At 45.8% G+C, this 70,345-nt stretch overlaps 4 protein-coding genes and 1 pseudogene across 5 annotated transcripts; 2 read left to right on the top strand and 3 right to left on the bottom strand.

Moving 5' to 3' along the window:
- Positions 1–19,822: 19,822 nt before the first annotated feature.
- Positions 19,823–24,068, bottom strand: LOC127296663 (cysteine--tRNA ligase CPS1, chloroplastic/mitochondrial). Its single transcript, XM_051326840.2, has 9 exons — positions 23,685–24,068; positions 23,361–23,424; positions 22,115–22,276; positions 21,636–21,806; positions 21,277–21,558; positions 21,065–21,190; positions 20,707–20,910; positions 20,418–20,603; positions 19,823–20,326 (listed from the first exon to the last, which is right to left on the bottom strand). The coding sequence occupies exons 1-9, from the start codon at positions 24,065–24,067 to the stop codon at positions 20,120–20,122; spliced, it is 1,785 nt and encodes a 594-aa protein (XP_051182800.2). The 5' UTR covers position 24,068; the 3' UTR covers positions 19,823–20,119.
- A 5,941-nt stretch (positions 24,069–30,009) lies between these two features.
- LOC127296664 (chaperonin CPN60-1, mitochondrial) lies at positions 30,010–35,104 on the bottom strand. The gene is made up of 18 exons (XM_051326841.2): positions 34,967–35,104; positions 34,841–34,865; positions 34,507–34,638; positions 33,960–34,119; positions 33,366–33,541; positions 33,169–33,264; positions 32,895–32,999; positions 32,720–32,806; positions 32,541–32,630; positions 32,385–32,465; positions 32,212–32,280; positions 31,633–31,710; positions 31,451–31,546; positions 31,137–31,236; positions 30,942–31,045; positions 30,762–30,867; positions 30,592–30,670; positions 30,010–30,332 (listed from the first exon to the last, which is right to left on the bottom strand). The coding sequence occupies exons 1-18, from the start codon at positions 35,002–35,004 to the stop codon at positions 30,224–30,226; spliced, it is 1,731 nt and encodes a 576-aa protein (XP_051182801.1). The 5' UTR covers positions 35,005–35,104; the 3' UTR covers positions 30,010–30,223.
- A 171-nt stretch (positions 35,105–35,275) lies between these two features.
- Positions 35,276–38,722, top strand: LOC127296665 (PHD finger protein ING1). The gene is made up of 7 exons (XM_051326842.1): positions 35,276–35,427; positions 36,127–36,198; positions 37,086–37,273; positions 37,748–37,808; positions 37,894–38,050; positions 38,135–38,258; positions 38,349–38,722. Exons 1-7 carry the CDS (start codon positions 35,400–35,402, stop codon positions 38,457–38,459), a joined length of 741 nt encoding a protein of 246 aa, XP_051182802.1. The 5' UTR covers positions 35,276–35,399; the 3' UTR covers positions 38,460–38,722.
- Positions 38,723–39,563: 841 nt separating this feature from the next.
- On the bottom strand, positions 39,564–41,058 carry LOC139830308 (uncharacterized; annotated as a pseudogene).
- A 15,406-nt stretch (positions 41,059–56,464) lies between these two features.
- Positions 56,465–60,935, top strand: LOC127296666 (uncharacterized). 2 transcript variants are annotated; one of them, XM_051326843.2, is made up of 6 exons: positions 56,465–56,660; positions 57,121–57,262; positions 57,434–57,489; positions 57,604–59,325; positions 59,425–59,560; positions 60,027–60,935. In XM_051326843.2, exons 2-6 carry the CDS (start codon positions 57,205–57,207, stop codon positions 60,674–60,676), a joined length of 2,622 nt encoding a protein of 873 aa, XP_051182803.1. In that variant the 5' UTR covers positions 56,465–56,660; positions 57,121–57,204; the 3' UTR covers positions 60,677–60,935. The 2 variants fall into 2 exon arrangements, with proteins under 2 accessions (XP_051182803.1, XP_051182805.1); XM_051326845.2 differs by lacking the exon at positions 56,465–56,660 and having other exon boundaries at positions 57,092–57,262.
- The last annotated feature ends 9,410 nt before the right edge of the window (positions 60,936–70,345 follow it).

Genomic DNA, 70,345 nt, shown 5'->3' with positions numbered 1-70,345 from the left:
CATGTTTCAAATCTCATGGTTCGTATAGCTCAACTAAATGGTACTCTTGAGAAAAAGTGCCAAATAGAGAGAGAAGACTCTCTAGAAATACATGCTCTTAAAAATGCTCTTGAGGAATGTCAAGAAACCATAGCGTCTCTTGAAGAGAGGCTAGAAAATCTTGAAGAACCTCAAGATAAACTTAACAAGCTCACTAAAGCTAGAGATCTTGCTAGAGCTAAGACTAAAGTGCTTATAAAGGAAAAGGCCAAATTTGGTGTTGATCATGAGAAACTTGTGAAGGATCTAGATGAACTAGACAAGGCTCACAAAGCCTTGAAGAGTGAATACTCTCTCCTCTCCAAGTCTTATGAGCAACTTCAAATTAGGCTTGATTCATATGACATACCTAGTACCTCTACTCCTTCATGTGATCATGCAAATATTATTGAGGAAAATTCTAGGTTGAAGGATGAACTTGCTAAGGCCTCCTCTCCCCAAAGTAAACTTTCCTTGGATGATCTTTTGAGTAAGCAAAGGTCAAACAATGGGAAGGAGGGACTTGGCTATAATGCCAAGGCTAAAAAGGCAAACAAGAAAAAGGCCAAGCCCGCACATGAGAAAGCCACCACTAATGGTGAAACCCCAAAGGGAAAAACCATTAATGATGATGGTGCGGGAATTGATAACCCTCACTATGTTCTTTTTAAAGATTATTATGGTGATGTTTATGCTAAATATGTTGGTCCATATGATGGTTATGTTGCTTGGTCTATTTGGGTTCCAAAGACCCTTGTTGCTAACAAAAGAGGACCCATTGAGAAATGGGTACTTAAATCCAAGAATTGATCTCATGTAGGACTATGCCGCCGGAGGTTCAAAATGGGTACTTGATAGTGGATGTACAAGTCATATGACCAGCGGCAAGAACCTCGTCAAGGAGTTGAGGCCCAACATAAATAATATCACCGTCTCATTTGGCGATAATTCTACATCCGACGTATTGGGTTTTGGCAAGGTTGTGGTTGCACACAACATTACTCTTGTGGATGTCATGCTTGTCAAAACCCTTGGTTAAAATTTGCTTTCCGTTTCCGCCCTTGGCAAGATGGGTTTCGCTGTCTTTATAGATAAAGATATTGTGGTCCTCTTGTGGAGCAAGACTCTAAAAGTCGCTTTCGTTGGGTATCGCGAACACAACTTGTATGTGGTGGACTTTTCGAGGACCACCATGACAAGTGCGATGTGCCTATTCGGAAAGGCAGATGTGGGTTGGTTGTGGCATCGCCGCCTAGCCCATGTCAACATGAGAACTTTTCAAAGTTTCACAAGGGGAACCATATTGTGGGACTAATGGAAAATGTGTCTTTTGCCAAAGATCGTGTTTGTTGGGCTTGTGTTGAAGGCAAAATGCTTGACTCTCCGCATCCAAGCAAGACTATCATCTCTTCCAAGAGGATCTTGGAGCTCCTTCATGTGGATCTCTTTGGTCCCGTTGCTCATGTAAGTCTTGGTGTGAAGAAACATTGCTTGGTGATTGTTGATGATTACTCAAGATACACTTGGGTCTACTTTCTCAAGACGAAAGATGAGACTCAACAAATATTCATTTACTTTGCTACCGAGGTGCAACGCCAACACAACCTCCTCATTATGGCAATAAGAAGTGACAACGGCTCCGAGTTCAAGAACTATACACTCAATGATTTCCTTAGTGATGAGGGGATTCGACATCAATATTTCGCTGCTTACACCCCTCAACAAAATGGTGTTGCGGAGAGGAAGAACCGGACTCTTATGGATATGGCAAGATCTATGATGGCGGAGTATAAATCCCGCTATAACTTTTGGGCCGAAGCCATCTCCACCGCTTGTCACTCCTCTAACCGGCTCTATCTCCGCAAGGGCTTGAACAAGACTCCATATGAAATACTCACCGGGAACAAGCCTAATATCTCATACTTCAAGGTGTTCGGGTGTAAGTGTTTCTACAAAATCAAATGAGTTCGTTTATCTAAATTTGCTCCTAAAGCTTTGGAGGGTATATTTGTTGGTTACGGTGCCGAATCTCACACTTATAGAATCTTTGATGTATCCTCCGGGATTATCATCGAATCTTGTAGTGTGAAGTTCGAAGAAAATGATGGCTCCCAAGTGGGGCAGATGTATGTGCAGGTGATGAAATACCTCAAGATGCCATAGTAAGAATGGGTGTGGGATTTTTCCGCCCCATTGAGGGACACGGTGTGGCGTCTCGGGAAGTACTATGCTCTACCACGGTGGAGCCCTCATCTTCTCAACATAAACAAACCCCATCAAGTGAAGCAAATGATGCACCATCCCAAGAACAAGAACAAGACCCTCCCTCTTGTGTGCAAGATCAAGGACAAGATCAACCAAGCATTCATGATGGCTCCAATGAGGATCCACTCAATTCATGTCATTCACCTCCTATTGTCCAAGATCAAGTACATGATGTTGAGCACTCTCAAGAAATTGAGGAAGCTCAAGTTGAAGGTCAAGACGGGGACCCAAATGATCAAGTTGATCAAGTGATACCTCCAAGGCCAAGAAGAACCAAGGAGGAGATCGAGGCACGTCGTCTAGCAAGAAGAGATGGGAACCTTGAACTTCGTGGACACACACATGACAAGGTTCTTGGTGATGTAAGGGCAACGGTTTCCACAAGAAGGCAATTGGCTAACTTTAGCAATCATCATGCCTATATCTCCTTAGTGGAACCCAAGAAAGTCTTTGAAGCCCTTGAAGATTCGAATTGGTTGGAAGCTATGCACGAAGAACTCAACAACTTCAAGCGCAACAAAGTATGGACCTTAGTAGAGAAGCCAAAGGGGTGCCGCAATGTTATAGGCACTAAATGGATTTTCAAGAACAAGCAAGATGAGTTTGGAAATGTTGTGAGGAACAAGGAAAGATTGGTGGCTCAAGGGTTCTCTCAAGTTGAGGGAATTGACTTTGGAGAATCCTATGCTCCCGTGGCTCGCCTTGAGTCCATCCGTATCCTTCTTGCTTATGCATCGCATCATAACTTTAAGTTACAACAAATGGTTGTGAAAATTGCATTTCTTAATGGTCCTTTGCATGAAGATGTTTATGTTAAGCAACCCCCGGGGTTGGAGGATCTCAACTTACCTAACCATGTCTATAAACTTGATAAAGCACTTTATGGTCTCAAACAAGCTCCTAGAGCTTGGTACGAGCACCTTAAAGAATTATTGGTAGACCGTGGGTTTGATGTTGGGCTAATCGATCCCACTCTTTTTACTAAGAGGGTCAATGGGGAGCTTTTCGTTTGCCAATTATATGTTGATGATATTATCTTTGGCTCTACTAACAAAGCTTTCAATGATGAATTCTCAAAGCTTATGACAGATAGGTTTGAGATGTCTATGATGAGAGAGATGAAGTTCTTCCTTGGTTTTGAGATCAAGCAATTGAGGGAAGGAACATTCATCAATCAAGCAAAATATCTCCAAGACATGCTCAAGAGGTTCAAGATGACCGAGTTGAAGGGTGTAGCCACTCCTATGGTTACTAAATGTCATCTTGCACTTGATCCCAATGGTAAAGAGGTGGATCAAAAGGTATATCGCTCCATGATTGGATCCTTGCTTTACCTTTGTGCATCTAGACCGGACATAGTGTTGAGTGTTGGTGTGTGTGCAAGGTATCAAGCTTCTCCTAAGGAGAGCCACATGATGGCTCTCAAAAGAATCTTTCGGTATTTGGTTGATACCCCAAGATATGGTATTTGGTACCCCAAAGGCTCAAGTTTTATTCTCAATGGATACACCGATGCGGATTGGGCGAGAGACAAGGATGATAGGAAATCAACTTCCGGGGCTTGCCAATTCCTTGGTAGGTCCTTGGTGTGTTGGTCTTCTAATAAGCAAAATTGTATATCTCTCTCCACCGCCGAAGCCGAATATGTTGCCGCCGCAAGTGGATGCACTCAATTGTTATGGATGGGGCAAACTTTAAAGGAATACGGTGTCATTTGTGACAAAGTGCCTCTATTATGTGACAATGAAAGTGCCATCAAGATTGCCTATAATCCGGTGCAACATTCAAGAACGAAGCATATTGAGATCCGGAATCATTTCATTAGGGATCATGTTGCCCCTGGTGATATTGAGCTTATCTATGTTCCTACCAAAGATCAACTTGCCGATATATTCACGAAGCCTCTTGATGAAGCAAGTTTCTCCTTTTTGAGGAATGAGCTAAATATCATTGATTCAAGGAGTATAGCTTGACCATCTTGCAAACACACCTTTGTCTCAAAACTCTATATGGTTTAGATGTGGGCATGGAAATAGGTGGAGTGCAGTTTAAATTATTGAGCTATCCCTCCCCCCATAATGCCAACATTAAGAAATCATTCTCTTTATATCATATGTTGATATGTGAGCTTCAATGATGAGTAGTGGCTTGGACCCAAGATATATCTTCGCGGTGCCATGCCACAACACTCATATATGGTGGCCTAGGCCACCACACTCTTCTTTGTGAAGAGTTGGAGTTATTTGGATCTTATCGCCTTTTATTTGACAGCTCCATGTTCTTATGGGAAATCACTCTAGTTTGGCCTTATTTGCTCATATCTTGCAAACTTGAGTGATCATTTACCATTAACAGTTTGTACCCTCTAAACCTAAGCCCACACTCTTCTATAAGCCATTTCCATCTTGCTCATTTGTCATGTTTTGGTAAAAAACTTGGAGTTTGAGGATTCTCGGTCGGATGATCTAGGTTGCCCCATCTTATTGGTAAATATGCATCTTATATGTGACGTGATACATTATTGCATCACATATGGGTTCATGCAAATAACTAACTAAAGATAGGCAGGATTTCCGGTGTTCTGGAATTTTCCAGAAAACCGGATAATCCGGCCTAGTGGCAACCCGGAATATCCGGCCGGGCCGGATTACCCGCCCTTACTTTGGGCTAGATTATCCGGCCTGGGCTGGTTGCGAGAGGACTTAGAGAGGCCGTGGGGTGGACAGTTGCCACAGCAACCAGTCCCCCCCCCCCCACGCGCCCTCTTCCTCCTCCTCAGCCGCCGGAGCTCCTCCTCCTCGCCGGAGTCGCCCCGTCCGCTCCCTCTCGGAGTTTTTGGGTGGATCGGGTGCCTCTCCTCCCTAGCTACCATCTTCTCCAAGCGGCTTCCCCAAAGGATGCGGGTATGACTCACAATCCCTAACCCTAGGTGTTGTGATTTGTATGTGCTATTTTCTTGGTGGAGATGGTGTCTAGTTGTTCCAAATCGTGTGTAGTATAGTTCTCTTACATGCTATGAGGCCGATCTGGTCATAGACAAGCTTTTGATTGCTAGTTCTGCAAGATTCACAGGGCCGGATTATCCGGCCCCCGCGAAGACCGGATTATCCGGTCAGGCCGGATTATCCGCCCCTCGGGGACACCGGATTATCCGGCCTGGAGCTTCATCGCTGCTGCAGTGTTGACTCAATCTATCTTGTCTAGACTTGTACCAACTTATAGTATGTTTCTAGAGTACATTACTGTATCATACATGACTTATGAGCATTATCTTCTCTTTGCTATCCACCTTTGCTGTTCACAGGTGGTGTTTCTCGGGGTGCTCGGAGACGCCCAAGGCGTGATCGTTCAAGTGATGAGTTCGCACCAAATGCTCCTCGCAAGTCCTCAGCTTCTAGGCAGAAGAACAAGGCTACAAGGGAAAACTACAAGACAATGGACATTGTCACTTATGCAGCTATCCGCATGAAGAACTGGTATGAAGACCTCCCAAGGGATGAAGAGACAGAGGGCGGGAAATACTGGTGCATGGAACAGGAGTTCATCTACAAGGATATTTATGAGCCCATGAAGAAACTGCGACCCATGCAAGCTATCAATGTGGATGATCTGGCAGTCAAAAATCATTTTGAGGATGCCATCTGGGTGACTGGCAGGTTGGGCTTGCAGGATCTGATGAAGATTCAATGTGACTATAGTACAGAGTTGGTTAAGCAATTCTTTGCTACTTTGGCCATCAAGAAAGATGATGAGCGCACTTTGGAATGGATGACTGGCTCCACTCACTGTAGGGCAACCTTGCGCCGGTTTGCCTCTATTCTTGGACTTCCTGAAGAAGGAGGCCGTCGCCTCCATGGTCCTCAAAAGACGGATAAGAATGTGCTATTTGATCTTTATACCTCTTCTGGAGCAGTTGGTACTTCCAAGGGGCTGCTTCCCATCTACGGTCAGTTGCTCTGTTTCTTCCGAGCCACCATTGCTCCAAGTGGTGGCAACAATGATGCACTCTGGGGAGCTCTTGTGGATCTTATGCACCTCAGTCTTAAGTGTGCCCGTGATCCTAATGAGGAGCGTGACTTCTCTCTTGATGTTATGGACTTCATCTTCAATGAGATTCACGATACCATGGTCTCCAGGACCACCATACCATATGCACCATATATCCAGCTCCTCATCAACAACTCTGTGACCATGGATGGTGAAGATTTGAGCCGGTTCCCATTGGAGAAGCACACTGTCAAGAAGGCTTACAAGCTTAAGCCGGTTCCTTCTGCTGCACCTGCTCCTGACTCCTTTATGGGAGATGCTCGCGCTAGTGGTTTTGCTCCTGCTCGCCATGCTGACCTTCCTGCCATGAAGAAGCAAGTGAGGAGGCTTAGTTGGTTTCAGCGTCACATCCTTTGCATGAATATTGAGATCCATAAGGAGAACTATGCGGCCAGCCGAGAGCATTCTGATATTCAGCATACTCAGGTGGTCATTCTTCATAAGCTCAGTGGTGAGCAAGGACCTCCGCCTTAGCCTCCAGTTCACCTAGGTTACAGTGGGTGGCATTCTTCACAGGTTCCGTGGAATGATCTTGAGGATTGCATTCAAAGGGCCAACTACACTCGCCGCTCTTCGGATGCCCCTGACACTGAAGATGAAGAGGAAGAGGTGTACCAGTCCGATGACGAAGATGGCTCCGAGTGATCTCCATGGGGCGAGTAGCATCGCGCTTGTCCCCTTTTTGGCGTCTCGATGCCAAAGGGGGAGAAGTGTTCTATTAGGACTTCTCTCGAGGATTTGCATGGTTTGGGCACAATCATATGCGTTTATCACTCTTTTATTGCTTGTGTTCCCTCTTATTTGAACTATTTGGTTTGGTTGTGTTTCGTTTCAAACTATGTGTTATGTGGTGTGAGACATTGTTAAGGTTTTCGGATTTTCCATTAGTTGAGATCAAGGTTATTATATTGTGTGTGATGCTATACCTCCGTATTATATATCTACACATGGGTATGATTTCTATCACCTTATCTCAACTTCATATATGTCTATGTCTCTCTTATTAGAGCTCATGTTGGATACCTCTAGTGTTGAGGCACCTCGCACCTATGTGTTGTGTATTTGTATTCAAATGCAAATTACTTATATGCACACATGTAGGGGGAGTGCCTCTATGTTTTGCCATCATGCTTGACTCTATAGTGATTCTCTTGCAAATCCGTATATTGTCATCAAACACCAAAAAGGGGGAGATTGAAAGAACATCTCTCATATTATGTTTTGTGTGTTTGATGTCAATGTATGTGATACACTAATGTTTGTTTAAGTGGTACAGGGATTATATAGATACATTTATATGTGTGATGGATGTGGTTAGTCGTGTCATAAAGAAGCTGTAACAGGATCACCAGGCCGGATAATCCGGGTCGGATATTACCAAAATATCCTGCCCCCATTTTTTGGCTAAGGACTTGAGGGGTTGTGGCTCAGTATACCCCTGGACAGGGGCCGGACATTTGCCCGGATATTTGCCCGGATTTGTCCCAGGGCCGGATTATCCGGGCTGGATATTTCCAAAATATCCGGGCCCCTCGAAATCGGCTAAGGACCAGAAGAAAAGCAGCTCAGGACAGGGGCCGGACATTTGGCCGTATTTTTACTAGGTTTTGTCCCTGAGGCCGGATTTTCCGGGGGGGGGGGGGATTATCCGGCCCTTACTTAGTCCGGATTATCCGGCCCCCCGGAAGCCCCAACGGCTGGATTTTGGAGAGGGGTATTTATACCCCCCTTCTTCTACCTTGCTGCTTGCTCAATCATTGCACAAAATTCTACCAAGTCTCACCTCCATTAGAGCCACCTCAAGAACACAAGATTTGCAAGATCTCCTTCCTCCCCCAACCAAAGCTCTTGATCTTTGGAGATTCGAAGGAGAAGACACCGATCTACATCCTCACCGAAGCGATTTACATTTCCCCCTCATTTGTTTGAGGGCCCTCTTGCTAGTGTTCCTCTTTGGATCCCTAGTTGATTGTTGTTGATGTGTTGTTGTTGTTTGTTGTATTGCTACAGATTTGGGAGCCTCCAATTCAGTTGTGGATGTGTGCCCCAAGAACCTTGTAAAGGCCCGGTTTCCGCCTCGAGGAAATCCCTTAGTGGAAGTGGGCTAGGCCTTCGTGGCATTGCTCACAGGAGATCTGAGTGAAGCCTTTGTGGCTGTTGGTTTGGCTTTCGTAGCAACCACACTCCTCCAAACGTAGACGTACCTTCTTGCAAAGGAAGGAAACTACGGGAATCATCTCCGTGTCATCGCGTGCTCCACTCCCGGTTACCTCTATCCAATTCTATCTCTTATATTGTGTAGCTATATCTTGCATAGTTGATTACCTTGTCATATAGGTAAATTCACTTAGTTGCATATCTAGAGAATTTACCTTTGTGTCAAGCCTAAATTGAAAAGGAACTAAAAATTGGGTAGCACCTATTCACCCCCCCCCCCCTCTAGGTGCGGCATACGATCCTTTCAAAAGCATCAGAACTTTGACTCGCTAATGTCCCCTAGGACCCGAGTTCTTGTTATCTGTTCCAAGATTTAGCAATCTAGCCATACGTGGGGAAGTGGGACCCCCATCACCCACTACCTTTCCTCGAGTTTGTTTATTGGGAGCCACAACCTTGGTTTTATTTTCCCATGTGCACGATTTACTTCCTGTTGCCTTCAGGTGTTTATTTTATGTACTGTACTCACATCGCGGGTAGACTTATCTTGTGTCTGGTCGTTAGTGCCCGCCTGGACTATGTCGCAAACCTCTGGGTCCGTATCAGAGTACGACCGAACTTCATCACGGGTAGCTTAGTTGGGTGGCTCCCATTAAACTTTCTCTTGCATTGGGAATGGTCTTGTTGTGAGACTCCACCTGTATTAAGTGGGTTCGAGCATGCGTATGGTTACATTTGGGCAACCCCTGCAGGATGTACATCTTATCGATAAGCCGTGTCTGCGGTTATGGACGACTTGAAATTGTATAGATCGATCATAGAACAACTTACACCTTCATGTTGATGTTAATAGTTTGCTAATAACTTGCGTAGGAATATAGCATTACTACAACGGTTACCTAATAAAACCTACCAACCGTGTGAGTGCCCTTGTTAGTACTTCTTTCTTTGTGAAGGGGGAATGCATCAGTCGGGTTATGTTTGCAGAGTATAGAACTGTTAGTTTTATGCGCTCCCTCACCTTCTCTGATAGGCGAATATTGTAGAGTGTCTATAGGTTTTTAGTTCTTGCGCGCTACCGCTTAACCCCACCATATTTCATATACGTTCCTCTTGCGTTGTGAGCAGAGGCATCTGTGAGCCCCTTTGCGAAAACATCGGAATTGACTCACTAATGTACCCTAGGATCCGAGTTCTTGTTATATGTTCCAAGATTGAGCGCTCTACCCGTACGTGGGGGAGTGGGACCCCCATTACCTACTACCTTTCCTCGAGTCTGTTTATTGGGAGCCACAACCTTGGTTTTATTTGCCCATATGCACGATATGCACGATTTACTTCTTGTTGCCTTCGAGTGTTTACATTATGTATTGTACTCATATCGCGGATAGACTTATCTTGTGCCTGGTCGTTAGTGCCCGCCTGAACTATGTCGCAAACCTCTGGGTCCGTATCGGAGTACGGCTGAACTTCGTCACGGGTAGCTTAGTTGGGTGGCTCCCATTAAACTTTCTCTTGCATTGGGAACGGTCTTTTTGTGAGACTCCACCTGTAGTAAGTGGGTTCGAGCATGTGTATGATTATATTTGGGCAACCCCTGCAGGGTGTACATCTTATCGATAAGTCGTGTCCGCGGTTATGGACGACTTGGAATTGTATAGCTCGATCATAGAACAACTTACATTTTTATGTTGATGTTAATAATTTGCTAATAATTTGCGTAGTAATATAGCATTACTACAACAACTTGTCAACCGTGTGAGTGCCCCTGTTAGTACTTCTTCCTTTGTGAAGGGGAAATGCATCGGTCGGGTTATGTTTTCAGAGTATAGAACTGTTAGTTTTATGCGCTCCCTCACCTTCTTTAATAGACGAATGTTGTAGAGTGCCTCTATAGGTTTTGAGTTCTTGCGCGCTGCCGCTTAACCCCACCATATTGCCTATACGTTCCTCTTGCGTTGTGATCAGAGGCATCTGTGAGCCCCTTTGCGAAAGCGTCGGAACTTTGACGCGCTAATGTCCCCTAGGTCCCGAGTTCTTGTTATTTGTTCCAAGATTGAGCGCTCTACCCGTACGTGGGGGAGTGGGACTCCCATCACCCACTACCTTTCCTCGAGTCTATTTATTGGGAGCCACAACCTTGATTTTATTTGCCCATATGCACGATATGCACGATTTACTTCCTGTTGTCTTCGAGTGTTTATATTATGTACTGTACTCATATCGCGGATAGACTTATCTTGTGCCTGGTCTTTAGTGCCCGTCTGGACTATGTCGCAAACCTCTGGGTCTGTATCGGAGTACGGCCGAACTTCGTCACGGGTAGCTTAGTTGGGTGGCTCCCATTAAGCTTTCTCTTGCATTGGGAACGGTCTTGTTGTGAGACTCCATCTGTAGTAAGTGGGTTCGAGCATGCATATGATTATATTTGGGCAACCCCTGCAGGGTGTAATCTTATCAATAGGCCGTGTCCACGGTTATGGACGACTTGGAATTGTATAGCTCGATCATAGAACAACTTACACTTTTATGTTGATGTTAATAATTTGCTAATAACTTGCGTAGTAATATAGCATTACTACAACAACTTGTCAACCGTGTGAGTGCCCTTGTTAGCACTTCTTACTTTGTGAAGCGGCAATGCATCGGTCGGGTTATGTTTGCAGAATATAGAACTGTTAGTTTTTTGCGCTCTCTCACCTTCTCTGATAGACGAATGTTGTAGAGTGTCTCTATATGTTTTTAGTGCTTGCGCGCTGCCGCTTAACCCCACCATATTGCCTATGACGTTCCTCTTGCGTCCTCTAAGTCCCCTGCATGCCTCAATTATAAAGGACGACTGATTGACAAATGCTTATACGTCTTGAAGTCTTGTTAAGTACGAACCCGTACTTATTGCTGCTTTGGGACATAATTGGGCAGGTATGAAGATATATTCGATAAAGACGACGTTAGCAAGGTTACCCTTCCGGCTTGGCCTGGGCAGGGTTATGGACGTCACTGTTAGCAAGGTATCTTGTCCGTACTCGAACGTAATTGATCTTCTATATGATTTGGATCTTTGTATTGTATATTTGTATCTTGACTCGTTGGAGTTGTTGTTGTAATATATGTTTCTTGTGGGCTCTATTGTAAACCTGTTGTAATGTTACTGCTCGTGATAATTTCTCTGGCATCACGTGTGTGCTTCGTCGCGCACGTCGTGTCGGAGGACGTCTCTGAATCGATATCGTGCGGATTTCGGCGAGATCGTTGGAATCCTCATGGTACCGGTTTCGGGACGTCACACATGTGAATCACGGGGTGGGAGATTCTACATTTACTTGCAATCACACTGCATTTTATATGAGGCTAATATGTATTTAATTGCTTGCTATTCGGTGACTTATATGAGGCACACAATCTACTTTTTTCATTACCATTATGTCTGTTGGATGATGATTATACTACATGATGTGTTTAATTTGGGGCTAGATACACATTAGTGTGAACAATAGATCGGTTCGATTTGGAAGGAGGTTGATTGATAATGTTTGAGGCCACCAGGCACCGGGTGAAATATCATTGGTCGATCTGATTCAGATATGTGTTACATCATATTTGTCTGTGATTACGAACGATGTTGCATGGCCACAATGGGGCTCAAGGGAATAACAACTTTCCACTTTAGCTCATAATATTTTTCAAAAACATGGTCAACATATTTTCCACATAAAGAATACCACATAACATCGTCAATGTAAATCATTCTAATTTTAATATAAGATTTGGTACTTGCCATAAATGAAATGCACTACTAGATCTTTGTTGGATTTAGTACAATTTTGACTACATGTATATGGAAAAATGGGTGTAAGTGCTTACAAAAATAGATCTCACAACATTCCGAGAAAATACATACGGTACGGACCGTACTAGAGTCGACTTCGAAACCGACTCTAATGTAGCTACACCCGAAACCCAGAAGGCCGCAAAAATCCAAATGCCTTCTGAACCTCAATGATGCCAAGGTGGTCATGGATGTTGGTTGCCACTCTTTATCCTTGTGCATGAGCTTAAGGTCGGTTATTTTCTGGTATTCTAGTTGGTGGAGCCTAGGGTCCTGAAGTTGGTGATCTTTGATTACACCATTGTTTTTTTTTTTGAAACAGGGGCAAAAGCTTTGCCCGGATCTATTAATTAAGGAGAAGTTTAGCAAGTTTGAGAAGATTACATAGCCAAAACACGGTTAAACAAAACGAATTACTCTCCCGGAATTAAGTCTCCCAAACGCTTCGCACCCGCTAAAACCCATAGTCTAGCCTCACTCTTAATTCTATCGAAGACGACATGTGTGGGCGCTTGCTTGTTACGGAAGATTCTTGCATTCCGCTCACACCATATTTCCCAAGTTATGAGAAGAACAAGAGAGGACATAGCCTTGCGGTTGGGAAGGTCCCCGGCCGCCATCTTGATCCACCACTCTTTTATTGTAAGACCGGCCCAAAGGTTGGTGTCGATGCCAACCATCCCAAGCCAACTCACGGTGAGGTTCCATATCCGATTGGAGAATCGACAGTGCACAAAAAGGTGGTCAACCGATTCAACGCATTGCTTGCAAAGGGGGCAAAGCCCACAATTAGGCCAACCTCGCTTGGCCAACCGGTCGGCCGTCCAAACTCTATTTTGTGAGACGAGCCAAGCAAAGAACTTGGTTTTAGGTGGAGCCCAAGCTTCCCAAACCGTGGTATAGATAGAGGACTTGATCAAACCCAAGAATTGCACCTCATATGCGGATTTGGTGGAGTATTGGCCATTGGGGGTAAGTCTCCAAGTGATATCGTCATCAACATGCTCATTGAGCTGAACGGTGGACAAGAGCGTCCACAACTCGAGGAATTGGTTGAAGTGGTGGATGGTGAAGCTCTTTTCAAGATCAATCTTTGCGACCCAAGAGTTGTCATGCAAGGCTTTGGAGACCACCCAATTTTTGCGCTTGGAGATCTCAAAGATAAGCGGGGCCACATCAATAGGTCTCCTCCCATGTAGCCAAGGAGCTTGCCAAAATGGTGTTTTGTTGCCATTTCCTAATGTGATTTCGGTGGCGGTGTAGAAAATATCCATATCCTCTTTCATGCAAGGGTTGCCGGAACCCGCCCAAATTTTATTGGGGTCTTTCCATTGTAGCCAAGGCCAACGTAGCCGAAGGGCCGTGGCAAATTTGCTCATGTGAAGAATTCCGAGTCCACCCAACTTCTTGGGGCGGCAAACGGTATCCCAATTTACTTTGCACTTAGCGTCGGTGGTGGAGTCTTTGGCGGACCAAAGGAAGGCCCTTTGAATCTTGTTGATGAACTTTATGGTGCCAAGAGGGATGTTGAGGGGAGTGAGGTGGTAGATTGCTTGGGAGGCAATGACCGACTTGACCTAGGCGGCCCGACCGGCCGTGGTAATGAGCTTTCCATTCCAAGTTGGTAATTTCCCGACGCACTTATCCTCAAGGTGAAGGAAGTCGACTCTTTTTAGGGCCCGGACCGAGAGTGGTAGTCCAAGGTATCTGAGGGGGAAGGAAGCCCGGGTAGCTGGCATACCCTGTAGAATGTCATCAAGGTCTACGTCGCCACATCGTATAGGAACAACGCTGCTTTTTTGGAAGTTGGTGCAAAGCCCGGTAACTTCGCCAAAGCTATGGAGGATTGCCTCAAGGTTCTGGATATCATGTTTGAGGGGAGCCACAAAGACCGCTGCGTCGTCCGCATAAAGAGAAGTTCGGAGCACATTGCCCCTTCCCCGAATCTTGTGAAGGAGGCCATGTGCGGATGCAATTTCCAAAATCTGCGAGAGAGGATCAATAGCAAGGACGAAGAGTAGCGGGGAGAGAGGATCCCCTTGGCGCAAGCCCCGTCCATGGCGCATGGGTGCACCGGCCACGCCATTCAAGAGCACCCTCGAGGTCGCGGTGAAGAGAAGTGCAACAATCCAATTGCGAAATCTGCTAGGGAACCCTCTTCTTTGCAAAAGGTCGATAATGTAGTCCCACCGAACGGAATCAAAAGCCTTGCGGATGTCAAGCTTGAAGAGTAGGGCCGGGGTCTTGTTGCGGTGTAATCTAGTGGCCAAGTTCTTGACATAGAGGAAATTGTCGTGAATACTCCTTTTTTTGATGAAGGCACTTTGAGCATTGGAAACAAGCTCGTTCATGAGAGGGGCGAGCCTATTTGCAATCATCTTCGCCACAATCTTGGCAATGGCATGGATCAAACTAATTGGCCGGAAATCGGTGACTTCCTCCGCGCCATCTTTTTTTGGCACCAAGACGATGTTTGCGGAATTAAGCCAATGGAAGTTCTCGGAGTGGAGAGCCTCAAAGAGGTGCACCACCTTCATGATATCGTCCTTGATAATGCCCCAACATCTCTTGAAAAAAGCCCCCGTAAAACCATCCGGTCCCGGCGCCTTGTCACCCGGCATTTGGTTGATAGCGTTGCGAACTTCCTCCTCGGTGAATGGGTCTCCAAGATGCTCCAAGCTTGGATCAGTGAAGTGTAGACCCGCCCAATTAAAGTCACTTGTACGGGGCGGCCCATGTCCGATGGTCGAGCTAAAGTGGTTGAAGACAATCTCTTCCTTGGCCTCATGATCGGTGACCCATCCATTGTTGTGCTTGAGTCGATATACATGATTTTTGCGCCGCCGCGCGTTGACCCTCATGTGGAAAAATTTGGTGTTTGCATCTCCTTCCTTGATGTTGGCAATCCTAGCACATTGTTTCTTTCTTGATCTCTCAATGACCGCAAGGGTGACCACCCGCTTCTTAAGGCGCGCAAAAAGGTCTAATTCCCCAATGGAGAGCTGCCGATTCTCCTGGGCCTTGTCGAAATGCAAAATGACGAGGAGGGCCGCATGGGTCAAGACCTTGGTGTTGGAGAAGAGGCCACGTCCCCATTTGGAAAGCGCCCGTCCTGTGCTCTTTAACTTGTGGAACAGAATTTGGCAAGGTTCTGTGTGCCTTGAGGGTGCCTCCCAAGCTTGATGTACTATGTTGTTGAACCTAGGCAGCCTTAGCCAGAAGTTCTCAAATCTAAAGGTGCGCGGTCTACGGGGGCCACTGTCATCGGCGAGGAGGAGAGGGCAATGATCCGAGAGGGAAGAGGATAGCGCGTGGAGGACATGGGTGTCGAAAGTGACGTCCCACTCGGAGTTGCAGTAGAAGGCATCCAACTTGCAGAGGGTAGGGCTGTCACGCCTATTGGACCAAGTGAAACGCCGATTTTGTAGATGGATTTCGCTTAGCTCACAATGTTGAAGAGCCGCCCTGAAGCGCAAAATGCGAGAACGGTTGACAGTGCGCTTATTTTTGTCCCTAGCTCGGCGGATTTGGTTGAAGTCTCCAAGAGCCAGCCAACGGACGCCGGGAGGCGGTTTATGGCTCACAAGCTCCGCGAAGAAATGATCTTTCCGGGAGGAGGCCGTCGGCCCATATACCCCAGTGATCTTGAAATCCCTATTATTGTTGGCTGAATTGAGGACATGGACATCAGCAGAGAGGCAAAACTCTGTGATGAACACATTTGTAATTCGGACCACATCCTCGTCCCAAAGAAGAAGGATCCCTCCTCTTGTCCCAGTGGCGGGTCTTTCGGCGAAGCTCTTAAGGCGGAATCCGCCAATATAACATGCTTCAGCCTGGGAGACAGACGCAAGCTTAGTTTCTTGCAAACAGACAATGTGGCAGGTCGACGAAGCAATCGTCTCATGAACAGCATCTTGCCGATCCTGGTCGTTGAGGCCTCTAACATTCCACCCTAAGATGTTGATAATCGACTCAATCATCAGAAACCATAGCAGACCCAAGTAAACAACTAGCCAATCTAAGCCAATAGTTCAGGTTCATAACAAACAGGGACACCCCAAGCTGGTACATGCACCAGGCAAGCAGGGGCTGACTCACAGCGAAAGAGTAGTTTAGGTAGTAATCCCACAGGCAACAGATGGAGATACAAGACACTAACATAGGGAACATGCAGAAGGTGCTGAAATTTGGTTGTGACACATTGGCCACGACTGAGATGCTGCATTTGTGACACGTCAGCGGTCAGCCCTTGACATCTCTTGCAGTTCCTGCTACATAATTTTGTAGAGCAACCAAAAGCTGCCGCAAGATCTCCTTGTGGAACACATGCCATCACTGCACAGGCGGTGTGGCAACGGGGGCCTCCTTGGCTTTCTGTTTTTTTATCTGATGTGAGGTTTACGGGCTAGATAACATTTCCCTTTTGATGATGTGAAAGGTAAAGTTTTCCGGCCACAAGATTCAGATCGACACCTTCTGCTGCACAGTGCCAGTAGTACTGCTAATGATGAGCCTAGTTAAATTAGCACCTAACAAGGACATGACGAGACGTGCATTAGGTTATCTCATTCACTACGGAGCGCAAGATTTTAGGTGGGCACGGCCTCTTCGTATAAACATTTCATTTCAGGTACTCTTTCTTTTCCTTTGAGTGGATGGCACTGATGATCTATACAAAAACTCAACGCTGCTTGTGAACATTATTTGGTAAGGCAATCATGCGCGCTTGATGTACACTGTCCAATAATCTTGATTTGTTATTGCTCTCAGATAAAGTGCCTCGACAACTAGGCTCCAGAATGGTACCAGTAGCAGTATTTTTTCTGAGACTACCAGCGGCAGTATTGGGTAACATGGATGATGTTTATTTTAGAAAGGAAAACATAACACAGTGGATGAGGATCTGTGTGCGAGTGCGACCTTTAAATTCCAGCGGCGAGCGAGTGTGACCCTCACTCGCCCCTCTCCTCTCCCTCCCTCTCTCCCTTCTGTAGCAATGATCAGTAGCTGCCGCCATCACTTGTGAAAGACAGACATGCATCCATCAAGAACCACCACCTCTCTACTCTTCTCCGGCCAGCGCCGCAAATCCTTCTCCGTCCGCCGTTCAATGGGGTTGTCGCCGTCGTCGGCGAGGCGTAAAGATCGCCTGCGGCGGCTTCGCCGGAGGCTCCTGCTGACGGAGTCTGCGGAGGAGGCGCGCGAGGTACAAGAGGAAGCGCTAGAGCTGATCGACCGATCGGTGGGTTAACTTATCAGTTGGAGCTAGCTCTGTGCAAGTACTGTGCACGCATGTAGGCAAGTCTAACGCTTGGCTGTTCTGTTCTGTTGGTTCGTTCGATTTGTAACCAGATTTATTTATTTCTCGATTGCGCCGTGTTCTTGGAAGAGGCCTTTTAGTCTAGCTTGTTCCCTATCTACATATTTCTGCTCCATTGTGTGTTCTTCTCTCGGTCAGGTTATATCTGTTAATCCCCCGCAAAAAAAAGGTTACATCTGTTAATTTCCCGCAAAAAAAAAAGGTTATGTTTCTGCTCTGTGCCGACTGGTTGATTATTCTAGTTTATGGCGATGGCTCTCTACATGCCCACCATGTGTGTATCCTAGTTACTATGCAGATACCAGGTGTGTTGTATCATTGTATGGTTTGATGTCATGGCATCGATGTGGAGGTGAACTCAACTGAAGAGTGATCTGTAATAGAGCTAGTCATGAGTTAGCTAGTTTTAAGATGAAGAACCAAAGAACACAGATTTAGTTAGAGTCGGTTCCTAATGAACTTAGGGATCTTGTCCTACGGGATTGTAACAACACTATTATATAATTAATACAATCCCTTATGACCCGCAAAAAAAACTGAAGAGTGATCTGCGAGAGAATCGCAAGCAGAATGGATGGAGGGGAGTGTTTGTGCACACTAGTGGAAAGAACTGTTTCCCTCAACAACAAAAAAAAAATCTTTTAGTAGCACCGAAATAGTACCATGTGCTGCTATGAACGCCAGATCGAGTGGCCATTTTTATGTTGAATCGGCGCATATATTTTGAAGCAACCCACAACTCAAATAGGAATAGCTAGTTTTGGATAAGAGAATGCATCCATATCTGCTAGTCTGGGTACGCCGGTTGGTTGCTATCTGTTGGCACGTTTGCATTCCGGCAAGTAGGGTTGAAAATGAAAGGGAAACTTTCCTTATGTTTCCGAAGGAAAAGGAAATGGAGGGCAAAATATGAAAAAGGAAGCGACATTTGGAGGAAAAGAAACGGAAACGGCAAAATCATAAAGGAAAACGGAAAAGAAAACGAGGGAGCCCTTTCCGACGGAAAGGGAAACGGCAGAGGAAATTCCGGAAAAATAAATACGGAAAGTTTCCGGAAATATAGCCTAGAGAGGCCCATGCATTTAGTAGGCCTACATTTACACATAAAACTGGGCTTGTCCTTGTATCAAGTACACTAATTACTCTAACCCTAATCACTTTGTATAATTATGTGTGCATGCAGCCGTTAAACTATGTGTGTTACTTTATGTTGAATTGCCGTTTGTCGAAGTTAAGTAATATATCTTCTCTTATTATTATTTTATTTATGTGTGTCTTTCAATTTACAAATCAAGGTATTATGCCGCATTGTGTTGTGGAAAATATCCGTTTTCGTAACATATCCGTTACGTATCTATTCTGTATTCATATCCGATGATTTCCGTTTTCATATTCGTTTCCGGGGTTTTCGGTTCCATTTTCGATTCCGACAAGATAGAGGGAAACAAAAACGATAAAGCATGTTTCCGTCCGTTTCCGCTTCATTTTCAACCCTACCGGCAAGCAGTGGCGTTCGCCCTCGAGGAGGAGCGCTTTCTCAAAATAGCTAAGAAAGTACCACAAGAACAGCGTTCTCTCAGCCGGGACGACTATTCCATGGTCGAACGGATACGGCTTGTCAATATCAGTTGACACCCCAGTCAGTGTAGGCAGTGTTGGGTCAGTCCAGACATTGGTAATCGGAAGATACCCTTGCAATTTGCGTGGCGGAATTGAGGTGATCCGACAGCAAAAGTTGTGAGTACTGCTGCGTCACAGTGGCATGCGGCGGAGTACATAGGACGGCAATAAATGGAGGTACCAGGTAGCAACGAGGTAGGCAGCTCCACTCCCTGGGTGGGTGGTCGTCGTCTCTCTCGGGTACACGGCTTTCCTGAACGAACGGCATCAAACGGCAACCATGGTCGTGTCGCAGCCAGCCTGCACCTGCGGATTCGATGATCTTGCCCAACGGACGCGGTGTACATAGCCTGATAGCCGTACTAGTGCCCGCTGCCGGGGCACCGGCCAGCTCCAACGGCAGAGAGCATCACCGCGTCAGGCCTTCAGTGTGGATTTCTGACTAACTGAAGAGCACACAAGATCATCAGAGTCTAAGCAGGTTTTATAAGTTCAGAGCACCAATATTATCATCCAATCAACATTGATCTCGACAAAAACATAACTGCAACATCCAAAGGAGGTTATGTATAACAGCGACTCATCATTTCGTTCATTCAAATGCAACTACAAACTTTAAGGTCAAATCCAGAACAGAGATTCAGCACCGAGTACTTAATTATACCAATATATATGGGTACCTTCAGCCTTAGCCAACCACCAACCCAGCTCTCATCATGTTCACTGAAATTGGAAACACCTACAGAATTACCTTACCACTTCCAAAAACGGCGATCCAAGTAAATCTGCACCGGACGCAATAGCCAGGCATATAGTTCATTGTACAGTCATTTGTTAAACCGGGCACGCAATAGCCACGGCTACTCTCGTTCGCATGGCCTCCACACTGTGCCACTAGGCTCATCCATCAGGGCGATGCCTTTGCTGGCAAGGTCCTTCCTGATCTGGTCCGACACAGCGAACAGCTTGTTGTTCCTTGCGGCGAGTCTCAGCTCAATCTGCTCGCGCAGCCATTCCTCGGTCAGCCCTGCCCGCTTCAGCGCTTTCACCTTCAGTTGCTCCAGTACCTGTTAGATTGAAATTTGCTCATGTTGAGTGCAGTCTCATCATAAGATGAAAAAAAGACATGCTGTCTAGATAGCGTGGCTTTATTAGTACCTCTGCCAAAGGTGACGATTGTGGCATCAGACCTAGGATGGACAGTTTGTTTTTAATCTCAGCACTCAGTGCAGCCAGAGCTTGAATGTGGTCTTCTGGCTGTTTCTGTGGTTTCTGTTGCTTCTGCTGCTGCTTCTTCTGCTGTTGTTGCTTCTTCTTTTGCTGTTCCAGTTTTTGCTGCAACTTCTGAAAGTGGAAAATGTGTTTGAATCAGCTAATATGAATTGGGAACAGATATACTCCAGGATTAGTCGCATCAAAACCTTGAAAAAAAGCAGCATTGACATACCTTCAGATCATTCAAATTGCTGTTTATTGCCTTCAGCAGCTCCATGAAGCCATCTAGAACATCTGTGGTTCGAAGATCATCTGACATGCATTCCAAAAAGGCTTTATGGTGGTTGTCGACCAGTTTTTGCTCCTCAGCTGGGACCGGGACTGATGTATTCTCTTCACGATACAGAGACACAGTTTCATCGCAGTCATATAAGGTCTGCACAAAACATATACCAAGTGAGATATTATTACTACGAAAGATAGCCAAAGATCGCAAGGTCAGGTTCAGAATCCTATTGCTGAAGCAAAAGTATGTTAAATTTCGATTTGAAACAAAAAAAATCATAAATATTGAAGTCTAAGCAAATCACCTGATAGATGTAGTATACACGATTAGATGCAATCTCAAGTGCTTTATCGGAATGATTCACATCAGATTTATAATGTGTGCGCATGAGGAAAAATCTCAAAGCCAAAGGATGGTACAGAGTAATAACCTGAAAAGAAGAAATATGTTTAGACAAGTCAGGACATACCATAAAAGTATAAATGTTTTTTTTAAAGTCAGACATCATCCCCTTACGTCTCTGATCGTGAAGAAGTTATTAATTGATTTCGACATTTTCTGATCATCGATGTTAATAAAGCCATTATGCATCCAGCATTTGACCTCACTTTCTGGATAAGCTGCTCGGCTTTGTGCAAGCTCATTCTCATGATGAGGGAATATCAGATCTTGCCCTCCACCATGGATATCAAATACATGTCCTAAATAGTGAGCACTCATTGCGCTGCATTCAATGTGCCATCCTGGTCTTCCATGGCCCCAAGGGCTCTCCCAGGAAGGCTCACCCTCCTTAGCAGCCTGGACATGATAATAAGAATAAGAAGAAAATGGTGGTGTGCAAGAGTAAACTGTTCACTGCGATGCATCAAACTTACCTTCCATAGTGCAAAGTCTGGATCATCCCGCTTTCTTGGATCAACAGCAACGCGCGAACCAGCACGATTTTGATCCAGCTTCCTACCGGATAAACTGAGATATTCAGGAAAACTAGCGACTGAAAAGTAAACATCGCCATCTACAACATAGCCATGGCCATTCTTGATTATCTGTTCACATACAGAAAGTCAGTAGAGTTTTAACAAGTGAATAGTGCGAGAGATAAAATACAATTATCATGTGCAGCATGTTACACATGATTGACACTACTGGCAGGTGAAATTATGACTGTGTTTAGTTATACTTAAATCTGAATGGTGACAAACAAATACATCAGTGTTACTTTGTTTTATAGAGCAACGAGCAGCTGGAAAAGTATATCATGACAATAATAAGTAACAGAAACATGGAACAGTAACACAGCTTAGCTGGTAGCATTGGAGGTGATTCTGAACAGTAACAGAGAAATCAAAAATACCTCGGTGATTAACTCTATAATATGTTCAATGTGATCCGTTACACGAGGCTCTTCATTAGGAGGCAGGCACTGCAGCTCAGCCACATCAGCAAGAAACTCATTAATAAACCGACTGCTCAAGCTGGTTACGGTTTCACCATTCTGATTCGCCCGTTTGATAATCTGCAAAACCATAGCAAGTACTGGAATCATTACAACACTACAAGCTAAGGAAATGAGTTCATATGAGAAAAATATTCAGAAGAGAGGTTCATTTTGAGAAATTAATAATATGTATGGCACAAAATTGCATGATGAAGAGAGTGAAGTGTTGATCAAAAGTGGAAACATAAAATGGCAGCAACACAGCAGCCCAACTATAGGATCTGCCCCATGAAATCATGCGCTCATGACCACGAGATTGCTGATAGCCAGGGCTGATGGCAGGTATGGTCTCTGGCAAAAATGGCTCATTGCTTACTGAGCTTTGTTCGAAAATAATAACCAATTAACTATGGATTGTTCTGTAGTTCAGAATGGCTCATTGCTTACTGAGCTTTGTTCGAAAATAATAACCAATTAACTATGGATTGTTCTGCAGTTCAGAACCAAGTTCCAATAGAGCTGCTAACATCAGTCAGAGCGTAATTGTGTTTTCTTAAAATCAACTCATTTTGAATTTGACTATAATTTAAGGCTTTTAACTGATCCAACGAGTGTGTTAACAAACTCTCTTTGGCAGTCATTTGGCGATCCCAATACAAGTACATGTTTAAAAGAAAGAAAAAAAAGCAAGTCCTTCAGCAAACACAAGCAGCAGATAGTAAGTTGAACCATACACATATTAATTCGTAAGCAAGTGGTTCATTAAAAAAGCACAACATGAACCATAAGATCTGCTCCATGAATCAAGCGCCCATGGCCAAGAGAGTAGCGCTGATAGTCAGGGCTGATGGCAACTATGGTCTCTGGAGAATGGTACATATCAAGTCCAGACTATTATTTCGAGCTTTGTTCGGAAGTAAGGCAAATTAACTTCGAATTGTCTTGGAGTAATTCAGAACCAATTTCCAATCTAGCTAACCATCAGAGTGTAATCAAGTTTGCTTAAATTCAGAACCAATTTCCAATCTAGAATTACATATGTAAAGGAAAAAAGAACACAGTCCGTTGGCAAAAAAAAGGCAAAAGATAGTAAGCTGAATGGATCATTACCATTTAGTCAACTACTAAGTGTACATCTAGAGTGGTGCGCATGGATCATTACCTTATCATCGATGTCGGTGAAGTTCCGCACATAATTGACCTCATACCCCAAGAACTTGAGATACCTACATTAGATCGAGGACAAATTAGGAAATGAAAGCACCCAAGGCGCTCCAGCACGAAGCTTTTTTTTAGATTGCTCCAGCACGAAGCTAAAACCCCCTAATCCCCACTCACTTCAAAGCACCAAATTCAGAATCTAAACGCATCGGGCTACATGCTCTCTTTTTTTTGACAGAATCGAGCTACATGCCTACAGCAACCCGATCTCGGGAATCGCGAACCTACGCAGCGATCGGGCACCAGATCGGGGGAAGCGCGTTACCGGTAGAGCACGTCGAAGGCGACGTAGGCGCGGGCGTGGCCGACGTGGCTGAAGTCGTAGGGCGTGACGCCGCAGACGTACATGCCGACCTTGCCCTCTACGCGCGGCACGAAGAGCTCCTTCTTCTTCGTCTTCGAGTTGAAGAGCTGCAGCGGCGGCGCCGCCGTCGTGGGGGCGGAGGAGGAGGGGAGGGCGGTCGCCGCGGCCGGCGCCGCCGTCGTGGGGGCGGTAGGCGAGGGCGCCGCCGCCGTGTCCTCCGCGACGGTGAGATTGGAGACGAGGGTCGCCATCGCTGGAGCCGGCGCCGACATTGGAGATGAGGGAAACCCTAGAACCCGGGCAGCAAGCAGGGAGCGGGGAAGCACTGGGAAGCGAAGGAACATTTGCGGTGCGATCCCTGCCCTTTAATTCCGGGGATTGCTTGCCATTCACTGTAGTATTGCGAATGTTGCAGATAACACCCTGGACTTAATGTTTGGGTTTTTATTACCATCGACCGTTTCTTAAATAAGGCCATTAATTATGGCGCCGGCCCAGATCTGAGGGAGACTGCAAGGTATATGTGGGGAAGACGAGAGCTGCTGAGAGCTTTTTGTTTGGATTTTTTAATCTTTTTTTGATCTTACGGAGGAGGATGTGACTATGTTTGAGATCAATGATGTTGAAGAGGGTGCGAAACCTAAGTGGAGGCTAGCAGGGAAGGTACTGTACCGCAATATATTTCATATCAATACCATTGCTAGTGATTTGCGACCCGCATGGGGTAATCCCAGAGGATTGGAATTCAGTTCCGTTGGCGAGAACATGTTCTTGGCAGATTTCGAATCTCAGAGAGATCGTGATCGTGTCAAAGAGGGGGCGTCGTGGCATGAATGCTGTGATTTTGGAGGTGTTTGTCGATTGTATGCAACACTCTGAATTGACGTTTGATAAACTGCAAGTCTGGGCAAGGATCTTAAACTTGCCATTCAATCTGAGGAACACAAAATGGGGGACGGCCATTGCTAAGCAGCTTGATAAGGGGGCATCCCATGTTGCGTTTGATCCTGTTGGAGGTTTTTTGCGTACGAGGGTCACAGTTGATGTGACAAAGCCGCTGAGACGTGGAATCTTGATTAACTCAGTTGCAAGAAAAAGTCAGGACTGGTATGAATTTAGTATGAAAATATTCCTCACTTTTGTTTCTGCCTGAATCCTGGGACGAGAGATGCTGAAGGAAATTGGACGTTTGGTCCAGGGTTGAGGGCTCCAGACGATAAAAAGAAATCTAATTCTGCTGAAAATTCATCAAGGGAGTAGTTTGCTAGTCAGAGCAGTAAGAGGGATACTAGGTTCTCCCGTTCTGCTGCTGCTGAGTCGGGTCCTGAGGCAACATCTCCACTAAAGGGAAATGATGGGAGGAAACGTAAGGGAGGTGGTGTACTTAAAGAGTACAGGAAGGTCGTTAAGCCACTTGAACAGGAGGATGCTAATGGCAAACAATTAGTGGTCTATGATCCAAAATTGGGTGCTCATGAGCAAGATGGTAATGGGACTAGTGCCAAGAAAAGGAAGACTCCTACCAACTCTCAAAACTAGGCAGAGGCTGCGATGCAGCTCTGCCCATCCCAATGAGTTGTTTAGGATGGAACGGTCGAGGGCTTGGGAACCATGAGACCGTTCGAGAGCTTCATAGACTGAAGTAGGAAGCACACATGTTGCTCTTTGTTATGGAAACAAAGTTGAGCAAAGATCGTTTGGATGACCTGCGGAGTAGATTGGGCTTTGCAGGTTGCTTCGCTGTTGGGAGTGATGGTCTTAGTGGCGGAGTTGGTATATTCTGGTCGGCTGAGGTCATAGTCTCGGTGAAAAATATCAGTTCTGGCCATATTGATGCTATGGTGTAGAATAAAGACCAAAATTCCCCAGAATGGACGGTTTACTGGTTTTTATGGAACGACAAGGGTGGAAAACAGAAGGCACAGCTGGCGCTTTCTGAGAACTCTGTTTGCATTGCCATATTCGGCCTGGTTATGTATGGGATATTTTAATGAAACTTTGTACAATCATGAGCATTTTTCCAAGACCGATAGACCGGAGTGGCAGATGAAGAACTTTAGGGAGGTGATTGAGGATTGTCAGCTCCAGGATCTAGGGTGGTCTGGCACAGCCTATACTTGGGATAATCAGCAATCAGGTGACCAGAATGTCAAAGCAAGGTTGGATCGTGTTTTTGCAAACTCGGCGTTCCTGACTCGATTTGAGCCTACGCGAGTTAGGCATATTGCTTCGATGGAGTTCGACCACTGTTTTGTTTTGGCTGAGCTTCGTGAACGATTGTCGAATGGCACACGTGGTGCTAGACAGTTTCGGTATGAGAATGTTTGGCAAACGCATTTGGACTATGATGAGATTTTTCTGCAGCACTGGTCACGTGGATCAGATCAGCAGGGACTATTGGGTATTACCGATGCCCTTCAAAGGCTCCAAGGGAAGCTGAGTGCATGGGGAGCTGAAGAGTTCGGGTGTTTGACGCGTACGGTTAGAAACTTGCGTAAGAAGTTGGATCGTTTGCGAGTCGGTTCTTTGGGTCGAGGCCCTTCTGATGAGGAAAAAATTGTAGTAAAGAAACTAAAACGAGCCCTCCATCAGGAGGAAATTTGGATGAAGCAGTGTTCCCGTGTCCAGTGGTTACGAGAGGGTGACAGGAATAACTCATATTTCCATAAACAAGCTGCTCAAAGGCGGAGAATGAATAAAACCGAGTTTTTGCAAAGAGCGGATGGCTCTGTGTGTGAAAATATGGAGGATACACATGTGGAGACACAAGGCTTTTATTCTGGCCTATATCAGTCGCAAGGCTTTAGAGCTATGGATGAGCTTCTTGATGTTGTTCAACCTATAGTAGTTCGCAACAAATAAATGATGGTATGGACGCACCGTACACGGAGGAGGAGATCAAGAAGGCCTTGTTTCAGATGGCTCCTTCAAAGGCTCCCAGTGTAGATGGCTTCACTGCCGGTTTTTTCCCGAGACACTGGTCTCTTATCAAAGATGATGTGGTGATGGCAGTTCTGGATTTCTTGAATGGTGGGACGTTACCAGTTGGGCTAAATGACACTTCTATTACGCTGATCCCCAACGTCCCTCATCCGCAGAAAATTTCCCAATACAGACCGATCTCCTTGTGTTCCGTGTTATACAAAATCGGAGCCAAGTGTATTGCAAACAGATTTCGTGTCTTCCTAGATGATATTATTGGGGAAGAGTAGAGTGCCTTCGTTTCTGGACGTCTCCTCACGGATAATGTGTTGATTACGAGAGCGTCCATGCAATGAGAAGGAAGAAGAAAGGTAAAAATTATATGTGTGTTGTTAATCTTGATATGATGAAAGCGTATGATCAGGTTGAATGACATTTCCTTGAGGCGGTCATGTATAAGCTTGGCTTCAGTGACACCACAGTGAGACTGATTCTAAAGTGTGTGTCTTCTGTCCGTTTTACTGTCCGAGTAAATGGGGAGTTACTGCCATATTTCACTCCTTCTAGAGGGCTCCGACATGGGGATCCTATTTCCCTGTATCTATTTCTCTTATATGCTCAAGGATTTACTGCTCTATTAAAACTCTTTGGTGTTGTGGATGGAGGAATTAGAGTTAGTGCTACAGCCCCGTGGATCAACCATTTATTGTTTGCGGATGATAGCATGACATTCATGGGAGCGAATCTGCAGAGTGCTCAGTGTCTGAATGACATTCTGCGTATTTATGGAGACTGTTCTGTGTAAATAGAGAGAAAAGTTCCATATTGTTCAGTCCGAATACTCCTCAACATATTAGACAAAGTCTGAAGATTTGCCTGAGTATTCCTGTGGAAGCGTTTAGTGAAAGGTACCTAGGTTATCAACAACGGTTGGTCGTATTACTAGTGGCTCCTTTGGTCATATTGCGGAAAGGATCTGTAGCAGAATCCAAAGATGTGAAAGAATGTTTGCTTGTGCGGGGAGAGAGGTTTTTCTCAAACCAGTTATCCAATCCATCCCTACACATAGCATGAGTTGTTTTAAGCTCACAAAAAAGGTTTGCAATAATTTGAGGGCTATCATTGGTAAATACTGGTGGAGCAGCTCCCTTGATCGAAACTCTCTTCACTGGGTTGCCTGGAATGTTCTTACAAAACCAAAGATTAAGGGAGGAATGGGTTTCAGAGAGCTTGAGCTATTCAATGTGGCGATGATGGATAAACATGGATGGCGGTTGATTACCAACCCCAACTCCTTGTGCTCTCGTGTGCTAAAAGCTAGATACTATCCAGATTGTGGTTTTCTGCAGGCAACAGTTCCCAAACGATCATATGCTACTTGGAGAGCGGTTGTTGTTGGTCGCGAAGCCTTGGAACAAGGGCTTATTAGTCGTATTGGGGATGTCTCCCATACCTCGGTCTAGAATGATAGGTGGATCCCTGGAACCCGGACGATGAAGCCATCGATCCAACTGAGCAATGGAAACGATGTAGAAGAAATCAACTTAGTCGCTGAACTGATTGATCATGACATTGGCTCCTGGAAAACTGATATGGTCATGAACAACTTCATTGCACCTGAGGCAGATGCCATCCAGAATATCCCTCTTAGGCGTGCTGGTGGGGAGGACTCCTGTGCTTGGTCTCTGGAGACATCGGGCGTGTATTCTGTAAAAGCTGCGTATCGTGCTCTTATGAGTCGCAACGAGCAAGTTGCTCTAGACGAAGGGACGATAACCGAGACGTCATCGACAGAAAAACAGATGTGGACTATTCTATGGAAACTAAATGTGATGCCGAAGGTACGTGTCTTCTGGTGGAGGGTTCTTCGTGGCATCCTTCCTGTTGAGGCTACTCTGAAGCATCGACATATATCTCAACTGAGCAGATGTAAAATTTGCCTTGCTAAAGATGAAGATCTTATGCATGCGCTGATCACATGTGATCATGCACAACGGTTTTGGGTTGAAGCACAAGGATAGCTTGATTTTGCTCTCCCTAGACTTCATCCTCTCACTTGGTCACAGGATATTACATGTGATTCTATGTTTTCGGATACAGACCGTGCCAAGATGATTACTACTATGTGGGCGATCTGGAGTTCTCGAAACAGTTGGACACATGATAAGGGTAGCTATGACCATGCCTGGTCTCTGAAAATGGCTAAGGAAGCTCTTGCAGTCTTGTAGATTCCGAGGAAGATTGCTGCAACCTTGCCGGGCCATGGATGGCGACCTCCTAATGATGATCTAGTGAAAATCAATACGGATGGAGGGCTGTCGACTGCTATTCGCAAAGGTGGAGCGGGTGGGATTGCAAGATCTCGCACGAATTACCTTGGTGCCTGGAGTAAGCCCTATGAGAGCATTACTGATCCACTCATCGCAGAGACTTTGGCGCTCCGTAACGGTGTAATTTTTGCACGACTGCGTGGCTATCCGAAGGTGGTGATAAAGACAGACTGCTTAGAGGTTGTTTCCCTCTAAAACACTCGCCGTGACAATCGTTCTGTCGTGGCACCCATTTTACAAGAAGTTGGAGAGCTTGTGGATTATTTTAGTTTCTTTTCGATTCAGTTTGTACCTAGATCAGCAAATAATTCTGCCCATCTCTTTGCTAAGCTAGCTTGCACATTGACGGTGACTAGTAGTTGGAGAGCTTGTGGATTATTTTAGTTTCTTTTTGATTCAATTTGTACCTAGATCAACAAATAATTCTGCCCATCTCTGTGCTAAGCTAGCTTGCACGTTGACGGTGACTAGTAGTTGGTTAGATTGTATCCTAGACTTTCTTAAGATCAGCATTATTGCTCATTCGGCAAGCTCTCTGAATTCCCCGCAAAAAAAAAGAGAGCCTTTTGTTTTTTATATACTGTTGGAGCATATAGTATCATCTTCTATTTCATTTCACTAAGCAAATACACGAAGTGCATGAACAGTAGGGAATGAACAGTAGGGAATGAACAGTAGGAACAAGTACGACCTCATGCTCATATTTGTATGGGTGCAACTTACTATCTGTTTTTCATTGGAAGTTGGAAGATAATTAAAGATGAATTATTTGCACCTTCCAATACCAGCTTGGGTGGGTAAAACACATGGAACGAATGGAATCAAAATATACACAATGACACAACCATCCAATTTCAGACTGAACGAGCAAAGCGTAAAACTTCCAAGGCAGGCATGTTACCTGATAAATATGCGTACTACAGATCACACACTTGGTTCATATTTTGAAGAGAGCAGTTGTAATTAATACACACGCAAATAAGAGTTGATGGAAGCTTCAGCAAAATAATAATCCTGTAATATGGAAACCGGCATAAAAGAGCTTTCAGTTCTTCATAAATTCATATCTCAATGCTTGCATGACCACAGCATAAAGTATTCTTGAGGTTTTAAATCCTCTAGCCGCAGAACAAAATATGGGACAGCCTCCTCATACGGACAGTGCATAGAGATGAACCCAGACTGCAAAAAGGTCTAGCCTAAATGTTTCACATAATCACATTGTTTCGACATCAGTGGAGGAGCAGGCTAGAAATCCATCCCGCCCATGCCGCCTCCTCCCATTGCAGGTGCAGCCTTCTCTTCCTTGGGGCTCTCAACAACGATAGCTTCCGTTGTAGTCATCAGAGAGGAAACACTGCAGTCAAGATGGAAAAAAACAGGTGTCATGGCTCAGAAGAATAACGAATATTCCATATCCACAATTGCCATCCTTCAACATTTGGGTAGTCAGACTAAAGCCAAGAGAGCTTCAAGATATTAATAGGATCACATTCACTACTTCAATGCAGCTTGACAATTGTTAGTGAGTCAAAGGTATGTGATCATACATCAACTGAGATAATTTTCAACACGAGCATTTACAAAAGAAAATGCAGATAAATAAGAGGCAGTACCTTGCAGCATCCACCAAGGCTGTTCTGATGACCTTAAGTGGGTCAATGATACCAGCCTTCACCATGTCCACATATTCACCTGGTCAGGGTATCAGTTCACACATCCAACATCAGAAACATGAATTAAACAAAGTTAAACAGAACAATAATGGCTGAACTTTGCACCATACCTTTGGCAGCATCATAGCCTAGGTCGGTGTTATCCTGCTCCAATAGCTTACCAACAATCACAGCCCCTTCTACACCCGCATTTGTAGCAATGGTGTGCACTGGGGTCTGCAGAAATGTACAGTCATCAGGCAATGCAAGGGACACATGAACCGACAAAAAAGAAGGGAAAATTGACAAACCTTCAAAGCATTTTGAATGATCTGAACACCAATCTTCTGGTCAAAGTTTGCGGTCTCCAACTTATCGAGGTTTCTTGACGCATAGAGAAGCGCAACACCACCACCTACGTACAAACAGATCAGACCTTCTGCCATGATAATTTCCTCATATATGATAAAACGCAGATACTCAACAGCAGAGTTCAAGTATGGTACCTGGTACAATACCCTCCTCTACTGCAGCTTTCGTAGCATTTAGTGCATCCGTCACTCTGTCCTTCTTCTCACCAACCTCTGCTTCACTCGCCCCACCAATCTAAAGGAAATTTAAGATTGAATTCAGGCAAAACCAGAATTGATACCATTAAATTTGGCGCAAGTTTTCTTATTAGTTCTAACATACCCATCAAATGCCTAATAATAACCAAAACCTATCTGCTAACTATGTATGTAGTACTTAAATGTGACAATTAAGCAATAGCACAATAGTCTAACATAAAACATAATCTTTACAACATAACAGTTTTTACCTTCAGAACAGCGATACCGCCAGAAAGCTTTGCCAATCTCTCCTGTATCTTTTCCTTATCGTAGTCAGAAGTGCTTTGCTCAATTGCAGATCTCAGCTGTTCAAAATAAAATTAACAGTGATAAGCATGTAACACAATGTTCAGGCTGATAATAAACTAAGTTAATTTAACATGGAACAGACCAGCTCAGCTCTCTCTTCAATAGCCTTCTTATCACCCGCTCCATCAAGGATGACTGTGTCATCCTTTGATACTGTAACCTGCATGCACATGAACAATTCCCTGAAGCATGAATTTACAACCCAACAGAGCAAACATCTAAGCCTGTATTTACAATTAAGCAGCTTGCTCTAAAATGTATCACTCTACACATGGGTCCAGTCAAGTTCTAGAAGTTGTCAAAACACTGGTACACAAGAATCTACTTATATGCCTCAGGACAATGTTCCTCTTATAAGTTGAACAGTGCTATACATATACAACTCTTAAACATAAACTACATAATATTTAGTGCTACAAGAAAAAACATAATTCATCACAAACATGATCAATTTTACTACCCAGCAAGGTGAACAGTATGTATAATACAAGTCTAAAACGCACAGTACATAATATTTACTGCTACAAGAAATAAACATAATTTGTCACGAACATGGTCAATTTTACTTCCCAGCAAGCTGATATTTGTTATTGTATTGAATGACTTGGATGGTAAGATCCAAAACAAAATGTACAGTCCAGCAGCTGTAAAATGTCTTTACCTTCTTGCAGGTACCCAGCATGTTAGGCTCAAATTTCTCAAGGTTCATTCCAAGTTCTTCAGATATGACCTGATCGCAGGAAAATGCGAAATTCAATAAAAATGGATGCCAGGATTTGCTAACTGTAAGACAGGCAATACTAAAATTGACGTCATGATTAGAGTATGACTTACTTCTCCGCCTGTAAGGATAGCAAGGTCCTGTAGGCTGGATTTCCTGTTCTCTCCAAAACCAGGAGCTTTGACCGCACAGAGCTACATTTCATGTCCAGTAAGATGGATAAATTCTATATATGAGTACCCACTAAGCAAATGGAGAGTAAGACTGACCTTAAGGCCTGCACGAATCTTGTTGAGAATCAACATACCCAATGCTTCACTTTCTATATCTTCTGCAACAATAAGCAGAGGCTTTTGCTTCTGTTTGAGCAAAAATATGGTTCATTAGTTTGTTTGCAATATGAGACAACAATACAAAATCAGAAACAGAAATGCAAGCAAACAAATACCTGGTGGGAGTACTCCAACACCTTGATCAGAGCTTGAAGGTTGGATACCTTCTTATCATATATCAAGATTATGGGATCATCTAGTTCCTGTAAGAGACAAACGTAAATATACAATCAAAATAATTTTAAGGCCAACAGTACATTTAACACTAAGAAAGCAAAAAAAAATACTTACACATTTCTGGGTCTTCTGGTTGGTAATGAAGTATGGGGAGATGTAACCTCTGTCAAGCTTCATGCCTTCCACAACTTCAAGCTCGTTGTATAGTGTGTTACCATCCTATAAAATGTTTGATGAGGAACTTCAAAATATAAGTTTATAGTAAGAAAATGATATAAGTTCATATTCATGAAATGTTAATATGAACCCAAGTGAGCATGTGTAAGGCAAAAGTTGAGCTGCAAATTATGCAATGGCTGTATTGGCGTTATTTGAAGCTTTGACTTACCGCAATGGTGATAACTCCCTCTTTACCAACCTTCTCCATAGCTTTTGCAATGAGCTCACCGATTTCCCTCTCACCATTAGCAGAAATAGTACCCACCTTTTTAAAAGGGCAATGAATAAATAATCGTGTGTGTGTGCCAAATAGGATAACAAAAACATGCAAGAAAGACTTGTGACTGATAGCAGATCTAGAGTTACCTGTGCTATTTCCTCAGATGTATTGATCATTCTGGCCATGCCCTTTAGGTTTGTAACCACAGAATCAACAGCCATTGAGATACCACGTCTCAGATCCATTGCATTCATTCCAGCCGCAACGGACTTACAACCCTCAGTGAATATTGCCCTTGTCAGAACTGTGGCACATGTTGTACCTGCAAGTTTTCAAACATCAGCACAGCTGCACAGCGCCCTTAAATGAGTCCAACAAGCAATTTCAACAAAAAAACTAGAAAGAACTGAATGGTGAGAAATATATAACATGATGACTAGATAAGATTGTAAAAGTTTGTCAAATAGTGCAGTTATCAAGTTATCATGGAATAACAACTCAGAATTTACCAAAAAATCAATCAAAACCAAGTCCATAACAAATGTGATATTATTGCTTCCGATAAAAAGAAAATATGAGCAGCAGGGAGAACAGGTTGACAGAAAGCAGGGACAGAAAATGAAAAGCTTCCACAATTCCTCGATAACAGTGTTATTAAGTGTTAAGGAGGCAAGTCCACAAAAACGTGTGTGCATGATTATAAGCATGAAGGGCATTAATAGTGCAGAACTAAGACATACCATCCCCGGCAGTATCATTGGTCGCATTAGCAACCTGCTTCACAAGACTCGCACCAACATTCTTAACTCTGTCGCTGAACTCGATGCTCTTGGCAACAGTCACTCCATCCTTTGTAACTTTGGGAGCACCAAAGCTTTGCTCAATAATAACAGTGCGCCCCTGTAACACAAGTATGTACGAGTTCAGCACTGTTTGACATAAAAACTCACTATCTACTACGAAAACCAACCTAAAAAACTATACCAAACCAAGATTTACATAACTACTGAAGGCATCCGATGAATCATTACTTAAATGGCCTTAGTGAAAGGACTTGCTTTTGTAATTTTCAACTAAATTTCATGCACAAAACATCTACCATGGCTTAAAGGCAAGATTGTGCCTACTACTTGTACTACATAGTTATGGCAGAAACATGTACATATACGTTTGGGATTGGCTAATATTCTAGTGTGAGAGCAACAGCAGCCATAATCTTACGTCTACAGCACTCAGAATCTCAGATCACGAACTATGCACACGGATACTGCACGGAAACAGGCATACCTTAGGACCCATGGTCAGCTTAACCGCATCAGCCAACTCCTCAACACCCCGGAGCATCTGGGCCCGGGCCTCGACCCCAAACCTGATGTCCTTGGCAGCATAGTTCCTGCTCCAGGCGAGCCTGCTCCCGACCTGCGCAGCAGCATCACAAGCAAAGCACATCACCTCACGAGGTCAAAACTTAAATCAGCGCCCACATTGCCCCGATGCAGGGGACGAGGACGAATCTATCTATCAGATCAAACGCATTTCCGGCGAGCGATCGGCGCGGCACACGGAGAATCTAAACCGCGGAGCGGGAACACACTAGCTACTCGCAGAAAAACCTGCTCACCTGGCGAGCGCTGGCCCCGGCTTGCCTGCGCAGAGCAGAACACACATTGTCAGCGACTCGATTCAAACGCACAAAAACACCCAGCGGAGAGGAAACGGCGAGGAGGAGGCGCAGCGGAGGACTCACCGGGCCTTGGAGGCGAGGCTGGCGGCGGCGCGGTACATGGCGGAGGAGGGAAGGTGGATCTCGCGGATGGTTTCTGAGTGGTTTGCGAGAGGAGGCGGCTCGCCGCGGAGGGTGAAAAAGGGGCGAGCAACTTGGGGAGGGGGAAAGAACTCGGAGCGGCTAGCTGCCTCTAGAAGGATCCAGGGAGGGGTTTAGGGTTTTGCCGCCCGCTCGCGCGCGTTCGTGGGCCGCGCAGCGCGGCCCAGCTAGGTCCAGAGGGCTTGTCAGAGGGCGGGCCCCGCACGCGACCGCCCCTTCTTGCGGAAGGGGGATCTCCGATCTCCGCACCGGAACTCCACCTCCTGCCCCCACCAGCGCCGGCCGGCGAGGCCCCCCTCCCTTCGCCGCCTCCCCCCCGCTCGCCGTCGACCGTGGTGGTCTGGGATCCGGCGCCATGGGGTTCCTCGAGGACTTCCAGGCCAGTGAGTGTCCCTTCCCTCCCTCCCCACGCCGCGAACGCTAACCCTCGCTTCTAGGGCACAGGCTTCGCGAGCCCGCAATTCGAATCACGCCGCGTTTCGTACTTGGGCGTGGATTAGTCCGTGATTCCGGGATGGTGCTTCCGATTACGCACCCCTGGTTCGGTACTCGTGATGTTAACTGAAGCGCCTAGCTAAATGCAGAACACAGATTAACCAGTTTCAGTTGAACTGCATTTTTCTTCCTATATAAGTGTAATAGCTGGTATATAACTGCTCTGATCGAGTGTCTCCTTGAAGAATTACTTAATAATTTCTTGCCGTGTCGTAAACTGACTCGAAGCACCTTGTTGATGCTGGTATCCAGTGCCCATGGTGATTATGTACATGAGAGCTGAGGAGTTGGCTTTACATGACCTTTTGTACTAGTATACTACTAGCTCTCGACAAAATTCTTCTTGTCGGCACACGCATGTTTCCTTGCTTGCACGCACGGATTAACTGGAACCCAGAATATATATGATTGCATTGTTGGACATGGGCGAATGACTGCTTTCCGATCAAAGCCATAAGTTCCTACCGCAAAACCTGTATCATCTTTCCTTGATTCAGCTTACTCCACAAATGGTAACTTCATCGCTGGGATGCAACTGTGTGCCTCAACGCGTGCATAAATGTAACATCCTATTTGATTCTTGCCAGGTGTTGAAACATTGCCGGCTATGCTGCACAAGAACTATTCGTTGATGCGGGAGCTTGATAGAAGCTTGCAAGGTACGCAGAGCTCTCAATTCCACATTGTACTGTGCCACCATGAACTGATCCATGCGTCCGACAACCAACCCGCTCTTTTCATCTTCAAGATGCATCTTAAGGTTACATTGTTTTATCTCTAGCTTGTGCATGCAAATGATCCATTTTGGTTGGTAATTTTTTGTTTGTTGGAAGGAACACCAGTGTACTGCTTTTCTTTCTGACTACTGTTGAGCACTATTACCTCTGTTCCCAAATACAAGCCTTTTTAGAAAGCTAGTTGAGCTTTCTAAAAAGGCTTATATTTTGAAACGGAGGTAGTATTTATATCAATCAAATCGGCCTATGCAACAAATTTAGTAGTATTACTTGCAGGATTGTGGACAATTCTGCAAGACAGAATTTAGTAATTGGAAGTCAATTGTATACATCTTAACTGATTAAGATCCACTTTTCTAAACTTGACGAGCATCAGTTATGTTATCTTGGCTGAATCATGGCATGGTTAAGCTGCAATCGTAGGAAATACCTTGGCAAGTCGATATATATTATGTTGTCCAGGATTGGCAGTAAGCTTACTATTTGCTGTGTCTGCTCTTTCCTAGATTTCTTTTAGGAAACGTTCAGACAACTATAAAATTTGGCTACTAATATGCACATAGTATTTGGATTTGCCATGCCTGGGTATTACTTAAGAGGTCATAAAAATATTTTTTCATCTCGTCATCACATTTTAAACAAATTCTACAAACACCTAAATGGAGAAGTTAATCGTCAAAGGTGTGGAGACTGTGTTGATGTCTAAGCAAAAAAAGAATAGCGCTAGTATGTATGTATTTCCAAAAGTGTAATGTGAACTAGCTTGATTTCTCTGACTGACCTTAGCCCCACTTTGTGCTTCTGGTTAGGTGTGCAACTGGAAAATGAGCAGCGCTGTCAACAAGAAATAGAGGACATTAAGCATGGACTTGAATCTGGAAGTATTACATTTGAGCCAGCAAAACTTAAATTTTCTGATGAAGCTGTTGAGGAGCAGAAGCATTGCGTTAGAATTGCTGATGAGAAGGTGGCTTTAGCCACACAAACTTATGACCTGGTAAAAGTCTCTTAGTTACATTCGTCCTTCTCTATTTTGATTGGGGGAGGGGAGTAGATAAAGAGAATTGATTATGTGAAAGAAAGAATAGGATAAGGCCGTAAGAGACTGGAAATACTACCATCAATTTTTATATCACTCCTTTTTCTTATAAAAGGAAAAATATCGATTTGTGGTAGTATTTTTTTCTCCACCCAACTGGAAATAAGCATGTCACTTTTTATGTCAGTATCATATTCATTCATGTTGTTACCTTTCCTTTGTCCAAGCTAAACATATCTGCCATCTTATTTACAGTGAGGCTTTACGTTCAAAGTAACAGAATGTTTCAATTAGATTTGTCCAGAAATTTACTTGTGTAGTTTATGTCTTGCTAGGATGTACTGCGTAAGCATGTCTTGTGACATCGCTGAGTGTTCCTGAATTGTGAATATGCGGGTTTTTGATTGGTGCTGATTTAGATACGTGATATAGGTTGACGCTCATATCCAACAGCTCGACCAGTACATGAGGAAGCTTGAGGAATATCGGCAAGGTACTGAAAGTACCAATTGCATGACGCTGCAGTTTCATAACATGATTTTTCTTACTGAGAACTTGTCCGTGTTTTTGGTGAGCAGAAAAGGAGGCAGCAGCTGCAGCCGCGGCTGTGGCAGATACAGTTGTAGCAGCTACTTCAGCTACTCCTGCTAGTGCCGGTACCTCAAGGTTCGCAGCTGCCGACCCAGCTCCAAAAAGTGGAAGAGCTGGCGAAAGAGGCAGAGGAGGGCGAAAGAAGTATGTTTTCTGTCTGAATAGGATTAAGCCATATAAGGCATTCGTGTTTTCTCACTGTAACATCGCAACTCTCGTTTTTTGCAGGGCCAAAGTACCCACGGAGCCACCACCTATAGATTTAGAGTTGCCCGTCGATCCTAATGAGCCGACATACTGCTTCTGCAACCAAGTCAGCTATGGCGAGATGGTCGCGTGCGACAACCCTGAGGTAAGTATCGTTCGTATGTGTTCTTCTTGAGTGCCGTCAGTCTTGCCTCTGCTTGGTTTTCTGATCCTGCTGGTGTTTTTTGCTTTGCAGTGCAAGATCGAGTGGTTCCACTTTGGGTGCGTAGGCGTGAAGGAGCAGCCCAAGGGGAAGTGGTACTGCGGGAGCTGCATCTCGTACCAAAAGAAGCGGAAAGGCAAGTGAGATACATGTATGGTCTTGGTGCTAGGAGGTGGTAAGCGCATGGTTGCTCGTGGTGATCGTTGGATACCATTGTGCCGAGCGAAGAACATGTTGCTGTTGGCCTGTGGTTTGGTTGGGAAGCAAACTGATGTAGCAAGAGTGATCATGTACATGCTGTAACATTACTGAGGAGTACCCATGCGGTAGATATGTGGCCCCTGTTTGGGACTTTGGGGATTTCTCTGTTGGTGAAGGGAAATGAACTGATCACTGAGATCTCTGCAGTCTTTTCATGTACCTGGTTATAGGCTGTAGAGCTAGCATTGCCCGTTGTGCAAAGCCGGCGATGTGTAGGTTTGGAACCAAACTAAATTATGCCCTATTTTGGCTGTGGGATATGGGATCTGTACATTCTGAAGGGTTTCATTTCCAGTCGTGTACAGACTGTAGTTGCGTTTGACTGTCACTACCAGCGATATCATGAAGCCTATTTTGTAGCGCGGGCTTGTGTCGATTCACGTGGATTGAAGTAGCATTGCAACGGCGCACGATTAGGTGTAAGCAACGGTGTAGCTTACACAGCCACGCTGTCCAACACAGAGACGAGGCATGGGCAATAAAGGCGAGTTTGGTTGCATGGGCCGATTCGTGGCTCGCTGACGCAGCATGCAAGCACACTTGCGTGTTCAGAACGAGCCACGGGCCGAAATTGGCCTGTTGTTTGGTAGGTCGAGCTGCATCGATTGGGTCAAAAGTACTTTCTGTTTGTTTGCCTGCAGCCAAGCCTAAATCTCGATGGAGATGATATTAAGCTTGTTTGGTACCATCCAGGCATGTCTACTGTTACCTCTTCTCTACGACGGGTAGCATTACCATGCTCTCACCTCTCATCACACAGAAATCACAGTTCATGATAGTTGAATCAGTTCACGAAATCATCTCTAGCTACTACGAATGGTAGTTCATAACACGATGCTCTCTAGCTACTACGAATTGCAGTTTATCATAACGGGGTCGTTCAACATACGGGGATCGAAAAGGGTTCGAGAAACAGGGGATCATAGGGGTTCTTCTTCTTCTTCTTCACTTCTTCTTCTACACTTCTTTTCACTTCTTCACTTCTTCTCAGATGGTGGTGTTGCCTCTGGCTTCCCATATTACGCCTGCCCACTCTTGCCTCTTCACCTGCCAGGCATCATTGTCGCCTGCTTCCACGCCATGGCTGGTCTCTACTTCATCAAAAGTGACAACCTCTTCGAAGAACTCGTCCTCGCCCCAACCTAGGATCCAGTTGTGAAGAATGCAACAAGCAAGGACCAGCTTTACCTGAGTGGCAAATGTGTGGAACGGTTTCTGGTCAAGGACCTTGAACCTGTTCTTCAATGCAGCAAAGGCCCTCTCAATGGTGACTCTAAGGCTTGAGTGTCTGAGATTGAACAACTCTCTCGCATTCAGAGGTCGGTGCTTCGCAGAGAACTTGTTGAGGTGGTACCTTGTTTTTCTGAAGGGAGGTAGAATTCCAGGTCGGCATGCATATCCAGCATCTCCAAGATAGAACTTACCCTCAGGGATTTGCAACCCATCAGGCCTTGACAAGCTGTCGGCCGGTTGCTGGCATCATGAGCTGAACCCTCCCACCCAGCAAGCACGTAGGTGAACCTCATATCGAAATCCACAGCTGCTAGCACGTTCTGGCTGGTGTAGTGCTTCCTCCCGCGGAATGCTGCAGAAATTGATCTCGGTACCTTTGCAGTGACATGAGTACCATCAATAGCCCCAATGCAATCATGTAAAAAGATTAGCACGCAATCATATTTCTGATAGTAGCACACATCTGATAGGTAGAAGGAACATGCTTTTGTACTCACCCTGAAATAGGGGAATCACCTGTAGTTGTTCTTGATCTTGGTTGGTGTGTTCATTGATGCTGACTTGATCATTTCACCTCTAAGCTCCCCAATTGCGTACAACACCTGCTGGAAGTACCGAGAGATAGTCTCCGTGGATCACCTGAATATGTTATGGATGACTCTGAACCTCTGGTTATGACCGACGACATGAAGAAACATTGCGACTTGTTCTTCGATAGAGGTGTGGATGCTATCAGTCAGCAGTCCTCTTTCCCTGAACGTTTTCTCAAGTGCATAGAAAGGGGCTCTTCTCATCCGTAGCATCTGGATGGCTTCTACGTCATTGCAGTTGTAGATGTTGTTTAGGTTGGCAATCCTCTCCTGATCTCGTTGTAACATAGGTCCGTAAGTCACACGAAGATAAACAGCATGCCTAACTGCTCTCTTGTGGACCATCAGGATCCAGGCTTGTACGCAAATAATGAGTGCTGCGGCGTGATGCACAAGCTGGAGCTGGTCGGTCTACTCAAACAAGATCTATGCGTTACGAACGGTCTTATCGAACCCAACCAGTTATACGAACATGAATCGAACACTAAAGTAGAGCAGAGGAGTTTCCCCTTACCTCCGTCATGGCGGACGATGGACACGGCCGAAAGCCACCGCAGATGTGCGCAGGCTCCGCCGCGGTTGGAGAAGAGGACCATGGTCCGACGCCGTAGCCCAAAGGGAGATGCGCGCTGCCAGATCTGGGTCGCCGCCGCCGCCATCGGTGCGAAATTTGGGGGAAGGGAAAATTTGGGAGGGGGCTAATGGAGAGGGTAACCGAAGAGGGAGGTTACCCCTACCTTTGCCGCGCAACACCGCTGGGATTTCGGCTTCTCCCGCCATGCCGAGGCGGAGCTCCCGCGCGAATGACGTTGTCGATTTTCGTCTCGCCAGGGCCTGGCCCTGGAGAAACTGTCAAACCAGGCGTTCCTCCAGGGCCTGTCCCAGGGGTGCTTTAAAACCGGTGCTATGCAAGAACGCGAGTGCGTCCAGGGAACCAAACGGTCGGAAAAATGCTGAGCCGATGCGAGCCAAGGGGCGCCCAGGCTACCAAACGCGCCCTAATGGCCTTGGAAAGCTCAGCGTTTGTTTCCGTCGTCTTGGGCAAAGAAAGATCAACGGGAGCCAGGCCAGCCACGCCAAAAAGGCTGTCACGGTACTATGACCCCTTCACTCTCAGTTTTTGCCCCAGTGCGGGCTCCGGCTTCCTATGAAAAAGGTAGCTCTGCTGCCACTGCTCCCCTCCTTCTACTCGGCGTTTTGAATTTTTTTGAAGACAAGTGAAGATTGACAGGTGCTCTTGAACGTCGGCGTCGAAGGTGTCTTCTAAACCAGTAGAGGCGTCAGAAGCAAGAACCACGAGCGGCAACACCTACCAATCAAATGACCAAACATCTTCCGTGTGTTTTGGGTGCGAGGAGTAGCCACCTTGTTTGCGGACGAGTCGAGCGGGGTGGGTTGTGGAATCTGACGCAAACGAACTACCTCGTCGAAATGGCTGGCGAAATAGGGGCGGCGGGTGACGAGGGAACACCTCGGCAATGCCTACGTATTGTAGACTAGGGTTTCGGGAGAGCGACGATGGAGATTCCGGGGACGAGATTAGGCACACGACGTACCCAGCTTCGGGTCCCCTCGGTGGAGGATCCCTACGTGCTGCTAGCAATCCAGTATATGATCATAGATGTGTTTACAGCGTGCCGCCATATGCGGAGCTATGTTGTCTATCTCTATGTCTATATGTTGTCCTCTTTATTTTGGGTGCCCTGGCTAGCTTTATATATGCAACCAGCCTAGGGTTTTACAAGAGTCCTAGTCGACTACTTCTTCGGGTTGCCTTGTTGGGCCTTCTCCATATTTGGTCTTCTCCATATTGGGCCGAGCCAGGTATACTAATAATGGGTACCTGAAGGGTATGCCCATGTCAGTAGCCCCCGAGTTTATAGGGAAGTCGAAGACTTGCGTAGAAACTCCAAGCATAACCATCTCTGAAGTCGAATAAATACAAGGCGAGGTCCATGTCGTAGATCATGTGTAGCGTAGATGATGTCGACGATTCTTGAAATTATCGGGTGCGCGGCAGCGCTTCCGATGGGATTAGCCCCCGAGTCTATGGGCAAATGCTTGCACTTGGGCATAGACTCAAGTTGTACTACTCGATGAAGAACTTGACTGTACTTCTGGGCGCAGCCCCTTTTTTTATCGACTCCTGTTAGAGGACTTAATGAAATCCATCACTCCCGATGGGAGTAGGCTCCACTCGAGTCGTAGAATCGAGTTGAGTCTACAAACCCTGATTATTGTAGATGCTGTCGAAGTTATTTTTCTATCGGGTGCGCGACCAGCGCTCCCGATGGGAGTAGCCCCCGAGGCTACAGCCAAGTGTTTGCACTTGGGTGTAGGCTCAACTTGCTTTTATTCGACTCCATAATTTTTCCCCTTTCTTGTATCTTATCGAGAGGGTAAACAATGCTCTCGATAAGAGTAGCCCCCGAGCCTATGAACAGGTGCTTGCACCTAGGCATAGGCTCAAGTTGTACTACTCGATAAAGAACTTGGCGCATCCCCTCTTTTTATCAACTCCAGGCCATTGCTATTTTTATTTGACATCCATATCTATATTGTACATGGATAATGGTAGTTGGGGCTAGTTCATCTGACGGATCAGGTACTAGTTAACTGCTCTAGTGGCAATCCGCAAAAACCTACTTCAAGATCACGTCCCTGGACATGATCTCGGGATACTGGTGTTAACTCGACAGGTGCCGCTTAAGGTCTTACCATTCTGTCGAGTCCCAGTCATGTTTTATCGGGTCCACAACGCGTCCGCTGGGATATTTCTTCACATCTGTTGATGTGGAAAAAAGTAGCAGAGCGCAGTCTTTGGCGATGCCACGCCACACAGGACGGACCTGGGGTCTTACCTTCGCAGAGTTTTGCGGCATTCAGAGATTGTTCACGACTTTGGCGCTCTGAGAATATATTGTCGAGTGCCTTGTTCGGCTGATGCAATGACCCATTTTGCGGGTTCTTCTATATTTTTCTCGGGCGTGATGAGACAGCCGCATATATTGGATTCTTCTATATTGTCGGGTACATCGCCGATACTCTTGCTCGGAACAAATGACGAGTCAATAGACCCGAAGATTTGTCCGTCCTTTTTTTTCTCTCTCTTTTTTTTTTTTTTTTTGGTTCCTCCTTGATGATAATTTCGTCGAGTTCCTCCTTCAGGAAAATTTCTTCGGGTCCTCCCTAATTCTTCGGGTCCTCCCTGAGGACAATTCTTCGGGTCCTCCCTAATTCTTCGGGTCCTCCCTGAGGACAATTCTTCGGGTCCTTCCTGAGGACAATTCTTCGGGTCCTTCCTGAGGACAATTCTTCGGGACCTCCCTGAGGAAAATTCTTCGGGACCTCCCTGAGGAAAATTCTTCGGGACCTCCCTGAGGAAAATTCTTCGGGACCTCCCTGAGGAAAATTCTTCGGGTTCTCATTGAATAAAATTTCGTCGGGTTCTCTCAAGATTTCGTCGGGTTCCTCCCTGAAGAAGATTTTGTCGGGGACTCTTTTGATTTCGTCGGGTTCCTGATTTCATCGGGTACTCCTTGAGGATAATTTCTCGGGACCTTTTTGAGGATAATTTTTCAGGTTCTGTTCTTTCTTGAAGACAATTTCGTCGAGTTCTCCCTGTAGACAATTTCTTCGGGTTCCCTCTTATATACTTTGAATTTTGCTTTCTCCTGCACAAATAAACAAACTTTTTCTATCTTTTCCTTGACTCTTTTTTTTTTGCATGCGGTGTCAGATGCTCAGATTCGATGATATGTAAAGTGAATATACGCCGCGCAGCCCCCGAGCATCGGGTCCGGCAAAAGTAGATGATAATCAACTTTGTGTAAGATAAAGGAACACTTATCTTTATTGGGTACGATGGAGTCAACGCGCGATGAAGTCTTCGACTGCATAGAGGAAGTCGAACCGAAGTAGAAACCACCAAATAGCGATAATAGACGCCGCCAAATTGTTTGATGAAGAAATAGCCGAGCCCCCGAGCGCCGCTGGGGTGATATCATGATTGTTGAATGAGCCCCCGAGTGTTAGCCGTGACGTCGAAATAAGTTGATGGAGTCGCGGCGTCATCTAAGGTGACGCCATTTAAGATGAAGCCATAAACAATAATATATGAAGATGAATCCCAGATGAAGTATTTGAGATGAGTCCATATTGAGGATTACGCCATTAAACACAGAGCATATATTCAAGATAAATCCATCGATATCATAGAGGATGAATCCATTGATCCGAAGAATCCAGTAATACCCATAGAAGATGAATTTGCTGATATCATAGAGGATGAATCCATTGATCCGAAGAAAATAGTTCCAGTAATAATCATAGAAGATTAATCCATTGAACCGAAGAATCCAGTAATATAGAAGGTGAATCCGCCGAAGAAAATAAATCCAGTAATAATCCTCGATGAAAAATCCAGTGACCCGAAACACCTCGGGTAATGTTGTATAAGAGTAAGCTAGTAATATTCATATAGATGAATCTTATAAGATGAATCCGATGAAAAAGAATCCAATAAGCCGAAGAAGATGAATCCACTTATCCGAAGAAGGTAATTTCACTAAGCCGAAAATAAATCCATTTAGCCGAAGAAGATATATCCACTAAGTCGAAAAAAATAATTCCACTGAAGAAAATAATTTCACTGAACCGGAGAAAATATATCCAGAGCCGAAGATAAGAAATTCACCAAGTAACCGAATATATTTGTGGTAACGAAGTAATGGCGCAGCCCCAGATGTCGGGTGAATTTACTATAATGTTGTAATGGTGCAGCCCCCCAGTATTCGGGTGTAACAGAAGCAAATAATAATTGAATCTTGAAAGAGGGAGACTTAGCTTTTTTATCAACTCTGGCGGAGCCGACGTGAAAGGAGGTCGTGCAGCAGGCACAATCGATGTAATCGCGCGGCGCCTGGCTGGAAGTAGTCGATGAAGAGGGCACAGCCGATGTGGCGGATCCACGACATATAAACCCCCAAGTGTAGCGGGCGTGGTCGTTCGAGCGGAGTAGTCGAAGCTTTGTTCAATCTGCAGTTATATTGTAGCGCAAAATCTGTGCGCAAATAATAGCACAAACCGAAAATATTTGGCTAAATAAAATTTACAAATAATAATAAATTTGGAAATATAGCACCTGATTATTTTTGTCGGATTGCAAATTCGCGACGCAGTAAGCACGGGTGAGCGGCTGATGGCCTCTAATCCCACTTTTTTGAACAGACTCCTCAGGTAGTTATACGTAAGAAGAGGCAACACGTAAAGCATTAGAAGTGATATAACAATAATTAAGGCAACACGTAAATCCATCAGAGATGATGTTAGGCAGTTCCGATCCGGTCTTGTTACTAGCGTGGGCCAACACGATTGTAGCAACTCCTCCACGTGAGTAGTACTTCCTTGTTTTGATCTTGGAATCGAAGCATGCTCTGGCGCGGCCACGAGCACCCGTGAGCTATACGTGAAAAAACCTGACCTGATCTTTGTTGATACTTAGCCCAGGCTTGTCGCCGACTAGAACTTGATATGATCTGAAGATGAACCCGACGAAAACCAGCCGATTGACGATGATGAACCGAAAGCCAGATGCAATCCGTATGTTGCTGATGATGAAGTCAACAGATCCCGCCCGGATGACAAAATCCAGCGTCGCTATTCCCACAGACGGCGCCAATTGACGAGGGAACACCTCGGCAATGCCTACGTATTGTAGACTAGGGTTTCGGGAGAGCGACGATGGAGATTCCGGGGACGAGATTAGGCACACGACGTACCCAGCTTCGGGTCCCCTCGGTGGAGGATCCCTACGTGCTGCTAGCAATCCAGTATATGATCATAGATGTGTTTACAGCGTGCCGCCATATGCGGAGCTATGTTGTCTATCTCTATGTCTATATGTTGTCCTCTTTATTTTGGGTGCCCTGGCTAGCTTTATATATGCAACCAGCCTAGGATTTTACAAGAGTCCTAGTCGACTACTTCTTCGGGTTGCCTTGTTGGGCCTTCTCCATATTTGGTCTTCTCCATATTGGGCCGAGCCAGGTATACTAATAATGGGTACCCGAAGGGTATGCCCATGTCAGCGGGAGGGGCAGAAGGGGAGCTGCATTGTGAGAGAGGGGTGTGAGGGGTGGCATAGGCTAATTGCGTCAGTTGGGACGATGGCAGTTGGTACCCAACCTGCTTTCACCAACATCGAGGGACATGTCTTCCGTCCAGATACGACTCCTGGTTAGGGAATAGACCTCTCTCTGAACAATATCCGGCATTATATAACATTGTCCGTCGCAAAAGTGATACCATTGCTTTAGTAATGCCAACCTCCCGTCTGTGACGTTTAGACGAGATTATACGGTCCGAGACTTATTGCGTGGAATGTCTTACTGCTTCGGTTGGAATCCATTCAATTGTCTGAAGGACCTGATGGATTTCGTTGGAACTTACAATCCAACGGAAAGTTTACAGTAAGTTCAATGTACAATGCAATCATCCAACCTGAAATTCTAGTTGGTAAAAACAAGAAGATTTGGAAGATGAAAATTTCGCTAAAATCAAGATTTTTGGCTGGTATTTACGTCGAGGAGTAATCCTAACCAAAGATAATCTTGTGAGATACAATTGGCATGGGAGCACATGGTGTGTTTCCAGTCATCACAATGAGACAATTAAACACTTTTTTCTTCCAGTGCCGCTTTGCCAGATCTATATGATCATGCATCCAAGTAGATTTGATCTGTATCCCCCGACTAGTGTAGCCGATATCTTTGGTAATTGGCTTCATTGTATCGATCACAGGTTTAGAGCTCTTATTAGGGTGGGAGTGCTTGCCGTTATATGGTCGCTATGCCAATACAGAAAAGACAAAGTTTTTAATGACAAAAATGTTCTCTCTTGCAGGTTATTTATAGATGTACCATTACTCTCCGTTCGTGGTCTGCACTGCAAAGGGTGGAGAACTGCGACCTCTTTATGGAGGTCTGTACACGGTTAAAGAATACAACGAGGGATACTTTTTCTCTAAATGGGTGGCATCATAATCTACAGATTGCTTCACCACCATCATCTTAGGCGTTCCACAATTGCTAGCGATTGATATGTATTTCGCCTTTTTTAGTTTACATTCGGATATTTTAGACTCTTAAACGGCTGTATGCATCTAGGTCGAATGTATTTGCTTGTCAAAGTAATAAAAACGCCCATTATAAAAAAAAGTCTTTTGTCCAAGTCACCAAGAAGGTACCCTATGTACCCTCTATAGCGGGGACAACCTCAAGGCACCAAACACACTATTGAGTCGTGCTAGAACCAAAAATTAGTTGTCACACCCTGGTAGTCTCTTTGTAGTACGGTGTAGGAACAGACTTAAGATGCTTCCAGAGATTGTTTCTGCCGTCTCGGGCAAAAATCAACGGGGGCCGGGCCCGCCATGCCAAAAAGTTGTCACAATATCACTCTTCACGCCCAGTTCTAGGGCGATTTACACAAAAATAACCCTTTTGTCAAACTATAGCACAGACTGACCCTCCGGCGAAACTATTTCACTCATCTAACCCTTTTGTGTGGCGCCCCTCTCATGGGCGCCACACATGCCCATGTGGCGCCCCTTCTGCCGGCGCCACAAACCCATCCGACGTGGCCCGTCGACGCTGAGCTGGTGAGCCGATCCGACGTGGCAGGACGTGTGGCGCCGCTCTCGCCGGCGCCACACTTTGAAAGTGTGGCGCTCGTGGCAAGGGCGCCACACATCCACTTAAGTTTGGCCGTGCGCGCCCAGCCAGCCCGACCCTTCTTCTTTCTTTCTCCCTCTGTTCTTCTTCTTTCCTCACAGGCGGTCGGCTCTCTCTCTCCCCCCTCTCCCCCCACCAAATCCACCACCAAATCACCAGATCTGTCCATGGAGATCGTTCCCAACTCGTTCCTTGAGGTAATCTCCTCCGTTCCCCTTCTTTTCATCCATTGTTTTTGTGTATTTGGTTGAATCTACATGTGAAACCCTAGATGTGGATTTGGTAGATTTGAGGGTGGAGATGCATTTGGTTGGATGTTAGGGTTGTTGAAGTAGGAGAAATGGTAGTGTGCTAGTTTGTATGGGTAGACTATGTTGATTATGCTAACTAATGAAGATATGTGTGTATGTGTTGTTCCCATTATGCTAGGGGGATGGAAAGAATTGTTCATGTTCATCATGTGGACAAGGATGCTTTCTTGAAGGGAAACATAGAGCCGGAGCCGGAAGAGGTTGACTTGGTGTTTGACCTTAGCCCTAGCTTTGCGGAGGTGGTAGCACAAGTGAGGGTTGAGTTGAATTGGAATGAGCCAAATGATGGTGTTGAGCTAGAGGGAAGGCATAATGTGGGGTTTGGAATGCACACCCGTTGGAAGACAATGCGTATCAACTCCGAGCAACGTTGGTCCGTTTACAAGGAGACGGTGGCCGGGTCACAAGATAAGGCTTTGGAGTTGTTTGCAACCAAGACGGTTGATGCTCGTATCGATCTTGACCTTAACCGGCCATCCTCCCCCGTTCGAGAGAGGAGTCCACCACCCATGAGCCAAGAAGAAGCCACTCAATCTCCCATTGTCCAATCTCCCATTGCCCAACAACCTCCGTTGGATAATGAGTATGACGAGCATGACGATGGTGATGATGGTTTCAAGATGAATGGCAACAATATCGGTGATTTGGATAAATATTGGACGCAAGAGGAGATGGACCACTCCATTCCTTATTCCCGATGCTATGCGTCGGACTCGGATGATGATGGACCAGAAGAGGAGGTTGACGAGGATGGCTTGACGGCTAAGGAAGCCGAAAGAGCCGAGATTTTCAAGAAGGTAACCGGACGGGATATCCGGGTACCATTGTTCCGTGATGTTAGTCTTGCGGATGGAGCCGTGGTTGATGGTGGCAAAAGTTTACTTCTTGGAGCTAGGCCAATATCCAAGAGAGATGTGGATGCTACGACGGCTATGATCTCTAAAGGGCTCACGTTTGATACCTTCTTGGAATTGAAGATATGGTTGAAGGAGTTCTCCATTAAGCATCATCGCCCTTACATTGTTGTTCACTCGGACTTGAAGAAGCGGTACACGCTAAAATGTGTGGATAAAAGGTGCCCATGGGTTGTCCGTGCAAGACCTTTCAAAAAAGGGCCCTCTTGGCACATAACAAGTTGTGTAGCCACTCACATGTGCCGGGGGGCCGAAGCTTGATGGCAAGGATGCGCAGCCGGACCACCGTCAACTCACATCCGAGTTCATTGCATACAAGCTCTCGGCGGAGATATCATCACTTCCTATCATGAGCATTAAGTCCGTGCAAGATACGGTCAAATCCCGGTTTGCCTACGACGTCAAGTACGGGAAGGCATGGAAGGCCAAACAAGCCGCATTTAAGATGTTGTACGGTGATTGGGAGGAAGCATACAACCGAGTCCCTAGGTTGTTGTTAGCGATGGCCGCAACTAACCCGGGCATGGTGCATGTGGTGGAGCCTTCCGCAACCAAAATGACATTGCATGATGGTAAAAGAGTGAGGGTATTTCACCGTGCATTTTGGTCATTCGAGCAATGCACGAGGGCATTCGAACATTGTAGGCCCGTCATAGCCGTGGATGGTACCTTCTTGACCGGGCAGTACAAGGGCACACTATTGGTGGCAATAGCAAATGATGCGAGCAACCGTTTAGTACCACTGGCTTTTGCATTGGTAGAGATTGAGAACAATGATAACTGGGAATGGTTTTTCCACATATTGAGGACGAGGGTCATACCACCCTCAAAGGAAGTGTGTGTCATCTCCGATCGTCATCAAGGAATTCTCAATGCGGTGGAGCTTGCAATCCCCGGGCATGCTCCCTTGCATCACCTATGGTGCATGAGGCATTTTTGTGCAAACTTCTACCGGGCATGCAAGAGCAAAGAGTTGTCTGACCTTCTTCAAGATTGTTGCCTCGCTTGAGGAGCTGCCAACTTGAGCAAATAGCGAGGGAGAGGGCCAATAGGATGCACCTAGAAGAGGTGGCTAGGGAGGCTGAACGCATCAAGGAGGAAAGAGCTCAAACGGAAGATGCAAAGACGGAGGAGCGCCACCACTTCTTCGATTCGGTCGTTCAGTTGGCTCGTGACATAAGGGAGAAGGAAGAATTGGCTGAAGAATCTAAGAAAAAGAAGGCGAGGGGGGAGGGAGCCTTTGCCACGCAGTGATGTCCGTTTGGCTATGTTCTTGTTGTCGAACCTTTTATGTTGTCGAACCATGATGTTGTGTGAACCTTGATCTTTTCGAACCTTCATGTCGTTGAACCTTATTGTAATTGGAACCTTGATGTCGTCGAACCTTATTTGTCGTTTGAACCATTATGCTGTGTCGTACATATGTGCAATGTTGTACTCAAAACTGTTTGAATATGGTGGTAGGATTTTTCATGGTTTTAACACAAGTCAATGTGTGACGCCCTCCGCACTGGCGCCACACTGCACTGTGTGGCGCCCGTGGCATCGGCGCCACACATACCAACATATATCAACTTCTGGGTCGAAAACATCCAGGGGCTCCGGACGATTAGTCCTTAGCCGTTTTGGCGAGCCTCTTTGTGTGGCGCCCGTGGCATCGGCGCCACACATGCTAGTGTGGCACCCGTGGCATCGGCGGCACACGATGAGCCTCGCCAAAACGGCTAAGTCCCAGACGATTTATCTTACAGTATGTTTTGGGCAATTACAAGTGGATGTGTGGCGCCCTTGCCACGGGCGCCACACTTTAGCGGCGCCACACGTCCTGCCACGTCGGATCGGCTCACCAGCTCAGCGTCGACGGGCCACATCGGATGGGTTTGTGGCACCGGCAGAAGGGGCGCCACATGGGCATGTGTGGCGCCCTCATGGACGCCACACAAAAGGGTTAGATGAGTGAAATAATTTCGCCGGAGGATCAGTCTGTGCTATAGTTTGACAAAAGGGTTATTTTTATGCAAATGGCCCAGTTCTAGTCGCAGTGTGTGTGGGCTCCGACTCCCGTAAAAAGGTAGCTCAGCTGCCCACGGCCATGGCACAGGTGACAGGCAGGCACGGCTGGAGGCACCCAGCGCGTCTGTCTGCTCACGTGGACCAAAAGTAAACAGGCAACAGGCCACGGCAAAAAAACGCCGCGAGGGATGATGGTGACTCGGGCGAGCGGCTACCGTAAATTCAAACGCCTGGCACGTCGTACGTGCGCGGTGCACATCTTCAAGGGAGATTGAAGCTGGCCTGTACGGTATGTGTATGTCCCGAACCGGAACAGTGCGACAGTTATTATGCCAATAAGAGTACAAACAAGCGGTGAGGTACGGTGTCTCATTCCCCACGAGGCTAAACTTTTGCATACTATGATCAATCATCACACTCTTGCTTCATAAAATTAAGAGCGAAGTCCGTTTGTGGATGTACGCGGGGGCTAAGTGTTTGGGTGAAATAATGTGGGGGGAGTAATCCCTTATACCATTTGGCTTGTACAGATTATCTTGTCTAAAACATTTCTTTTTAATTAATAGATTTGGGCAAAACTTTTGCCTCTGTTCAAAAAAAAAATCAATCATCACACATTCACACAAGTATATGCAAATGCCTTTTGTACATAACAAGCAAAACGGTTATTTTGTACTACCTCCATTAAAAAATCTGATATTTTAAAAAAGTAGTTTAATTTTTTAAAAGAGCCTTATATTTCAAGAATGGGATAATAGCTGAGCAATCTAGAGCGAGCCCTCCAAAGGACATGAGGAGAAAGAAGAAGAAACGGATGATAAGTGGGAGACTATGATGTCCAAGTGGGATTCCACCTCCACATCTATACTTTCAGTTATAGATAGACTCTTATTTTGGTGGAATAAGTGGGATAAATAAAATTTGGATTTATTTAAAAAGGAATAAGTGGGATATACTCCCTCCGTGTACATCTATTTTTGGCCTAAGTCAAACCTTTTTAAAAGTTGTCTGACTCGTTGTACACAAATGTAGCAACATATGGCATCATGTCGAAATATTATGAAACTACATTTTAAAACGGGTCTAGCTGTATTAGTTTTGTGTCATAAATACTCCTACATTTTTTCTATAAAGTTGATCAAAATTTATTAGACTAAGGGCTAGATATACACCTATTTGTCCATGGAGAGAGTATAGATTTTTTTTTTCTTTTTATTCTTCTAACGTCCTCGAATCAAAACATGAGCTCGACTGCGAAGTCACCTTGTGGCTCGACAATTTCTCGAACAATATGGGCATAGCTTCCCATTGTTCCTTCCTCCAGGTTCTTGATAACATTCTTGCAGTCGCTCGCCACCCTTGTTCGACGCGCATCGAGATCCTTAGCCAGCGCTATCGCCTCCCTGCACGCCAGCGCTTCTAGGGTTTCCGCATCCGTGCGTCCCGGGAAAACCACCACGGACGCTTCCACGTAGACGTCACAGAGAGAGTAGACATGTGGAAGGAGATCCCACTTATCCTATTTTTTCGAGAAAAGGGCCACATGGCCCCAGTTTTTGCAGTGGATTGATGGGCCCGATTCGTTGAAACCAGTATTGGCGAATAAGGCCTGGATTGTTAACGAGGGCTGGCATGGAAAATTTCAGTGCAAGCCCTTTAAAACCCGGCTTGTCGAACGAGGCTTAAAAGAAAATGACCCATTTTTTACATGTAAAATACTGCTAGCATAGTTTTGTTTGGATATTTGCCTTCATTTGATCTCGTCTTTACTTAAAATTCTACCCCCTCCGTCCATTAATTGGTGTCGGAAGGTTCGTCCAAATTTAAATATATCTATGCACTGAAAAGTGTATATATACAATTGAATTTAGATAAAAAGGAATTGACATCAAAAAATGGACGAAGGTGAGAGTATTTAATGTCTCCATGTATCCTATTTGACGGGAGACGGTGGGAATGAAGATGGGAGGGTGATCGACCAACGACGAGGCGGAATGTGGCAGGAGGAGGTTCGGCAATGAAGACACAGTGTGACATGTGGCGGTGCGCGCGGTCACACGGGAGACCTTGCGTCCCGGCAGTCCTGGCCGCTCGAGCCTAGGCTAGCGCGGGCTTCCATCGCCTTGCAGACTAGTCGCTGGTGAAACACGTCGACATATACGACCGTGCATCGCGACGCGCTGCCGGCCCCGTCTACGTACGTGTGGGTGGGCGTACGCATACCGTGTAGCGTGCGCAGCCATGCTGGTGGTGGGCAATCATGGCCCCCATTTGCGATTGGCCGCGGAAAGCTCAGCATTTGTTGTTGTTGTATGTATTGGGCAGAGATGGACGGGGCCAGGCGGCCAGCCGCTTCAGAAAAGCGACCGATCACCACCCTTCACTTCAGTGGCAGGCCGTCCCGGTACCAGCGTGGGCTCCGGCTCCCCGTAAAAAGGTGGCACCGCTGCCGCTGCCGGTGCTGCCACGGCCACTGCCTCTGCCACGGCAGCGGCCGGCAGGCACGGCTGCAAGGAAACACATAGGCAGAGCCAGCTCGACTGCCTGCAGACCGAAAAGGCGAACCGCTGGACGCCACGGCACAAACGCCGCGCGCGCCTGAGCCTGCGGGCGATCATTCACGCTGCGTTCGTGCTAAACGGAAAAATCAAACGCAGCACGCGTTGCCGTTGCGTCGTGCTGGCCAGAGCTGATCCGGCGTCATCCAACGGCTGTTGGCGGAGTTCAGGGCGCGGGGAAGGGAGGAACATTTGGAGCTGGCGAGCACGGCGTCCCGCGTCCGGAACCGTGGATTGCATGAACATGCAGACGAAACAGGGGTACAAACAAGCGGTGAGGTGCGGCGTCTTATTCGGCCAACGGGCTTACACTTGTTCCCAATGTATCTACTCTTTGTCTGTACTCTCCGGCTGCACGATTGCGTGTGAGGACGTTCTCTTAGGTAGGTAGGTAACCCTCAACCAAACAATGACGCATAATAATGTTAAAAGAAACAAAAAACATCTCTTTAAAAGAAATTTCGCATTCATAAATTACTACTATACTCGCAAAGAAGTGTATTTTGTGCATCGCAACAAAGAATGATATCGGGGCAACGCGTATCCAACGGTGTGTCATTTGATCTCTGTACAAGTTTATTCGTTTCTGCGCTGGTGTCTGTAATCATCGCTAGGTGGTCTAAGGAACCATTTGCAATTCTGTTACTCCTAGGGCCCTTTTGTCCGTTGTTGCTGATTATTAGTAGACACCAATGGAATTTCCGCAAACAAAAATGTTTTAACCCCCTTTATCCTCATACTCCTTATTAGAGTTGGGCGGTAGATGGGGAGAAGGGGATGGAGAAGCAGAAAGGAAGGGACAAGGAGGATAGAAAGAGGGAGGAAGCAAATCGACAAGGGCGAGGCGGAACGCGGAGGAAAAGGGTCAATAACAAACATGACATGGCTAGTGGCAACCTGGCTGAACCAAATGTATGATGTAAAGTGAAGGGACAAAGTGGGCGAGAGAAGAGTCCACAACATATAGACAGATAGAGCAGAGCAATGTGAAAGAGGTCCTAACTAGCGGAAAAAAATACCACAAAAGGGATCATAGATAAGGAGGTAGAGAGCAGGCGGAGCGAAAGACGCTCTAAGAGCCTTCTAACAGCTTGCCCATATTTTGGTAGAATATCTAAAACATCAAATATTAGGATTTTTCCACCAAAACTGCTCAGTAGTCGAAGTATCCCGCTACACATATCCATATATTTTTGGGTACTCCGCATGAGAGCTGGGCGGCGGATGGGCAGACAAGGAAGGTGAACGTGAGAAGCGGGGAGGAAGGGATCACGAGGAGAGAAAAAGGGAGGAACCCGATCAGCAAGGGTAAGGTGTAATGTGGAAGAAAGAGTAACGAACCTGACATGGTTACTGGCAACCTGGCTGAACGAGCAATCCGACTTGCAATGGAGGGAGAAAGCGGGCTAAGAAGATCCCACAATGCAACAATGAGAGGTACATAACAGAGCAATGTGAAAAGGTATCCTAACTAGCGAAACGATACTATGAAAATGGTCGTATATAATGAGATAGAGAGCACGTGGAACGAAAGACGAGAGCCTTCTAACCATCTTGCCAATAATCCGCTTGAATATCTAAAACATAAGATATTTGGATTTTGCACCAAAACTGCTCTAGCAATCAAAGTATCCCACTACTCCTAACAATTTTTTTGGGAAGTTATCCACACTTTCTCCCCAATATCCAAATATGGATCTTCCTACCTCGCCTCCAATAATTCCAAAAATAGCACGGGAATACGATGGATCGAGTTGGAAATTTACATGCCTGGTTCACCTTTGTCGCTCTCCCTGGCCAGACTCCTGTGACGCCTTTCCTTCCTCATTGTCGTCCCTCCACCGCTCTTCGTTGCGATCACGGAAAATTCAAAGGTGGTGTGGCGCTTCAGCTCCCCCTCCCCTTGCATGTCGCCGTTGCTATGGCCCACGTGTCCCTACACGCTGCTAGGGATGGGTAGATATGTGGTGCCGTCATTGGGGAGTCCACTCTTGCATCGACAAAGCAGAGGAAAAATGCCTCCTCACAACCCATCAGTAGCGGCTGCTAGACTAGCATCGTCGACGGGGGCATTTGAGAGCTCTCTATGCATTCATCATCTTTATGTTCACACACCTTTTTTTTGTGTTGATAACCACGGTCGTAGACTTAAGTTTGCACTTCAGATTCGAAATTTATGGATTTGAAATGTTGCTTAGCACATGATGATGAAACTTGTAATTATCATGTCATGGAAGTAGAAGATAAAAATATGTATATCAAATTATCTCTAACAGTTCTTGATACCATATTTTCACTCTACCTATAATTAGTTTGGATAGCTAAAATATGGATAAACTGTTAAGAGATACTCCGACAGATGGAAAAGAACACGAAGAAAGTGGCCGTAGGGAGGTAGAAAGTGGTCGCACTGTAACAAAGCAGCAACAACAACAAGAGGATAGACCGAACGGTCGCTGGCAAGTCCAGTTCATCTCGTTATATGTCGCCACCTTTTCCTTTTCCTTTGCCTCCTCCTCGATCGGCGCCGTTAATCCAACAACCAACTCCCCGCTACGATACAAAAGCTCAAGAACCCACGCACGCGCGGCCGCACCCCCACCCACCCCACGTCTCGCTCCCTCGCTCTGCCTGCCCCTACAGCGCCGGTGGGGGCCTCCGCCGTTGCCGGCCACCGGACGCCACCGCCGCCGCCGTCGTCAACCTCGCCGCCGCGCCACACTCTCGAGCTGGTTCGTACGCCTCGCCCTCGCCTCCTTTCGCTTTTCTCGCCTTGCTGTTTCGTTGTTTCGTTCTTCCCTGCTTCCTTGATCCGGCCCCTTCGCTGCTTCCTCCACGAGCAGTGCTGCTCGCGCGGTCCGGCGCTCCTCGCCGCGGAATTCGACCGAATTGCAGCCAACGGGAATGGGATCTCGCCGTCTCCGCCCCTTCTCCATGCTATTTTCCGCCCTTTCCGCTCTTCTCTTCGTGTGCCTATTCAGGGGCTGCCTACGAACAGCGGAGCAGGGCACTTTTTTCCCTCGTCGTTAAATCTCCCTTCTCCTTTCCATCGGTTTAATTAGCTTGACACCAGCCCGAAATCTCCATTCCTCCCACCTCTGCCTGCTCGCTCGCTCGCTTCGATTTGAATTTTTTTTAATACAGCCTTACGTTTTCCGACTAGTTTTCACCTCAGCTGTTTCTGTTCCTCAGGCACTAGCCGTAATTCGGCGGAGGCGATTTTCGCTGCAGCCACTGGCGGCGGCGGTGGTGGCAGGGGGTTGGGAGGAATAAAGAATGATCAACCTGTTCGATTTGGGCGCTGGAGCCAGCGCCAGGGTCGCCGCCAGAGATGGTAACGCCATGCAACTACCGAAACTGGCAATGATTTTTCTCTGCTTGCATGATTATCTCTCTGACGATTTCCGTTGGAAAAAAAACGAAAGTATTTTTGGATGATTGCTTCTTCAGTTAGCGGAAGGTGTGGGATGTCCTAATTATGCATGGATCTTCTCCTTCCTGGCAGGTTCTCCGGTCAGAGGAACCCAGTCGGACCGGAAGGAGTACGCTGATTTCAAGACAGTAAGCACAGTCGTCTTTTTTTTTCTTCAGATGTTGGGGAGTTTGTTCGGTGTCAACTGTCAAATCTCGAGTGTTTACAGTTTGCTGATCAGTGCGTGATCCATGTGTGGGCAGGTGAGTGGCAACATGAAGAGGAGCTCGTCCGATAGATTGGGCGGCAGTGGCACGCCCATGAAGATGCTGATCGCGCAGGAGATGGCGAAGGAGGGGGACACAAACCAGAAGACCACTAATGTCATAGCAAGGCTGATGGGTCTTGATGACGGTGTGGCCCTTCCCAAGCCTGCTCAACCTTCCAGCAGGAGGAGATCTTCAGAAGGCCACTTATCGACCACAATGGCAAGGGTTAACAGCCAGATGTCATTTCACAAGCACGCGAGCTCTGCTGAAAATGTGGAGTATAAGGATGTCTATGAAGTGGGGTACCAGCCCCAGAGGAGTGAGCATTTGAGCAGTGATTCTTCACGAAGAGGGACACCGCATGAAGATCATGACCGGAGAAGGATGGATCTTGTCCGGCAGAAGTTTGTCGAAGCGAAGCAGCTAGCGTCACATGAGAATCTTCTCCAGTCCAAGGAGTTCCATGATGCTCTCGAGACTCTGAATTCAAATAAGGACCTGTTCCTTAAATTTCTCGAAGAACCCAACTCGCTCTTCGCGAAGCAATCTGGTGAGTTTCATTCCGCACCAACGTCGCCCCAGCGGAAGCAAATAACTGTGTTGAAGCCTGCCAAATCAGCGGAGGTGAAGAGCGAAAATGCAATTCAAAGTCATGCAGTTAATGGGGGTAGAACAGAGAAAAGAAATCTCCATAGGAAGCCCAATGCTGATCATGCTAGAGCAGAAAGGTTTCCAAAGAACACTCGGATAGTGGTCTTGAAACCTACCTCTGCAATTACCTCAGTAGAGCAGTTTCAACAAAATGGTCATGGTAACTCTGATGATTCAAGGCGTTTGAGCGATGAGATACACTGGTCAGCACACGGCATGTGCCACCAGCATGATGAATGTTTGCAGGGTAGCATACAGTCAAATCCGGTGGACCAAGATAGATCATACTGTAATCGTGCTGAAGAAGAAGGCAGTAGCTTTAGTGGCTCGGAGATTGGAAGTCCAACATCACGCCATTCTTGGGATTACGTCTACCGGTTCAGCAATCCTTATTTTGGCTCGTCTTTAAGCCACGCTTCTTGTTCTCCTGAGGCACATGTAGCAAGGGATGGTAAGAAACATACCTCTGATAGGTGGCCAAGTGCATCTTGCAATGAGATTAACCGAGAAAAGGTGTTGACGCGAAGGAGCTTGAGCACACTCGGTGAAATGCTTGCCATGTCTGATATGAAGAAAGAAGAGGTTGTCGATCAGCTGGCTGCGAATGCCAGCAACCAGGTGTGTGGCAACGAACTAACACTCGATGTACCATCTAATTGTTCTATTGATGGCGCGCAAGCAGAAACCTCCATCAAGAAAATTTCAAGGTCAAAATCTGTTCCAGTCTCTTCATCAGCCTTTGACAGCCTGCGCTTAGATACTAGATCTTCAGATCCTCAACGTAGAGAACCCACAACACCAAAGGAGGAGGCCAAGCCTAGGAACGGGAAGTCCTCTCTCAAGGGAAAGCTTTCAAGCTTCTTTTCAATGCGTAAGAAATCCGGAAAAGAGAAGCTTACATCATCTCCCTTGGTGGGCTTGAATGGAAGAATTCCTCCGGACAGTAATGCAGTAGCTGGTGTATCACTACAAGATGATGTTGCTTCGGAAAATTCAGAAGACAAGCTTCAGTATGCAACAATAGTACTTCCAGTCAAGGAGGCAGAGGCACCTTCTACTTCTAAGGTACTTTTGTTTCTTCATTTTTGTTTATGTAGATGTAAACTTCACTTTCTTCGCACTTGGACGTGTTAGATTTTTTAAGTTGGTTTGATGGTTTTGCAGGCCATAATTTCTCTTGAGAAAGCACTCTCATTTGAGATTCGAAATTCCCGCTTTGATCAGCCCAGTCCTACGTCAGTTCTTGATGCATCGTTCGAGTCTCCCAGTTCATCAGAGAGCGCAATTACTGCCAAACAAGGTACATCATTACTGTCGTGTAATATTTTTTCCCCAATCTGACATGTTAAATGCCGCGCTTCATGATGAACCCTTATTGGTACTCATGAGCTCTTAGTAGTAAGTATCCATAATGTTTACTTAATCTTTATTGGCCAGGCCACAAAATAGAGTAGCCCTTATTGGTATTACTGTGAGATGTTATTGTGGACATAAAGTTAGGCTATAGTAAATTAGCCATAATGTGTAGTAATTAATCTTTGTTGGCAGGCCATAAAAGATAGTGCATGATACTCCACGATATAATGAGTAATAAGTAATTGTCTTTGTGCTTCATGATATATTAACTCTTATTGGTACCACTATGAGCAGCTATTGTAGACATATAATTAGGCTATAGTAAGTACCAATGAAATCTTTGTTGGCTAGGCCATAGTAAACATAGCAATAGCTCCTTCTCTGAATCTCAATATTTTTCTTGCTTGCAGAACCTTTATCAAGATGTCTTCCCATCGGGTCGGTCGCGCGGACTTTATCATGGGATGATTCTTCCGAGGAGGCTGTGCTGTGCTCTAGCAAAGAAGATTGCCACGAGCAAGAGCAGCATGAGTTCGTTGAGAAGATTCTATCTTCCGCCGGTCTCTGTAAACAGACAACCAGCAACATCTTCGTCCGGTGGCATTCACCCGACAACCCTCTGGGTCCAAACGTGCCTGACCAGTTCTTGGAACGCAAGGTGGAGGACGCCAAGTGCAGGGAAAGGCGCTCAAACCAAAGGCTCCTCATCGATTCCGTCAACTCTGCTCTGCTGGACATTGGCCAGAGCAAGCTCTGGGGTGCGTACCCGGGCACTGGATCAGTTGTTAACGCACAACGAGTTGCTGCCGGTGACGAGCTAGTCGCCGATGCGGCATGGAAGTTGGTGAGAGGCTGGCTCTCCGACGAGGAGACGTGCATGGTCAATGGGTTGGACAGTGTGGGCGCGGCAGCGGATTGGGTTGTCGGTAGGGAGATTGAAGGCAGAGGATGGTCCGAGACGCTGCGGCTGGAGGTGGATGAGATCAGCAAGGAGATATGTGGGGAGGTCCTGGGCGAGTTGGTTGAGGAGGCATTTTCAGAATTTGCGAGGTGCCATTGATGCTATACTACTGCTTCTTTATTTTTTTTTGGGTCCCTGTCTGCAGTGGTGTCCACCAGTGTGCTTTTATTTCCAATCTGGTGGTGACCGTTTGCTGGGGCTCGGCTCTTGGCTCCGTGTGTGTAAAGTGTCCCTCTTAACTTGTCCTGTATGCTGGAGTCAAGTGTTCCCACTCTCCCCATATCTCTCTGTCACATGCCGTTACAATCGATACATTCTACAGCAATAATGATCATGAATACAGCTGCATTTTGAGATATTTGTCCACATCTTATTTTCTGTATAAGGTCAGAGAAACAAAAAGGACTGAAGACAGCTCTAAGAACTGTGCAGGCTTACTGCTAATTGGAGGTTCCTATAGAAAGATGTACTACCACTTGCAAGCAAATATTATATATGAGCAACTGTGTAAGAGTCCATGTGAACATGTGCATCCTTCTTCGAAATCCTACAACAGTCCAACTGATCATCTTTCATTCCACCTTGTCTACTGATTATTATCTTGTCTTCCACTGCCCAACTTGCAGCAGGCCACCTGCACTGAGTCTGAGGAGGAGGTGAGTAGAAAATGGCCGAGGCAAGCACCAAAGTGCATTGACATTCCTGGAGGATAACAGCCTTTTCCTTGAAGTGATGGGCATCCTAGCATTCTTTTGTGGATCCAACCAACAAGGGCTTAACTCCCTAGACTAGATGTGCCTTTTTAGCAGGCTTTTTTTTAACTGCTTTTTAGTAGGCTTTGTTTGCCCCTTGCTAATCAAGCAGTGCCACTGATTGCTTAGCCCAAGTAATCGTGGGTTACTGACTTGTCTATGCCGGTGCTTGCAGTTGCAGCGGTCCCTTGAGTCTTTAGATGATCTGTCTCCCTGTGGTCGCCGGACCTCGCGGTCCATGACACGGCACGGAGCGTTCCTTGCTGTGGCATGAATACACCGGTACTGGTCAACACGTCTGAATCTTTTAGGTGCAACCAGCCATCCAGCAACTAACCGTGTCCATTAGTCCAACAAGGATTGCAGGAAACACGGAAGGTTACTTGCTTCAGCAGGTTTGATTTGATCGATTACTGCAAGACCGTCTCTTGAGTCTTGCCTTGATCTCAAGGCACCTCGCTAATTGGGCTTTGCACCACTACACTCTGCATCCAGGAAAAACTCTCTCACCTGTTTTTTATTTAAAAAATAGGGATGCTCCTACTTGTGCATCAATTGATGTATGCGGCCTTTTATTATGAAAACTTTAGCGAATCATTACAAGATTATTACAATTCAAGGATGGCACAAAGTCTCAAAATGAAAAAGCCACCTAAATCAGATTGAAATCAAACATTGACAAAGAATCTTCATGTGAGACGCCTCTCAGACCATCGGTCACAATTGCTGTAGAAATCCCGTGCGACCATCTTCAAATGGTTGCACCCAATATCCATGTCCTGACACTCCTCCGTTGGCTGGAGAAAGAACCACATATGAATCCAATGTGAGAAGAATGGAAAACTTCTATTGGTAAAGATAAAACTATTGTGGATAGTCCATATAGCCCATAATAAAGCACACACCAACTCTAATATGGACTTTATCTTTTTTTTGTCACACCATTTAAGCATTTCCCAAACAAGTTTGTGAGGTTAGCTGGAGGAGGTAAATTAAAAGTTATGTAAACAATCCTCCAAATATATTTTGCAAACGGGCAGGAAAAGAAAATGTGTTCTAATGTTTCATGTTGATCTCACAAAAACAACATTTAGTGCAACCATGTCAATTAGGTTTATGTCTTTAAAGAGAATGACCTCTTTGTGTATGAACTACACAAAAAAAAATCCTAACTTTAAGTGATACTTTACTTTTTCAAATATATTTCTTAAGATCAGTAATGTGACCATTAAGCATGTCAATGCATGTCAATTTGACGGTAAACAATCCCGAAGTAGTTAAATTTAAGCGGAAAACATCTTCATTCTCCATGAACTGAACCATCATGACTCTTGAGACCAAATGAACGAGTCTATCCCATTTATTGGCCGACAAAACTCGCCTAAAACCTATGTTTAGAGGCGTCAAGCCCATCACATTTACAACCGTAGCATTACTATGATTGACAATATTATACTGTATACGGTTAGATATTGATCCTTTAGAGGCATATTCCCTAACCTTGAATCCTCCCAAAACCTAGAATTATGCCCATTACCTATAGTTATAGTTCCTCTCTTAAAGAACTCGTCTTTGACATTCATCAAACCTTTGCAAAAATAGGAGTCTGTAGGTTTAGCTGAAACCGAGAAAGAGTTTCAGTTTTTAGATATTTATTTTGGACAAGCTATTGTCACAAATCTTCTTCGTGCATAAGCTTGAATAGCCATTTCCTAAATAAGCTCTTATTTTTTCAACTCTAGATTTTCAACTCCCAACCCCCCCCCCCCCCCCCCCTCCCAATCATCTTTGTGTCTGCAAATAACATCCCATTTTGTTAGCCTATACTTCTTTTTGTGACCATAAATTTGCAAAAAAAAAGGAGATCAAGAGAAGTCTAATCTATTTGGTATCCAAGTAGGAATCTCATATTTATAAGAGTAAGACGATCACCATAAGAAAGCATCTTGCCAATCTAACTACTATATTTTTTTTTCTCAAAGCGGTCTTCTACCGGTTTCTACTCACCTGCTCTCTTGGAGGCTCACCTTACAACTGCCCCTTTTAAAATAAGTTTCACGACTTCATATAGGTAATGATGTATTTAAACGCATTCTATATATATATGTAAATAGATAAAATTAGGACACTGTACATACCTCTATGTGCGCCCAAGGTGGAGCGCAGTTAAAGAAGTAAGTAAATGTGCAACCTAGCGTTCTCGTCCAGCTGGTCTCGCGCTTATGGCTGCATTTAGCACTAGCAGGGGCAGACCCACTTCAATTCAAGGGTATTCACTTGAATACCCAAATAATTTGAAAAATATATTGTTAATTTGATATATTTTTTTCTTAAAAAAAAATATATAAAACAAAACGGTCTGATTATGACATGAATGGTGAAGAAGCTCAAATTGTTTTGTAGGAACTATCTATTCATTGGTCTTGAGTTCAATCCCCATGTAAGCATTTTATTCCTTTTTTTGCAAAAAATAACTTTTGTGCATATATTTTGTTATAGGAAGAGCATATAGTGTTTCTTTTACTCTTACTTTTTTCATGTTAACTCCAATTGTTAGATATTTGTAAGAATTTACACATTTAATACAATTCGATACACTTATTTTGGTAAATTCATATGTTTCTCAGGCACAAGTATCATTCATTGTGTGGGTTTGTTTTGTTATAGGAAGATCATATAGTTTTTGTTCTACTCTTACCTTATCATGTTAACTCCAATTGTTAGAAATTTGTAAAAAAATACACATTTGATACATTTAATTTCGTATATAAGTCATATGTTTCGCAAGCACAATTATCCTTCATTGTGAGGGTTTTTGAAGAAAATATGAGATATATGTGATCATTACTTCATACTTAAATTATTTTATAAACTTCATTACATGTAATAATTATTTTAAAATTTTGAGTACTTAAAATCAAAATTCTGGGCCCGCCCCTGAGCACCAGCCTTGACTCCAAGGTGATCTCTTTTACTACTGCTGCTGATAAAACGAGCTACTGTATCACTGAGCTTCTGTTGACGCATGCAGTTGATTGTGCAGGCGGCCGTGCAGAGGACAGGACGACGGTCGACTATACGGTTACGGTAGACATCCATCCATGATCCACCGATGGTGTTTCCGTTGGGTCATGCCACTCGCGTGAAGCGGTTTATGGAACACTTAATGCATGATGATGATTCATACTCGTCTAGCAAAAGGGAGGATGGTACGACGTGGCAGGTGCCGCGTGCACGTTTTGTACCCTCGCTTAATTTCTCACTGTGCATGGCCGGAAATTACCAGGCGAAAAAAATTGAGAGGGGGTTCGGTTTCTCGTGTTAGTTCTGACGAAAGATCGGCCGTTTCATTTCCTGTTGCCGTGCTCTCTCTCTCTCTATCTCTCACTCTCTCTCGGGTAGTCGGGTTCGTTGATGTGCAGAGCGACGTGTGTTGTTCCGATCGATCGGGCTGTCTGCTCGTAATTGCGATAGCAACGACGTCTTCCTCCCGTATTGTCCCGTCCTTCGTCTTCACCTACAAGCCGTTGAAGATTCCTCGGTGCATCATGCGCTGTCGATAGATACGCGTCGGTAAGGTACGGTACGGCGGTCATGGCCGGACAGTCGTTGCCCCGACCGGATCTGCAAAGGACGAGCGAAACACGCACCGGCGGTGGCTGCAGGTGAAATTGAAGAGCGGGGACAGGACAATGTTAAATCGGCCACGCGATAATCGGTAAATTCTGAAAAAAAATCTTTAGGACGTCTTCGGCCCGACGCAAACTGAAGTGATTAGCCATGGCTTGTAGATAGAGATTGCCTTGCCGTACTTTTGGAACACCCATGGGCATATTTAGATTAATATTATTAAATTTAAGTAAGAAAACTACACTTTAATATGGAAACATAAGAATGGAAGAGAAAGAATCCATGGCAGCGACACCCATTATATATTGGCACGGGCAGGGCGAGAATCAGCGTCCGGTTTTCCGAGTGCGGAATTGTGGCCGAGTGCGTCAAATGTTCGGTCGCGCGCGGGAATCGACCACCCTCGCACAGAAAGTGGTAATCGCAGGTGGCGAGACTCAACGAGACGTTAGTCATCATTAAAGGAGCTTGGCAGTCCTAATTTTTTTTAGGTCAGACTGTTGGAGACACCTTAGAGGTAAACAGTTGTCACTGAGTCTTTTCAACCGATTTTCGTGTCGCGAACCGACCTAAACGAATGCTGGAATGACCTTACAAATGACCGTGTAATCTCGACCATCCAAGGATGGCAAGGCGGGAAGAAGACGCTCGCATCACAGGCGCCTGGGAAATCTTAATTCCATAATGCCTTTCAAATCCTTCTAGCCACTATCCTACTGCAATAATTCTCGCTAAGAAGAATGCTTATGTTGTAGCAATTCCACCCAGAAGGTAATGGGTTACTCCTACAACACATCCTTGTAGTCCATGGGGCGGCAGGGCTACGTAGCCAGCAGCAGCGGTACCACCACCATCGATGTGCAAATCATGTGTGCCCCGATCCAAGCCTGGATCTGCATCGCTGCGTCGTGATGCAGACAAATTGCATGGTATGGCAGTGACTCAGGAACGAATAGTTACATGCACGCTGCTGCCCTACGATAAACATGAATCTAGCTATGTGGCAGACGAAGGAAGCTAGGGTGGCAGCGTTAACATGGATCCAGCTACATGACAATGCCTAATCATACTAAGCCTCGTCATATTGAGTGTATTCGCCACTGTCCTCATCGGCGTTGTCATTGATCATTTCATACAAGACGGCCTCGTCATTATTTTTCATGAATTCCTATACACATAGTAGCCATGACAAACCACAGACACAACCAACTTGCAATGTGAAATAAATATAAGATCAAGTTGACTAGGCCTACCAATAGGAAAGAAATTACCATCTAACTCGCTGATGGTAGCTCACCATTCATTCAGTCGAACAGTGACTGGCGGCGGCATATCAGCCGCAGAGATGCACCATTGTGACATCCTGATCAAGGACTTAATAGGATTAGTAGAATACTCAAGTTGTAACTTCTTTTCGAAAGCTTATCTTCAAAGGACTCCGAGGTTAAGCGTGTTTGGCCTGGAGCAATTTGAGGATGGGTGACCGACCAGGAGTTGATCCCGGGTGCGCATGAGTGAGGATAAAATGCACAGAAAAGACTAGTATTGATTTGTGGGGCCAGTCTAGAGATCCCAGAGAGCTGCCTGATGTGACATGCTCGGTCAGGGGTGATCGGGGTGTTACATTTGGTATCAGAGCCGACCTTCGCGGTAAGACGGGCATGTGCGAGCCAGGGGCGTGGACATGTGGCCCATCGTGGCACATGTGCCAGCACTGGGACGCATGGACGTGTGCTAAGAGGGGACATTCCTGGCTTGGGGCTGATCGACGAGGGCGTCGATCTTCAAAGGGGGGATGAGTGTGACATCCTGGCCCAAGGCTTAATAGGATTATTAGAATACTCATACCAACAAATCGCAACTTCTTTTCCGGAAGCTCATCTCCAAAGAACTCCGGGGTTAAGCGTGCTTGGCCTGGAACGATTCGAGGATGGGTGACTTTCGGGAAGTTGACCCGAAAAGACTAGTGTTGGTCTGTGGGGCCATTATAGAGATCCTAGAGAGCTGCCAGGGGTGACATGCTCGGCCGGGGGTGGTCGGGGTGTTACAACCATTGCTTCTTCGTTGTCCAGGCTTGTGAGTGCGGTTGAGGTCGATACCTTGCCCGAACATCTCCAATACGTCGGGTGGAGATCGCCAAGCCGGGAGAGCACGCTTCCAGGCCTCCCATGGCCCCCGCCCTAGGATGGCGTATGTGGGTTAGCGTCTAGGGTTGAAGAGGAGGCCGGCCACTCGGCATCGACGTGACGGATCTCGTCGAGGACGCACCGGCCACAACATGGCCAGGGGGATCTAAAGGGATTACCACACCTTTTTTGATGAGAGCTGCCAGGGGTGACATGCTCGGCCGGGGGTGATCTGGCGGCCTCTCTCCGACCTGCGCGCTTCTCCGACTTGGCCCGACGTGAAATCCTTGGCGAGCTTCTTCGGCTTAGTCAGCTTCTTACTGGGGGCACCCGGCGCGGCGGGCGTGGCGGCTGGATCCATCGCTTCTACTGGATTTTCCGCCAGCCAAATTTCCGTGGATGGTTTTTAGAGGGAATGGAGTGGTTTGTGTGCTACTGGCTGGAGGGGCCGTGGTGATGTAGGGAAAGACATGGGAGAACGAGCACGCTGTCCGGCCCGACGAATCGAATGTCCAAATTTGATGAATGAATGGACCAGTCCACACAAGTCCATCGTTTAGATCGTACCATTAAAAATGCTAGTAGTTTACACAAACCTGAACTAAAATAGATCGTCTCGCTCGAGATTCTCATCTTATCGAGAACGAGAACCATGTTCGGTCACCATCTTGTGACACGGATCAGTACAGCTCACATGCTCCAACGGGCACGCTAGAAAACAAGCTAGATGGATACTGTCAGGAGCCGCGGAGAAAATTATCGCTTCCTCAGTAAGTACCATAAAAATCAATCTTTAAAAAATACTTTCTTCCATCATAAATATATATTTTAGATCTGTTTAAATTTAAATGGGTATATATGCACTAAATAATGTTTATGTACATCTAAACTTTAGTAAATTTAAGCCGAATTGAGTTCATATATAATAATACCACAGAAAACTCATGGCATAAAAATGCACTATAGTATTATATAGGAAATTAGAGGAAGATGGAAAGACGAGGCGTTTTGACACCCAGGAGGCTTCCCGGTTCTTAGAGCATTTCCAGTCGTCCCCCAAACCGTTCCCCAAAACGATTTGGGGTGCGCCGGATAAAAAAACCCTTCCTAACCGCGTCCCCCAAAGCCGCTTTATGTCCCGCGCGGCTCGATACAGTGTCTGGTGCTCCGAACCCGTTTCCGCTACACAAGGGACGCTCCGGGGTGGCGGACACACCGAAAAGCGAGGCGAAACAACGTGGGCCTGACGCGTCAGCGACACAGAAAAAATTCGTCCACTGCTCCCGCCTAATCGCGCCTCTCCTGCCACATCGCGCATCTCCCGCCGTGCATTTGTGCCATCCCAACACATTTGACCTATCCCGCCAGCCGATTCATTTCTCCCTCCCGCCGTCGCTACGCTGTTCCTCCCGCCGCCACCCTCTCCCCATCCATGGCGCCACCGACTGTCCCCAAAACAATGGCCAAGAAAGCGGCCAAGAAGCCGCCGAGCAATGAGACGAAAGGGGTGAAGGCGCCCTTCGCGAAGCCGCAGAAGGCGCCGACTGATGCGTGTAGTTGACACGTCCATTGGGAACCCCAAGAGGAAGGTGTGATGCGCACAGTGATGTCTACGTTCCCCCTCCTTTCCTGTAGACAGTGTTGGGCCTCCAAGAGCAGAGGTTTGTAGAACAGCAGCAAGTTTTCCCTTAAGTGGATCACCCAAGGTTTATCGAACTCAGGGAGGAAGAGGTCAAAGATATCCCTCTCATGCAACCCTGCAACCACAAAGCAAGAAGTCTCTTGTGTCCCCAACACACCTAATAGGTGCACTAGTTCGGCGAAGAGATAGTGAAATACAGGTGGTATGAATATATATGAGCAGTAGCAACGGTGCCAGAAAATAGCTTGCTGGCGTGTAGTAAACAAGCAGTAGTAACGCAGCAGTAGTAACACAGTAAAACAGTAAACAAGCAGTGATAGCAGTATTTAGGAACAAGGCCTAGGGATTACACTTTCACTAGTGGACACTCTCAACATTGATCACATAACAGAATAGATAAATGCATACTCTACACTTTTGTTGGATGATGAACACATTGCGTAGGATTACACGAACCCTCAATGCCGGAGTTAACAAGCTCCACAATTTGTTCATATTTAAGTAACCTTATAGTGTAAGATAGATCAACAGATTAAACCAAGTACTAACATAGCATGCACACTGTCACCTTCATGCATATGTAGGAGGAATAGATCACATCAATATTATCATAGCAATAGTTAACTTCGCAATCTACAAGAGATCATGATCATAGCATAAACCAAGTACTAACACGGTGCACACACTGTCACCTTTACACACGTGCAGGAGGAATAGAACTACTTTAATAACTTTGCTAGAGTAGCTCATAGATAAATTGTGATACAAACTCATATGAATCTCAATCATGTAAAGCAGCTCATGAGATTATTGTATTGAGGTACATGGGAGAGAGATGAACCACATAGCTACAGCGGAGCCCTCAGCCTCGGGGGTGGATTACTCCCTCCTCATCATGGAGGCAGCGATGGCGGTGAAGATGGCGGTGAAGACGGCGGTGGAGATGGCTCCGGGGGCAATTCCCCGTCCGGCAGGGTGCCGGAACAGAGAGTTCTGTCCCCCGAATTGGAGTTTCGCGATGGCGGCGGCGCCCCTGGAGTCTTTCTGGAGTTTCGTCAATTGGTACTGCGTTTTTAGGTCGAAAGGGCTTTTATAGGCGAAGAGGCGGCGCAGGGGGGCACCTGGGGGCGCCACACCCTAGGCCGGCGCGGCCTAGGCCTGGCCCGCGCCGCCATGTGGTGTGGTGGCCCCCTGGCCCCTCTCCGACTCTTCTTCGGTGTTCTGGAGCCTTCCGGGACAAATAGGAGGTTTGGCGTTGATTTCGTCCAATTCCGAGAATATTGCCCGAACAGCCTTTCTGGAACCAAAAACAGCAGAAAACAGGAACTGGCACTGTGGCATCTCGTTAATAGGTTAGTTCCGGAAAATGCATGAATATGACATAAAGTGTGAACAAAACATGTTGGTATTGTCATAAAACAAGCATGGAACATCGGAAATTATAGATACGTTGGAGACGTATCAGCATCCCCAAGCTTAGTTCCTACTCGTCCTCGAGTAGGTAAACGATAAAAGATAATTTCTGAGGTGACATGCTACCAACATAATCTTAATCATACCATTGTAAAGCATATGAGATGAATGCAGCGATTCGAAACAATGTAAATGCAATGAGTAA

Source organism: Lolium perenne, chromosome 4 (genome assembly GCF_019359855.2).
Source record: "Lolium perenne isolate Kyuss_39 chromosome 4, Kyuss_2.0, whole genome shotgun sequence".
In the NCBI taxonomy this organism is placed as follows: Eukaryota; Viridiplantae; Streptophyta; class Magnoliopsida; order Poales; family Poaceae; genus Lolium; species Lolium perenne.
Note: the sequence above shows the minus strand (reverse complement) of the source record. Positions and strands in the feature narration are given on the sequence as shown.

Bases quoted from the DNA above. Each gene is read 5' to 3' on its own strand.
- LOC127296663 (XM_051326840.2), bottom strand. From the start codon at position 24,067: ATGTTCCTTCGCTTCCCAGTGCTTCCCCGCTCCCTGCTTGCTGCCCGG. The intron at 23,425-23,684 runs GTAACGCGCTTC...GATCTAATGTAG, and splicing joins GCCTTCGACGTGCTCTACCG to GTATCTCAAGTTCTTGGGGT. The intron at 21,191-21,276 runs GTAAGGGGATGA...TCTTCTTTTCAG, and splicing joins ACTTCTTCACGATCAGAGAC to GTTATTACTCTGTACCATCC.
- LOC127296664 (XM_051326841.2), bottom strand. From the start codon at position 35,004: ATGTACCGCGCCGCCGCCAGCCTCGCCTCCAAGGCCCG. The intron at 33,000-33,168 runs GTAAGTCAAAGC...AACATTTTATAG, and splicing joins AGGGAGTTATCACCATTGCG to GATGGTAACACACTATACAA. The intron at 32,807-32,894 runs GTAAGTATTTTT...TGTCTCTTACAG, and splicing joins ACCAGAAGACCCAGAAATGT to GAACTAGATGATCCCATAAT.
- LOC127296665 (XM_051326842.1), top strand. From the start codon at position 35,400: ATGGGGTTCCTCGAGGACTTCCAGGCCA. The intron at 38,051-38,134 runs GTATGTTTTCTG...CGTTTTTTGCAG, and splicing joins GGCAGAGGAGGGCGAAAGAA to GGCCAAAGTACCCACGGAGC. The intron at 38,259-38,348 runs GTAAGTATCGTT...TTTGCTTTGCAG, and splicing joins TCGCGTGCGACAACCCTGAG to TGCAAGATCGAGTGGTTCCA.
- LOC127296666 (XM_051326843.2), top strand. From the start codon at position 57,205: ATGATCAACCTGTTCGATTTGGGCGCTGGAGCCAGCGCCAGGGTCGCC. The intron at 57,263-57,433 runs GTAACGCCATGC...CCTTCCTGGCAG, and splicing joins CAGGGTCGCCGCCAGAGATG to GTTCTCCGGTCAGAGGAACC. The intron at 59,561-60,026 runs GTACATCATTAC...TCTTGCTTGCAG, and splicing joins CGCAATTACTGCCAAACAAG to AACCTTTATCAAGATGTCTT.